Genomic DNA, 53,439 nt, shown 5'->3' on the forward strand with positions numbered 1-53,439 from the left:
TATATCTTTAATCTCCTGCTTCATTTTACTCAATTCAATTTTCAGCTCCTTACAACCCTGTCGCAGGTTTTGTTTCGTTATCTCAATCTCATCCATTATTTTCTGAAACATAGTTATTTCCAGCTTCTCAGCCACTTTCTTAATTGCCATTTTAAAAGAAAAATATAGGAAAACCACTTCTTATTTCAGCAACAATTGGGTTAATACTCCAAACTTGGTGACATCACAGTATAAACAGAGCAGACAGCCTTATCTCTCCATGCTTAAGTAAACAAAATGCAGTTCCCAGGATCGAAACAATTAATGGCGGTTGGAATACCTTCCCTCATTTCTGGAGGGTGCCTTAACTATCTGGAGCAAACTATTGTTGGAAAAGGGCACTGTGAACTGTCAGGGAAAGGAGAAATGGCAAAAAACCCCACACACCCTTAGTGAAGGCATTCATTAGATCAAAAGCCCTTCTGTAAGGAGAAGTACGCCAACTGGATGACACCCAACACTTTTTAGCAGCGACTGTGCTGCTTGGACCTCTATAAGCCTCTGGAGAGTTACGGTCAAGTTCCATATCAGTGCAAGAGAAGGTCATATTCAAGCTCTGTACCAAAGTTTAAATAAAAAATGTTCATGTTTAATTTGTTTCACAGTGAAACACAGCAGAAATGAGGCATTCGAAACCAGCCGTAATGTATTTGGGTGCAATGAAGTTATAGAAAGCACCATGCTCTTGCTTCAACTATACTTGACAAAGAAAAAGCAAAAAGACACACTGAGAGGGGTTTTTTTAATTACATGATCAGAAAACACTGCAATCATCCTGACTGTACTTATTCAAGCCTGATTACACAATTCTATAAATTATATCACAAGAACAAGTACATATGTTAACAACCATCCATGATCAACGTTCTCTGGCTGATGAGAAAGATTTTTATGCATGTAAAAATAGAAAGTTTAAAAACCAATCTCAACAGAGTCATTTCCATTTGGTGAAATAAATAAGGCAGCAGAAGTCATTACTCAGCAGTGGCTTTCTTAAGGTATGCTATTATATTTACTCTCTCCTCCTTCTTCTTAAGGCCTGCAAAGATCATCTTAGTTCCTGGGATATACTTCTTGGGGTTTTCTAAGTACTCCATCAGTGTATCCTCTCCCCAGATTATACCTAGAAAAGCAACAACGACATTATTATTATAGATCTAACAAAGTCAACATGTTTCATGGATAAACATTTCTACATTCTCTCCCCCCCCCGGCCCAATTTCTGTATTTGGTCCAATAGCAGCATGAAAAACATGAGACAAATATAAAATAAACCGTGGCCTTTAAGTTGTGAATTCAAAGCTTATTAGACCACTCACTGAGGCATCACTCTTTTATAGGTATAGACTGGTTATTGTTACTGGGCCTTAACTGAGAGCAATAAGAGAATCTAAACTTCCTACCCAACCCCCGAGGAGCTCCTCAACATCTGTTTGTACAGATGTGATGGATATTACTTCCAAAGTGCCATGTCACATTAGACAAAAGCCAAGAACGCACAGTGACAATAAATTTTCCCTGCAATCTACTTCTACCCAAATCTTCCTGAAAAGGGCATTTGTTAAAATCCTGGGAATTTATTTTCATTTCCAAAAACAAAACCTTCTCGCTCTCACAGTAACAAAAAAAGATCTGAATACCTGCCAATGTCAACAGCCCTAATTCAACAAACACTTTTTGCCAGTCACCTTGTACCAATAAGGAAAGGGCTTGGGATGCAGGCACTATTCAAGCCTGGGCTATGTCATAAATAAATGGCAATTGAAAGCTGCTGCAAAGAGTTAGGAGACTTCTATCCTCTCTGGGAATAGTTAAGTGGCATGGTAAATATGGGACACAGACAGGAGTGGCAGGTGGGAAGGAGTGACGCCATGCACCTGACCTCCTGGCACTGGCATCGCTGGGCTTACAGGGAAGACCAAGGAGGTCACTGTGATGTTCCTGTATTTTAATGTTCAATGGTTTTATGTTTAATGTTTTAGTTTAATTTTGATGCTTTTTATTACTGATTTTATTCTAATATTGTATTTTAATCTTGTTTTGTACACCGCCCAGAGAGCTATTAGCTATGGGCGGTTTAGAAATGAAATGAAATAAATAAATAAATAAATAATAATGTATATATGGTAAGTGCTGTTTGTATAGAAGATACATGGTAAGTGGAATGAAAGAGGAGGGGGGAGTAAATGAGCAGTAGAATGCTGGATGATTGGCTGAGTGTTTGAATGGCTGGGAGTATAAATGGAAGAATGACAGTTGAATCTGGGTGGAGAATCAGGTGGAGAATCTGTGGTGAATCTGTGGTGAATCTGGGTGGACGTTGCTGGGTTGTTTGAGAAGTGTTTGGTGGTGTTTGGAGGTGGATGTCAGGAGTGTGTGGAGAAAGAGAGAGTGGGAGTTCTAGTTCATGATAAGCCAAGTATCACAGGAATAGATGAAACCATATGCTTAAGTACCATTAGAAAAGTAATCTTGTTATCTCTGTTATTTAATAAAAACTATATTTGGTTTACCAAAGGCCTGATCCTTGGCTGGGGTTTCACAGACCAGAAGGGAGGGTAAGGTAATGACCAAGGCTGAAGGGAAACAGTAACAAATGGTGGCAGCGGTGAAGGGAAGAATATAACACCACAAGTATCCAGAGCAACCCAGAATTATATGCATTCTATATAGATCAAAGGGATTGGGACAGCTTAAGCACACAGTCACAGAGGTAACCTGATTGAGAGAGACTCAGGCAGAGTCTCTGGGAATACTGGTTATAGGACTTGACTGGGGGTGCTGCCTAGCAGGGGGATCTGGTGAGGTCTGTGCTAGAGCGGAGAGAGAAACCATAAAAAAGGACAGTCCGGACTGGTGGAGTCCCTGGTGGTGCCTAGTGACAGGCAGTAGCCACGAGCAGGTAGGAACCTGACAGGGAGAGCCAGGGAAGGGTGTCACAGTCACCACTCTGGAGACACAGTGGTGAAGCTAATCCAGACTCTTGCCAATGCATCCACACAGCACTGGCCTTCCTTCTCTGCATCCTGGTAAGTCATAGCAACACCAATGCCGTGAGGCCAGACGTGTGGTAACACCGCTCTCCGCTGACCACTCCTGAAAGTAGGGCACGTAAGGGGCAATTAAATGGGACTGAATGAGTTTTGGAATGGTGCAGAACATATACCAGAATGCCCTGGTTGCTGGAGTGGGGATCCATTCTGTTTTACTAGTATGTTCTCTCCGCTACAACACTAGTATACTTGTATCTGATTTGCAAGACTACTGTGACACTTTCATCTTACCCTTGCTTTTGTTGGCTTCCGTGTAAGCGAAACCTTCCGCTTGACCAGTCTTTCGGCCAAACAGACCATGAAGATTGGGGCCAGTCTTGTGCTTGCCTCCCTTCTCAACTGTGTGGCAAGTCCCACACTTCACAGAAAAGATCTTCTTGCCCTTCTCAATGTCTCCCATTGTCAGTGCTGAAGAAAAAACAACACACACTCTTTAAGCATTTCAAGGTCAGTTTGGTTCATCTAAGGTGTATGTGAAAAGATGTAAGAATGAAAAGAACCAGGTACTTCTGAAGGCACCCATAAAAAAAAATAATCAAGCACAAAAATATGTTTTCATAGCCAGTGACCAACACCAGGAGATCAACTGTTAATAGTATTCTCATCAACAAAACATAATAGTGTTATGTTTTAGTGATGGTTAATATGTATTAAAATGAAACATGAAAGGAGAAAATGGCCTGCCCCTGGGTTGAAAATTGTATCTCTGAACATTTGTTATTTAATAAAATAACTTTCAATGTAAGTCACTCTCAAACAGCTTGTCCACATAAAATAAAATATCAGTTATTCAATTCTGTCTGATTTATAGTATGTCCCTACGGTATAATTATACCCCAAAGGATGTGATTAGGGAAGTGAGGAGGGTCATGATCTCCTACTAAGGCTGTAATTAACAGTACTTTTAAAAATCTTGCAATCCCATGCCTTTTACTTGGTAAGAGCTTCCTTCCAAATAAACATGCATACTGACTGAGTTATGAGACAAGTGCACTAACATCACAATGTGGACACATGACTCTCCCTTCCCCTTGTAACACTGACAAAATCAGTAAGATCAACCTTTTAAAAATCACAGACAAGGCATCAAGCAGCAGCCGTTTTCTAGGAGACCCTTTCCTATCCACAGTTTTGAGACTGCCCCCAAATTAACAGTATGCCAGCAGATAACCCTGAACGCAACATCTAAATCCCAAAAGCAGAGCCATTGCTGCCACAGGCCTTGTTAAGGTCAGGCCTTCTGTTTCAATGGGCCCTATTCCCAAGCAATTAAATTTTAGATTACAGCCTTAAGGGAGCATCCACAAGAGCACATAACGTAACAGGGATTAGCCATCTCCATCTTCAGCCATATTTACAAATACGTGGCGGGTGCTTTAAAGCATGGGGGCGAGAATTAAGAACAGGATTCACTCTGCTTGCTTTTCAGCGGCAGGCTCCAACCTACACCGGTGAATTTAAAGGCACGAGTTCACCCGGGGTCAAATCAACACGCAAAGTTAAGGCTGCGCTCTTAGGTTTTTTCCTTCTTCTAGGTTCCTCTTAGACAGGCAAACTTATGTATTATTATTATTTATTTTATTTATATCCTGCCCTTCCTCCCAGCAGCAGCCCAGGGCAGCAAACAAAAATGCTAAAACACTTTAAAACATCATAAAAACAAACCTTAGAATACATTAAAAAACAACATTAAAGACATTTTTTAAAAAAGCTTAAAAAACATCTTTTAAAAAAGGGTTAAAAACATATTGTCTCCTCATCTGCCGCTCGGATAGTCGAAACCTGAAGAAGCCACATCCACCGAAAACGAGTCACGGCAGCGTGGGGCTTCTGGGGACGCCTGAGCTGTGCCCTGCCGGCAGGAGAGAGGCTGGTCCCACCACGGGTAAGAAAGAAGGGGCACTGCAGTGGCTGAACAGCGACCCTGTTGAAGGCACCGGGGTTGGGAGGAGAGCCGAGAGAAGCAGCAGAAATGCGAGAGCTGCTGTGAAGCGAGAAGCGAAGCAGGGTTCACTGTAAGAACATCCCATTTGAGTGGCTTCTGAAAGGGCGCGATGATAACAGGGTTTCCTTGTAAGGCCTGCTGCCGCTGCTCCATGCCACGTGGAGGCCGCCAAACGGCCGCTCCTCTCTCTTCACTGCCTGACCTTGACCTTTCACACCTCACGTTGGCTTCGGCCCGCTTTCCAATCTCTCCCTCGCCGGCCTGCACTGCAGGCGGCTTCTGCTTCTCCCCCCTGCGCGCCTCAGATCCCGGGTTCAAGGCCTTCTCCCTTCTCGCGCACGCGGCCCCTTCCCCTCAGCATCCCCCCTTTTTCATTACCAGGCAACGCAGAGGAAGGGCTGCAAAGCGACTCCTCTCCTGCGCTCTCGTCGCTAGTTCCGGAGACGAGCCCAAGGGCACCCCGTAAGCAGAGCTATGTAACCGGTGTCTCTACAACCAAGTTTCCTTCCAGGGTCCTCCCTTCGGGGCTCGTCCCCTCTTTCAGTTGACCAATCGGACGCCAGAGGGATGAGCCGCCATTGGGCCACCCGAGTGCCTGTCCTTATACGTAAATCAGCCATGTTAGCTTGAGTCCAAGGGGAACTCGGGTAAGCCGGCTTGGGCTTTGCGTAAAGGCCGTGACGTAGGAAGACGGCAGCAGCTGCGCTTGCGCAGAAGAGGGAGAGTGGCAAGGTGAAGGCGCCTGAGACGAGAATGTTGGCTTAAAAAAAAAAAGTCATGTAAGCGACCTCTCCTTTCTGGAGAAAGTGATGCTGAGTGGGACTTTCGCCGGGGGCGTGAGTAGGGCGAGGGTATCCTTATTGGTCTTCCTGCAAAGAATGGGTATTATTAGAAGGAGGAATGTCCCATTCAGGTAATGATGATGCAATTGCAAAGTTATAGGCGAATGGTGTAATTGCTTGGCAAGAGAAGCTGGAGTGTTGCCATCAATTTGCATATTCAGAGTAAATTTACAGTTCCTTTAAAGGCTCTTTCAAAACTCAACTCTTCCTGCAAGTCTTCCTAGTTTCTATGCCATATTTTAGTTGGATCGTCACCTTGTAGTGGTGAGTGGGCTTGCGTGTCCCAATGAACCCTGTGAGTGTTGCCGTCAGGAGTCATGTGCTCCCAGCAGGGTCACCCATGGCGGTAAGGTCAAAGAGAGGAACCAGACAAAGAACAATCCAAGAAAGTCCTCAGCTGCAGAACAGGCGGAGGATAACAATGTGTACGTTACAACGGCTGTTATGGCAAATGAAGGCTGCAGCAGATAAAAGACTTCCAATCATCGTGGTATCCATGCCATTGGATCAAAGCCTTTTTCTGTCAAGATTGTGTGTTGATCTTCGTGCACCCATCTCCGCACACAAAACAAATTCACGCACAGGCGTCTTCCAAGGATTCCTTATCTTGGAAGACAATCTTACTGGGCTAGAAGTGATTGCCAATGAATGAATGAATTTTAGCTGAGCCAGTAAGAAGAGTCAGATTACATTTTAGGTCACAATCACTTGGTTAGTAAACATGTCAGGGAACTTTTAAAATTGAATAATAGACATGGTAGGTGGGACCACATTACATAAGAGAGCAGGCTTAACATTTTCTTCCCCTGACAATCCAGTAGAAAATCCCCACCCCCATCATCCAGCAATTTGACTTATCAATTACAGCTTTTTTTCCTAACTCCAATTGCTGTGGAGGGATTTTTGTCAGGATTGCAATGGCAGAGAGACTGGTTAAGTCTCCACTCTCTATGCATTGCAACCCTCTTTAAAAAATCTCCCCCGTGGCCAGTATTATTTTTAACTCCCAGTATGTTGTTGCGAACCATATGAATAACTGGAAATGGCGGTGAATGATTCTTGTCTTGTGAACCGCCCAGAGAGCTTCGACTATGGGGCGGTCTATAAGTTTAATGAAATAAATAAATAAAGGCCACTGATACGGATTACTGTGATTTCGGGTCTTTGACCGCAAATAAACTTGATTGATTACTGTGGAACACATTGCATTCTGTATATTTTATGATCACCCCAATAAATGCATTTTTATGTTGTCCAACTTCCACTCTTTTACCTAGAACAAGGAAGTTGGATTGCTTCTACAGCTAAGCAAGCAAAGCTTGCTGGATCCTCCCTGATATGCAGCTATTAAAAGCACATTATCTCTATATTCCTTGGCAGGTCACAACTGACTAATTCACTTATCTTTTTAATTGCACCTTGCAGTCAAAAAGAATGTTTCTCTCCAGGGGGGATTTTTGCATAAAGATCCAGGGGTGGGAAATCCTTTCCTATCAATGGCTGGATTCCTTCCAGGGTATCTGTCAGGGGCTGCATTCCATCCCTGAGCAGGTCTGGAGCTGATGGCAGGTAGGACTGAAAACAGCTGTGGGCAGGGATATGCTCCAAAGTGGGTGGGGGCCACCACTGTTCTCTCTTTCTGGCACCCCTCTCCTTTTCCCTGCCCAGTGGGCTGCTGGAGACAGTTTGCTCTTGCCAGAAAATCTAAACTGATTGCTTGCAGAGAGCTTTCCCCCTCTCCACCTTCCATCGCTTCAGCCATTCTTCCTTTTTTTCTTCTCCCTCCCACTCTTCTGCCCCTCAGGGCTCCCCACACACATAAGAGCAGGCTGCAAGTTGCCCGTCGCACTGATTCACTTTTACAAAGCTTAAGATTGCAAGAAGGTGACTACAGGTCTGGCAAAAGCAGCGCATAAACTGGGTAAAATCTATAAAAGAAAGGATGATACTAAAATGTTCAGAGATTGGCTTCAGAACAGAAATTTAAAAATAAAATTAAAATAAAGATTTGAAAGGGAAAAAAACAATGTCTCCATTGAGCCACCCAATTGCATTCCATAAACGTAGAGCTCCGCTATCACCGTCATAATTAAGAAAAAGTCCCACCACCCTCCCTTTTATAACACTCCCAAAATACACAACACCACACGCAAATTCCCGCACTAAAAAGAATAACAAGTGGTCGCTCGACTATATATAGCCCTCCCGGCCTCCGGAGGTGTGGCTTGTGCTTTTCCTCTCCGCCTATCCCGTAACACAAGCTGAGTCCCGCCTTCCCTTCGCCTCCAATCCACCGGTTGGTCCGCTCTTACAGAACGTGAGACGCGGCTTAGCTGTGCCCTGAGAAAAGATGGCGTTGGCAGCTTTTCCAGTCTTCCTTAAGGGTAGCCAATAGTTCCGGGGCACAGAGAGAGACGACCAGGATGAGGCGCCCATAGATATATATGGGTTCTCATATGTTTCTGAGGGTGAAAGTGTGATTTCATTATACCTGTCGCTGAAAAAGGGAATAAAAAGCAGCACCAAAGACCGGGACTCCTGCTTGTCCTAATCCAGACCTTTATTTCCTCTCTGAAGCTTTTGTTTTTAAACAATTCTGGGCATGTTTGCTCAGAAGCAAGCCCCATTGGGCTCAATGGAATTTACTCCTTAGTAAATGTGCATAGGATTGCAGCTTTTTTTTTTTTAAAGAAACAACCCCTTTGATTCTATAGCCATAGCGGAAGGGGGGGGAGGAGAATCGTTCAGTTTGAACCCGGAAACTGGCTGTGCCTCTATATTCTCTATCAACGTCTATGGGGAAAATGGCGCTTTGACGCGGATGAAGTGATGCGGTCGGCGCGCGACGCTCACCTCAACCGATGCCTTGCGGGTGGGTACTGTTTGAGGTCAGGACTGGCGGTGGCGGAAACGTCCGAGGTGGCTCTGGCTGCTCCGGGAGGGTGAGGGGCCCGGGCGAGGGGGAGGGGTGAAGGGGTACTGCTTTTGGGGGCGCCCCCCTTTTCCCCCTCCCCGGCATGTGGGGATGCGGCAGCTCCACCCACTGAGCTTTCCTGCCCTCAGCTTAACCACAAGAGTTTCCAGGGATGTTCTGTTTTGTACTCATTTTTTAATTGTTCGGTATTCATGTCGGCTCTCATCCCCCACTTCGCTATTCTATCCTTCTGTAAAAAGCTCCCAGGTAGCAGTGTATTATAAAGTCGTTTTTTTAAAAAAAACCCAGCCCATGTATAAAACTCTTTAAAGTGCTTCTTTACAACAATCCTGAAAGGCAGTTCAGTATTATTACTCTTAAAGTCGTTGAAAGGTTGTCACACAGAGGAGGACCAGGATCTCTTCTCAATCATCCCAGAGTGCAGGACATGGAATAATGGGCTCAAGTTGCAGGAAGCCAGATTTCGACTGGACATCAGGAAAAACGTCCTAACTGTTAGAGCGATACGACAATGGAACCAATGACCTAGAGAGGTAGTGGGCTCTCCGACACTGGAGGCATTCAAGAGGTAGCTGGACAGCCCTCTTTTGGGAATAAGAGTTGTAAAGGAATTAAATATGAAGCTTGGAGAGGAGAGCGGCACCACAGCATTCCCTTCCACAGAAACTTTTATGATAAAAGTTGAATTATGATCATCTAGATTAGCATGATAGAGTTGAAAGGGGCCTATAAGGCCCCTTGTTGGCCACTGTGAGAACAGGATGCTGGACTAGATGGGCCACTGGCCTGATCCAGCAGGCTCTTCTTAATGCTTCGATTTGGATCCCTGCATTGAGCAGGAGGTTGGACTACATGGCCTTATAGGCCACTTTCAACTCTATCATGCTAATCTAGATGATCATAATTCAACTTTTATCATAAAAGTTTCTGTGGAAGGGAATGCTGTGGTGCCGCTCTCCTCTCCAAGCTTCATATTTAATTCCTTTACAACTCTTATTACATGTTCCCTGGAAGTATAACCAAAATATATCTTCTTGTGTAAAGTGATTGTTTCTTTTTGAAATATTTAAAATAATGAAGACGATTCTTCGTCTTCTTCACCCCCCCCAATGTTATGGCTACAATGTAGCACTATGGTAGCTTCTGTTGTACTATAAGATTATTCTCCCTCTGAATCCTTCATCTTTTATTTTCTCCCAGAGCTAAGCATATTCCTGCGACCTGTCTGGATAGGATTGCCTTGTGGGAATCCTTGACGGTTCTTGTAGACCTTTTTTAGTTTTCTGCCCAGCTTCTCAATGCCCTTCTCGGAGGATACTGCCTAGAGTTACTCCAAAATTGGTGTTAGTGAAATGTAGAGCTGTGCTTTGACTTCTTCAGGATTACAAATTATTCTCCCCTTTACCGGCTGCCTTCATGTTTTTTCCCCCCTCTTAGGTAGAACCTTGGAGATGAGTTGATGCCAGTCCAGCGCCCCTCTCCTTTCCATCCTCCTCACCCCCTGCAGGTCTTGCTATAAAATGGCAGCTAAGCTGCTGCATCGTTGGTGTCAGCTTTACAGGGTCCCATCGCCCTTGTGTGTCCGAGCGCACCTGATCTCCTCAGGAGGCAAGGTGGCCATGGCCAGAGGACCACCCCAAACCCCTTTTGCCCACTTGGCCACGTTTAGCCTCTCGAGGCCCACAGACAAACTCTCAGTCAAGGAGCAGGTGTACAGGACTCCCCCCGAGCGTGACGATTTGGGGGACCTCATTGGCACATCAACCACCACAGAGAACCTCTTGGATTTAGAGAAGCTATACCCAATTAATGGGAATGAAGCAGCCATGATCATCAGCCGGCTCTCCCGCTTGGTGGTAGAGGCAAAATTGGACCCAGATGGCATCTTGAAGGATGAGCGCTTCCACCGCCTGCTTCAGATCACACACAAACAGGTAGGTTCCATTTCTCTCCAGTGAAAAGAGTCCGATAGCTGCTGCTTGGAGTGGTAAAGTGATTCCTTTTCCTGACAGGCCTCAGAAATCACACACCTCGGTATATGTAGACTCAGTAGGAGTGTAGAGTGTTGGACAAGGGCCCAGAAGACCTGGATTCAGATCCCCACTCTGCGGCAAAGCTCATTGGGTGATCTTGAGCCAGTCACAGTCACCCTACTTCACAGGGTTGTTGTGAGGATAAAATGGGGAAGGGGGGGAATCATGTACATTGGCCTGTGGCCCTTGGAGGAACGCTAGAATATAAAAGTGATAGACAAATATAAGCTCTTATTCACTCCTGGCAGAGAGCACACAAAAGGGGACGTGTTTTTTCTCCTGTTACTGAATTTGATTTCTTGATTCCAATTTTGAGCTTGTTTCATTAGAGGCTTATGGCAGGCAATAAGTTACAAACAGGGATGCAGATCTGAAATTGACTTAATGCAGCTGGACCTGGCATCAGTTAACGCGAAGGAGGTGTACAGCGCCTTGGGTTTCCCCTCACAACAACCCTGAGAGGGAGAAGTTATTCTTCCATTTGCAGGTAGTGAATGAGCTCAGATCCTCCCTGATCAAAGTCCAGTTTTCTGAACCCTGGACGACATTGGCAAATAAGAATCAAACCAGTGTGGCAAGTAAAAGGCGGGCCCTATCAAAATATCCTTTCCTGTTACAAGTTGGGCTTGGGCTGTTGTGACTCCTCAGGGAAGAGCCAACCTGTTTGCTTATGGGTTTCTTGCCATCTCTCCTGCCCATCACTGCTGTTGCCAGGCACAGAGTTCTTGTGTCTAGCAAGAGTGCCTATTTTAGTACCACTAAGCAGTTAGAACTGTGTACATGTCACCCCGAAATACCAAGCTGATTGTTGTGATTTTGGCTTGCAGGCTCGTTTACAGCCGTGTTTGTCAACCATGCAAGAGGCAGCTTAGGCAGAAAGTCAGTGTCTTCTCTCACAGCCACCCACCAGCATTGTAACTGATCAGGGCATCACAACTTGTTGTGTAGCATGAGGTGGAAGAATTATAGGGTATACCACTTGAACCTGTAGGTGGACTCTGTGTGCGGATATGTACACATGTGTGGTGTAGTGGTTAAGGTGTTGGACTAGGACCTGGGAGACCAGGGTTCGAATCCCCACATAGCCATGAAGCTCACTGGGTGACCTTGGGCCAGTCACTGCCTCTCAGCCTCATGAAAACCCTATTCATAGGGTCGCCATAAGTCAAAATTGACTTGAAGGCAGTACATTTACATTTATTTATGTATGTACAGTGTGGTGATAAGAGTGTCGAAATAGGACCAGGGAGATCAGGGTTCAAATCCCCACTCAACCATGAGGCTCACTGGATAACCTTGGGCCAGTTTTTGTCTTTAGCCTAACCTACCTCACAGGGTTGTTGTGAGGATTAAATAGGGAGGAGGAGAACCATGAGCTCCTTGGAGGACAGGCGGGATATAAATGTAACAGACAGACACACACACATACACGCAGTTGTAGTACCCCTTACAAGGACCCTCTCTCGCCATGCCCTCCCAAGTCTAAATTGAGTGTAATGGCAAGAAAAGGAGGGTAGTCACTGACAAGCACCAAAAATTGCAGTGGGCCCAGAGAGCATGGCTCGAGCTCATCATGGAGCAAGGGTGTGGTGGAGTTTGCCCTCAAGAGGTGCAGAAATAATAATAATAATAATAATAATAATTATATCCCGCCCTTCCTCCCAGTAGGTTGGAGCAGGTGGGAACCGAAGCCTGGGGAAGTAACTGAGCAGGAGGTGTCAGGAGTAGGTAGGCCTAGGGCAGCCTTTCCCAACTACTGGGCCACCAGGTGTTGTTGGACCACAACTCCCATCAGCCTCAGCCAGCATTGCCAATCGTCAGGAAAGATGGGAATTGTGGTCCAACAACATCTGGTGGCCCACTAGTTGGGAAAGGCTGGCCTAGGGTGTATAGAGAGCTGGCATCGGGGGTCAGCAAGGATGCCCAAACCATAGTAGGAGCCTCTTGGCCGTGCTGCTGCTGCCTGCTTGCCAGCTCCCTCTCGGGTTTAGAGCCAGCATGAGTGAGGGACGGGAGGTGCTGGTGCTTGCTCACTCATTTGCCCTTTCTCCTCAGGCAACAGTGGAGACTGGGCCCAAAGGCAAAAGGACAGGGAGTAGGGATGGGGGCGCTGCAGCCATCTATCCTGAGAGCCCCCTAAAATTAGAGCCAGCACTGGGTACCCACGTTTGGGTAAATGTGTGCATCAAGACACATTCTGTGCTTAAATAACGTGTATATTTGAGGATATCCTCCACCGACCCAATGCCATCCAGGAAGCTGGGAGTCCAAGACTTTGGAGGGAGGCTGATTCAGAGGCACTTGCCCCATTCTGCCCCCCCCCTCTCTTTTGTGTCCAGGTTTCTCAGGTCTACAACACGGCCTTGGTGAACCTCCTGAAGGGACTCTACGTGCTAGGGCTGGAGCGGAGCCAGCTGGAGGTGCGCTCTGTGGAGCAGGAGGTGCGCTGGCGGATGAGGCGGATGACCTTCAAGCAGCTCGCCTTCCTGACTGACCATGTGGCCACCAGCGCCCCTCAGGTCGAGCTTCTGAGCGACCTGTTGAAGCATCTGGAGCTGCGTTGGACGGAGATTGAGGACCCAAAGATGGTGGCGATGTTGATGGCTAGAGTGGGGGCTCTCTCCCCAGCACTGATGGAGCGGCTGGAGGATAAGGTAGAGGCCGGAACCGGTACGGTCCAACACAGGGGAGTTGCAAGGGAATCCCTGCCTCTGAACTCACTCATTCTAGGGACCTCTTCCTGTCTGCCACAGATTTTTCCTCCTCATTGTGGGGCGGGGGATGGACAGAGCTTTCTGACCACATCAGTGCTCTTTTTGAGGTGTTAGCGAGTCTGGTGATGGGGAGAAATCGTCCCACCCCCAAAAGCTTCTGCAGCCTTGTTATACTGAATGCCTGCCTTCCTCTGTGGTGAGGATTGGGCCATATCAGCTGCCACAGCACATGCCTCTAGCTCACAGGTCACAGACTTTGCAGTGAGCTCTGGGGGTCATCTTGCCACAGACATTGTCAACACTTCACCCCCTCCTGCCTCTGACCTCGCCTCAGGCTAAGGCCACGGACTGAGCACGACGTCTCCAAGGGAGGGCCCTGGAGCGAGCGGGGGCGGTAGCAGACTCTTAGGCTCTTTCCCTCACCGCTGCTTTGATTCAGCCACATAAATGAAGGGCAGAGAACCTTTTTCAGCCTGAGGGCCGCATTCTGTCCTGGCCAGTCTTCCAAGGGCCGCGTGCTTACCTTTGTACAGGAGGCCACATTCCAGCCACACAAACATCAGAGGTTTCTACCTGTGTGCACACGGATACACACAAACACTCATTTCTGCATCCTCTGTTCAGGCAAGGAAGACGCTTTATTGGAGTTCTGTTCCACCCAGCCAAAAGCAATCGATAATGTGGTGATGGATGTAACTTGGGCATGGGTGTAGGCCTGGGAAGTGTAGGGCCAGATAGCGATTCGTGGAGGGCCACATTCGGCCCCAGGCCTCAGGCTCCCCACTCCCAATATAAGTGTTGACTTGGAGAAGGGGCCAGTTGCCCACGCCTTGCTGAGTGCTCCTTTCCCCACTTGCTCCAGCCCAGCTCCCTCTCCTACCGTGAAAGGCTGCTGGGCGCCTGTGTCATGTCAAGCGGCCACCAAGGTCTCCTGTATCAGCAGATGGCTGGATCTTTGGCTGGGATGGTGGTGTGGGGAAGTTACTGTTTATGTATTAACTTCTTTATAAAATGCACGTGTGACCTTTTGCGTAAAAAACATCAAATCAAATCACGCAGCAGAAGACAATTTACAGTCAATAACATCAAATAGCATTAGTAAAACAACCATGTCAATAAAGGCAGAGAAGGCTGGAAATTAAAACCGCTTAAGGCAGAGGAAACTGGAAAAGGGTTGCCTTTGTGCCTTAAGGTTAGAAATGCCAGACGCCTCAGGCTGTCTTGGGGAGAAACATGCTGATAATGTGTTTTTCCCTGTTAGGCCTACATCTCTTTTTCGTGCCCATTGTATTTGTCAACAGGCCCTGGAGTTGGCTGAGCAGTTCAGCCCCGAGGATATTCGGAAAGTCGCCGTGGCCTTAGCGCTTCAGAACCGCCGTTCCATCCCCCTGCTCCGGGCCATGTCGTACCACTTGGTCCAGAAGCACTTCTCTTTCAGCACCAGGATCCTCCTGGACCTGTCTTTTGCCTACGGTGAGCGGCCTTGGTCAGTCGGTCTCCTCAGGACTGCACGGTGTCCTCTTTCAGTGACCGAGAAGGGCTTGCCCCAGATCTGGCTCTGTCGCCACCTTTGTACAGTGCCAAAGGAGGACAGGAAACTGGCTGACATTGAGTTGGACCATTGGTCTGTGTCAGATGTGGGGAACCTTTGGCCCTCCAGATGTTGCTGAACCACACCTCCCATCATCCCTGGCCATTGGCCATGCTTGCTGGGGCTGACGGTTGTTGTACTTCAGCCACACCTGGAGGGCCGCAGGCTTCCCACGCCTGCTCTCCACGGACCAACAGTGGCTTCTCTAGGGTCTCAAACAAAGGGCCTTCCCAGCCCTACCCAGAGATGCGGCAGACTGGACCTGGGACGCAAAGCTGATGCTCTATCCCTGAGTGATGGCCCTGCCCCAAGTCGCGATGGGCAGGGTTCTGGACGCAGATGCGCCACCCTCCTGTCCCTTGCCGCTTGCCTCCTAAGACGGAGGGTCCTGAAGAGGATTTGAAGGAGTTGTGGACCTGGGGTTAGAGGGAGTTGATGGGTCACAAACCGGACAGTAGGGACCAGGGCTGTGGAGTCTGTACATCAAACCTTTGACTCCGACTCCTCTATTTTTCTACTGTCCGACTCCTTCATAAATGGCAAATGTGTATTAATTTATTAATGTTAATAAATTAATATTAATATTAAAATATTGATTCTATTTTGAAGTCGGAGTCGGTACATTTCTGCTGACTCTGACTCTACCCAAAATTGCTTCCGACTCCATAACTCCGACTCCACAGCCCTGGTGGGGACAGGGACAGGTTGATCCAGAAAAGGCTTTTTGGGGAGCTGGGTGGGTCTGTGGTTGAAGATGAAGGGGAGACTGCTGACCAGGCAGGAGGGTGTGAGAAGAGAGCATGAGAAGGACCGAAGAGTACGAGAAGGGTCTGCTTTCCACCTACACATCCTAGGGTGGTTGCGCTGTCTGGGCTTGAGGGGAATGTTTGAGAGCCAGTGGTGGTGTAGTGGTTAAAAGTGTTGGACTCGGACCTGGGAGACCAGGGTTCAAATCCGCACTCAGCCATGAAGCTTGCTGGGTGACCTTGGGCCAGTCACTGTCTCTCAGCCTAACCTACCTCACAGGGTCATTGTGGGGATTAAATGAGGAGGGGGAGAACCATGTTTGTACGCCACCTTGGGCTCCTTAGAGGAAAGGTGAGATATAAATGCAATCAATAAATAAAATAAAGCATCCGGAGGGCACCAGGTTGGCGAAGGGTGGACTAGGGCATTGACTTAGGAGTTGGAGCAGGCGATTAAGGCTACAGTCTTCCGCATGCCCTTGTATGAGGACAAGCCCCATGGAAGAGGAGATATGATAGCACTCTTCAAGTACATGAAAGGTTGCCACACAGAGGAGGGCTGGGATCTCTTCTCGATCGTCCCAGAGTGCAGGACATGGAATAGTGGGCTCAAGTTGCAGGAAGCCAGATTTCGAATGGACATCAGGAAAAACTTCCTGACTGTTAGAGCCATACAACAATGGAACCAATGACCTAAAGAGGTAGTGGGGCTCTCTGACACTGGAGGCATTCAAGAGGCAGCTGGACAGCCATCTGTCGGGAATGCTTTGATTTGGATTCCTGCATTAAGCAGGGGGTTGGGCTGGATGGCCTTATAGGCCCCTCCCAACTCTACTATTCTATGATTCTATGAAGTTACTTCCCACGCATACGGAGAGCGAACAGTGAAGGCTTGGACGGCAGACCCCTTTCTTCCCTCCCGCTCCTGTTCTGTGGTGATCTTCTTTCTCTTTTGAAGCAACCGCTCTTCTCTCTACTTCAGGGAAGCTGAATTTCCACCAGAGCCAGGTGTTCCAGAAGATTGCCTCAGACCTCCACCCCCGTGTGCCAGAGCTGACCCACGGGGATGTCGTGCGCTGCCTCAAGTCCTTCGCTTACCTGAAGTGGCTCAACCTACCCCTCTTTGAGGCCTTCGCCAAGGTGAGCGGAAAGAAAACCGGGAAGGACTTAGACAGCCGTCAATCCCCAATCTCCACGGCGGGGCCCCTTTTGGCTCATTAATGTGGCGGTGGGGAACCTTTTTCAGCTGAGGGCTGCATGCCCTCGTGGGCAGCCTCCCAGGAGCCGCAGACTAGTGGTGGGTGCAGCCAGGAGCTCACCCCTTTCTATCCAGACAAGCAGGACAGGTGTTGTCACAGCTCAAAGATGCATTCCAGCCAGGTGAAACCAGTCCAGGAGGGAGCAGAGCAGAGAGTCCCAAGGGCTTGGAGGGGCACATATCCCCCCCAGATCGGAGTTTCCCACCCCAGCATTCATGCAAGGCAGTGCGTTTGCGTTAGCATGCCGTGTTTAAATAAGAAACACCACATAAGAGTTGCGGGGGGCGGCTGCATTTCAGACCACTCCTGGCTATTCTTTGCTGAGGTGGCTCCCCATTTGTGAAGTGCTCTCCCGGTGAGGTTTGTCTGTCTCTCTCATTATTGACTTTAGGAGAAATCTGAAAACATTCCTGCTTACCCAGACATTTGATGGCTGTAAGTTCGCTGTTCCTGGCAACCCTGAGATCACTACCTGAGATTGTGTTTTAACTACTCTTAGAATGTTTTAACAGTTTTACCATTGCCCTGGGCTCCTTTGGGAGGCTGGGATAGAAATCAAATGAAGAGATATTCCGCGGGAGGGCCTGTGTTTCCAGCCAGCGCACAGGCTGTGCACAGTGAGTGGCTGTCACTCCAATCAGTTAAAATGGGCGTAGGTCCTGGGTGCGCATGCCATAAACATTTTTAAAAGGCAGCCATGGTGCCTTTGGGGCGGCCGGGGGGTTGAATTTTGAGCAAAGCCAAGAGCAAGCCTCGGAAGATTGGTGTGGCCCTTACCGCCACTCAGCACCAGACGCACCTTGCGGTCGTGGCACGGGCCTGCTCCATGATGGCAGCGCTCTGTATGGATCCTTCTCAAAACCTGAGCACCATCCCCGACTTTTGCTTTTGCAAAGCTCTTCGTTTGGCAGTGCTCCTGATCTGAGAGTCGGCCAGCCGGCCGTGAGCCTGGGGAGGCTGTGATGAAATCTGCAGGGACTGAGGCAAGAAGGGCCGATGCTAAAGGGACACAGGACCGAAGTGCAAGCAGGGATAGTCAGAAGCCACGCACTGGCTCCTTTGGCTTACTGCCCAAAGCCCTCGCCCATCCCCTTGCCCCGCTGGGTCATACCGGCGTTGGGTGTGTGATTTCCTCCGGGGGGCCTCAGCGGTCTTCTTGCTCCCAGCTGTCACCCTCCCCTTCTCACGTGGAAGACGTGCACTCCACTTTCTTCAACACAGGAAGGATGGCCTGTATTAATGGAGCCCACCTTTTCCCCTTCAAGCCCTTTCCGACTATCTTTCGGAGCTTCACTGTGACTTGATTGATTTCATTTTGGAACATCAGTGTGCCGGTTAAAGTTGTCTTCGTCTCTTCTCTGTGTTGGGACTGTGAGCTGCAGAAAAGCACTATAGGAAAGTTTTAAATAAATGAACTCATCCCTTTTTTCCTTCTTTCCCCCCCCCACTTAGTACACCATTGACAGTGCCGGCAAATTTTCCCCCGTCCAACTTGGCAATATCGTCCTTGCTTTTGCTCGCTTGAACTTCCATCCCAGCTGCAGGGAGGACTTCTATAGTGCGGTAATTCTTTTATTATCGGGGGGGGAGGTGGAAATGGAGCAGCAGCTCTGCTGTGTGTTAAATCTGATTGAATTTGCTCCCCAGAAGGTAAAAATAAAACCAGGGAGGACCGGAGATTCAGGATTGTTACGAGCTCTGGTGGTTCGGGCTTGGCCTATCTAGTCCAGCATCCCAGCATCCAATCGGATGCCCTAATGGGAAGCTGGCTGGCAGAACCTGAGCACAGCAGCTCATCGGATGATTTTGTTTCATCCTGTGAAGCTGAATGTTGGGAGATTCAGGGCAGACTAAAGAAAAGCCCTTCTTCAGTTGGTGTTCAGAGACGTCCTGCCTTCAGCATCAGAAGCCGAACGTGGCCGCTGTGGCTAGCAGCCGTTGCTAGCCTCATCTCCCATTAATTTGTCTAATCCTCCTTTAAAGCCATCCAAGTTGGCAGCCATCACTGGCTCTTGTGGGGGCGAATTCCAGCGCTTCAGTGAAGCGTGCTTTCCTTATGCTTTCCTTGAATCTCCCAACATTCATTGGACGAAATCGGTTAAATGGTTTATCGGCATACAGTGCTCGGTACCGACAACATAGAGCAGCCTTGGCCAACCTGGTGCCTTCCAGATGGTTTCAACTACCACCCCCATCAGCCCCAGCCTAGTTGAAACCATCTGGAAGGCACCAGGTTGGCCAAGGCTGGCCTAGAGATTCCTCCCCCCCCCAACAGCCACTGCTTTATTCCTTCTCAGATCCACAAGGGGATGGACAGCCATTTGGACGACTTAGACCCACCCCTGCTGCTGGACCTGGTGTGGTCATTGTGCGCGCTGCAGGAAGCGAAGGCTGCCCATCTGCAAAAAGTGCTGGTGCCGGAGTTTCACACTCACTTCTTAGGTACGAGGAGATGATGCCACAAGGGCCCAGTGAGGGTTTTTTTTTGACCGGGGGGGGGGGAGGAGGTATATTTATTTATTTAAAAGATTTCTCTCCTGCCCTACCCTATAATAGGGCACTCAGGGCGGCTTACAAAAATAAAATCAAACATCTACATAATAAAATTACAAACAATAAAAGCACAAAAACATTAAAATGAATTAAAATACATGCAATTAAAATACGTACAACACAATACACACACACACATATATACATATACATATATATATATAGGGATTGGTAGTAAAGGGACTACAAAGGTAAAGATTTCACGTAGAAGGCATAGGATCTAAGGGCCAGGACAAGAGCTGCATAGCTGCTGAGTTCAGCCTGCCTTGGCCAGTGACCCCTTCCAGCATGAAGAGTCTCTTGGTCTTTTTTGTTTCTTTCGTCATCATTTGGCCGGTGGCTGGAATTGGGAATCGGCCACTAGGTGGCGCTGCCTCACAAGGGGAAAAAAATAAAATATTGTACCCAGGAAGGAGAGGCTCCAGGGTTACTACGCGTTGACTACTTCTCCGAACAGGTGCCCGTGGTGTTTTCTCCCTATTCTGTCCCCTACAAACAGGTTCAATAAGTACTTTGCATCTCTGGCTCATGCAGTTAGGAGCTTGTGTCGAGAATATGTGTATCTTGAGAGGATAACCCTGCCTCCTGAATCAGGCCAAAGGCCCATCTGGTTGAGCGCTTTGTTCTCACAGGCAGCCAGATGCCCCTAGGAAGCCCGGAAGAAGGACCTGGGTGCAACAGCACTCCCCCCACTCTAGATTCTCAGCAACTGGTATTCAGAGGCGCGCTGCCTCCGAGAGTGGAGGGGGAACATAGCCCTTGTGGCTAGTAGCCATTGAGAGCCCTTTACTGCTCCATAAACCGGTCTAATCCTCTTGTAAAGTGTCCCAAGTTAGTGGCCGTCACTGCCTCTTGTGGGAGCAGATTTCGTAGCTGAACTGTGTGTTGTGTGAAGAAGTCCTTTCTTTTGTCTGTCAGGGCGTTGCAAGCAGTGTTGATTGGTGATGCTTGCAAAACCCTGGTTCGGCCCAGCTGCGTCTTTGCCTGCCTGCACCAGCTGTCATATGTGACGTGAGACGTGGGCAGGTAAAGACGCAGCTGAGCCAAACCAGGGTTTTGCAAGCATCATTGATCAACAGCGCTTGCAGTGGCTTTGCAGGTGCCGATGAATCGGGCTTCTGAAGAAAACCAGTTTTGTCCCCACAGTTGGATTTCAAACTGCACAGGCAAAAATGGGCTTGCCTGATCTCCTTGCGATGTCAGGAGACCGGGAGGTCAAACTTGGCCTGTGAGCTGTGAGGAAGATCAGGATCTGGCCTGCTGGGTGGATCCAACTCCCTACTGTTGCCTTGAGCAATGGGTGGGAATCTGTGGCCTGATGTTGCTGGACTAGAGCTCCTATCTTCCCTGGACATCGGCCGTGCTGGCAGGATGGGAGGTGGAGTCCAGCAGCATCGGGGACCACGGGTCTCCCACCCCTGCGTGTGGAGGCCTAACAGGGACCAAACCAACACCCCACAAGGAGCTTACAAACTTCTTTAAGGAATGGGAGGGGAGGGAGGGCAGGTGCCCTTGCATGTGCTTAAAACCAAAGAGTAAGCCGGGCCATGTGGACACAAGAAGGGAGAGGTGGCACCCTGTGCCTGTTCAGGGAGGGATCTCTCTACACGGGGGGGGGGGAGGGGGAGAAAGGGAGAATGAGCAAAGGTGTAGCAGCAAGAGCCCTTCAGATAGCTGAGGGTGGTAGAGCTGGGGGGGGGGCAGAGGTCAGGAGGAGGGAAGCAAAGAGGTCAAAAGAAAGGGTAGACTGAGGGCAGAATAGATCTTGGGTGGCAGCACCAGGGCCCAAGCGAGGAAATGGGATCGTAGGCGAAAGGGACCGAAATGATTTGGGCCTCTACACATCAAAATGAGTAAACAGGCATTTGTAGTGGTAGCTCCCCAACTGTGTAATGCTCTCTCCAGGGAGGCTTCCCTAGTGCCGGCTTTGTCATCCTCCTGTGCCCGGCGCAGATGTTTACACATTGGGCTTTGGGTGGCTTATATTTGGTCTTCATTCTTACTTGGGTTGGGAGCGGTTAGAGAGCCAGTGTGGCGTAGTGGTTAGAGAGTGTTGGACTAGGACCTGGGAGAGCAGGGTTCGAATCCCCACACAGCCATGAAGCTCACTGGGTGACCTTGGGCCAGTCACTGCCTCTCAGCCTCATGAAAACCCTATTCAGAGGGTCGCCATAAGTCAAAATTGACTTGAAGGCAGTACATTTACATTTATGTATGTACAGTGTGGTGATAAGAGTGTCGAAATAGGACCTGGGAGATCAGGGTTCAAATCCCCACTCAACCATGAGGCTCACTGGATAACCTTGGGCCAGTTTTTGTCTTTAGCCTAACCTACTTCACAGGGTTGTTGTGAGGATTAAATAGGGAGGAGGAGAACCATGTATGCCACCTTGAGCTCCTTGGAGGACAGGCGGGATATGAAACCCTATTCAGAGGGTCGCCATAAGTCGGGATTGACTTGAAGGCAGTCCATTTATATTTTCATTATCTGTTGCTGAGTGATTTTGGCTGAGTGTTTTAGAGGATTTTTATTGAATATTTTGTACGTTAGCTGTCTTTGTAAGTCACTTCCGGATTCTGTCTGGCAGGGGGAAGCGATCCCTGAAGTGTGTGCGAGGGGGGGGGAGGGGAGAAGGGAACTGCGACTGTCTAGTAGGACGGATGCTGGGACCCAGCTGCCAATGAGTTCATACTGTCCCATCCCAGCGCAAGCTATTTTTATTTATTTATTTATTTATTTCTATCCTGCCTTTTGCCCAAAAGGCCCTCAAGGCGGCTTACAAAAAAACACAAATATAAAAATACATCACTACATCAATAAAATACATCAAAATACTTAAGAATAGTTGGAGGCCATGCGTGGAGCACACAGCTCAGCAGAACCTTCTCCTGCACAAGCCCTGCAGAAATCCAGAGCTTGGAAAAGTTACTTTGTTTGAACTGCAACTCCCATCAGCCCCAGCCAGCATGGATTGGGCTGATGGGAGTTGTAGTTCAAAAAAGTAACTTTCCCAAGCTCTGCAGAAATCAGTGAGACATGCACAAGAATACAGCGATACTCTTGCGTTCGGCAGGAACCCTGCCTGCTGGATTAGGCCCCGTTTCAATTAGGAGAGAGAATGGGGAGGTACAGAATGAACAGACACCGCTGCTTGTCCCTCTCTTTGGATTTCATCTGCTTCTTATTTGGTTCCTCTCTCCCAAGGTGATCACTCGGCAAAAGGGCAGAACTCCCGGCTCAAACTGATCCACGTCAACACCACAGCCCGGCTGGAGTGCACCGACTACAAGGGGCCGTTCCTGCCGCCTGAAGCCCTGGGCATCAAGGAGCTTCAAGGGGGCAGGAAGGTGACCCCCCTGCAGATCAGTCTCAAAGAAGCCGTGGAGAAAGTTGCTGGAGACCAGGCGAGAGTGCGCTGTGAGGTGGACACCATCTGGGGCTGGCTGCTTGGTGAGCCCCCACTCATGGCACAGTTGTAGGTGGAGAAGGGGAGGGCAGCTGCAAACATGCTTGTGGTCTGGCTTCATCTCTCCACACGGCAGCCCACGATGAGGGTCCACCTTGTGCCACCTTCACTTAAGTTTCAGAAACCAGTTTAAGACCTCAGGGTGGTTCATGACAGATGCTCTTGGAGGTCACTGATTCATAGGGTCGCCATAAGTCGTAATCGACTTGGAGGCACATAACAACAACAACAATTTGCCCATGCTTTTAAAAAAATGTACAGCTGGTATAGCGCACTGGGGAGGAGAGCCTGGCTGGGAGTCCAGAGTCTGTGAGTTCAAATCCCCACTCATGTGTCTCCTGGGTGTCAAGGGCCAGCTAAAGATCACCCCCACAGTGAGTGGCTCAGGGGTTACGTGCCCTGCCACCTGGGCAGCCGTGGGCAAGCGGCAGAGTCCCAAGGAGCCCAGTTGCCCCCCAGCTGGCAGTCGCGGACAAGGAAGGGGCTGGCTTGTGCAGCTGTGGCAAGCTGAGCAGGCCCTAGCCAGCTGGGGAGGACTAGCCTCAGAGGGAGGCAATGGTAAGCCCCCTCTGAATACTGCTTACCATGAAATCCCTATTCATAGGGTCGCCATAAGTCGGGATTGACTTGCAGGCAGTCCATTTCCATTTTTTTAAAAACAGCAACTTTTATTATTTGATTATATTTTTATCTGCTGTTTTTTCCTGTTTCCCACCCACCCCGAAATTTAAGTTATTCTGCCTGCTGTTTGTTCCTTATTTTATGTTGTTTCTGTTTCGATATTGTTCATTTCTGTGTTCCCCAGCCCCTACAGACAAAGTCTGATGGGTGAGCAGGGCCGCCCACTTGTAAATCACCTGACACCACAATGATGTCAGGTGACCTGCTTTCGCCCCACGCAGAGCACACCACTTCAGTAGTCAGGGCTTCAAAGCACCGTGCACAGCTTTGTGGAATCGGCTGATCATGAGGGCTTGCAAAGAGCCAGGCAGCTGATGGGCGGAGCCTGCAAAGAGCTGCGTAGGACACTCTGCGTAGGGCTTCACGCGTGCCCTGGATCCGCTGATTGGCAGTGCTTTCAACCCATTTTGGCCCAGTCACAACTTCCCTGCAGTTCCCCATCATATGTTGGTAGGTGGGCGTGGCTTGGCTAAAACAGCCTTTCAGGTCAAATGGGGAAATCTGATTAGGCCCACAGGCTTGAGGTTCCCCACTGCTGGTGAACTGGGTTGTTCTGCTGTATGTATGTTTTGGGGGTCACCCAGAACGTCTCGTTGTCAGATGAAGCAACCTCTGTGTTGTTGCCATCACATGCAAAAGAAGAGTTGGGGCCTGCTGAAGCCTTATGGGTAAGAGCAGCCTTCCCCAACCTGGCATCCTCCTGGCGGTGTTGGACTGCAACGTAAGTCCCACCAACATCAGCCAGCTGGGCCTTTCATTACACCCGCCCTACGCATGGCAAGCAGAGAGGTAGACCCTGGGGAAAGGCTGCTGGGGGTGCAGGGAGAACATAAGAGGGTCCTCATAAGCTTCCCTTTCCAGCGACCCATTGCCCCTTTACCCCACACCGAACCGCCTGCCTGTCCCTCGCAGCCTTGTCAAATGCGGCACTCGCCTACTCCACAGCAAGGGCTGGCCCGCTTGGCTGCCAATCAACCTCTGTCCCTTGTGGGCCCCACCCCTCGCTCTGTGGGGCGCTGGGGATAAACCAATGCTGCAGACAAGCCGCAGGCCTCCTGTCACTCTGCACAAACACAGCTGGTCTCAAGTCGCCTCTCCATCACGGCTGGCAAGGCAGAGGCAGGGCCCTCCCCCGCCTGGAATGGGCCCCCTGTGCCCCCTATGGGACTGGCTCTGAATACCTTCAGGAGACTTGCAGGCTCAGGAGCGTCTGTTCTTGTTCCTTCACAGACGCCGAGATGGTGCTTGACTCTGACAACCAGCCCCTTCCCGTGACTGACTTTGTTGCTCCTCACCTGGCCCGGTCCAAGGGCTCTAAACCTCTCCCGTCCAAGGCCAGAAGGTGAGTCTTCCTGGCTGTTGGTTAGGCTGCCAATCAACCTCTGTCCCTTGTGGGCCCACACCTCTTCTTGGGGCAGGGGGGATTCCTGCCCTTGCTGATCTGAAGCAGCGAGAGAAAAGGCTGCTCTGTATTTACCAGCCCCTCTGGAGAAGGTGCTGGGTTTTGGAAACGGGGACGGGATAGGGTTCGTCCCCTGCAAGCCAGCACTGTAGAGCTAAAGTCTGAGCTTGGGGAGCAAAGGCAGCTTGGCCGCCAGAAGATAGACCACAAAAGTAGAGCTGACCACATGACCCCCAGATGTTGTAGGATCCAAATTCCCCTCCTCCTAGACCAGCCTTTCCCAACTAGTGGGCCACCAGATGTTGTTGGACCACAATTCCCATCTTTCCTGACCATTGGCAATGCTGGCTGAGGCTGATGGGAGTTGTGGTCCAACAACATCTGGTGGCCCACTAGTTGGGAAAGGCTGTCCTAGACCGTTGACTGCTGGAAGTTGGAGCCCAGCAACATCTAGAGAGTGTCTCATTGGCTTATCCCAACAGGATCAGTCCCCAGAGCCCTACGTGTGGGTGGCAGAGATCCTACGACCACCTTGTCTGTTTAGCAAGGTTGTATTCAGATGTTGTTGGATTGCAACTCCCATCATCCCTGACCGGTGATTAAGCTGGCTAGGGATGATGGGAGTTGTAGTCCCAACAACTTCTGGGGACCCACGGTTGAAGAACATGATAAATTAGCCCATTGAATCAAAGCATGTCGTTGAGGTCAGATTTGTTTTGTCCATTTCTCTGCCAAAGCAGTTCGTGTAGTGATCGTTGCCATTTATTGGAAGGGTAATTGCAAAATATTGGAATGAGGGAAGTGGAGGTTGTGGTCATTTCTACTGTAGGAAAGCCAAAGCGCACCTTTTCTTGGGTGAAAGCAGCGCATCCCTCCCCTGCCCACAGTCTGCACCTCCCAAGGGAAGGGCTTCTTACACTTTGAGAAGCACTAGACCAGCCTGGTGCCCTCTAGGTGTTTCAGACTACAACTCCCATCAGCCCCAGCCAGCATGGCCATACAAAACTGGGGCTGATGGGAGTTGGAAGTTCAAAGCATCTGGGGGTCACCAGGTGGGCAAAGGCTCCTTCTAGATGCCGTCTCCTGGAGCGTAGCATTGTGCAGTCTAGGCACGATCCTGCAGTGGAGGACCCATGTGTAACTCAAGGAAGGGTGTTGCCTTCCGAGTTCCTTCCTAAAACCTTCCCCTAGCATTTGGGATTTTTAATTCCCTGAGGACATTGAACTTGTCAAGGATTATCAATACTTTGGCACAGTCATTAACCAGAATGGAGACAATAGTCAAGAAATCAGAAGAAGGCTAGGACTGGGGAGGGCAGCTATGAGAGAACTAGAAAAGGTCTTCAAAATGCAAAGATGTATCACTGAAGACCAAAGTCAGGATCATTCAGACCATGGTATTCCCGATCTCTATGTATGGATGCAAAAGTTGGACAGTGAAAAAAGCAGATAAGAGAAAAATCAACTCATTTGAAATGTGGTGTTGGAGGAGAGCTTTGCGCATACCATGGACTGCAAAAAAGACCAATGATTGGGTGTTAGAACAAATTAAACTAGAACTATCATTAGAAGCTAAAATGATGAAACTGAGGTTATCATACTTTGGACACATCATGAGGAGACATGATTCACTAGAAAAGACAATGATGCTTGGAAAAACAGAAGGGAGTAGAAAAAGAGGAAGGCCAAACAAGAGATGGCTTGATTCCATAAAGGAAGCCACAGACCTGAACTTACAAGATCTGAACAGGGTGGTTCATGACAGATGCTCTTGGAGGTCGCTGATTCATAGGGTCGCCATAAGTCGTAACCGACTTGGAGGCACATAACAACAACAACAATTCCCCTTCTTGCCCCACGGCATCAGAAGTGTCTCATTGACTAACACTTGCCACACAAGGGGTGCTCAGGGGGAACACCCTCGCTGCTGGCCAGGCAGATGCTCCCCGAAAGGGAGAAGGCATTGAAGGGGGTGCACACCGGTGCTGAGTGCTGTAATCTCTCCCTCCGCTGCCCCCTTGCCCTGTTTCAGGCTTGCCTTCCTCAGATGGGATTTCCCAGACTTCAGCAACCGGAGCAAAGACCTGATGGGGCGCTCCGCCATGGCCCGGCGGCACATCCAAGCCGCTGGTTTCTTGATTGTTGACGTGAGTTACTGGGGCAAGTGTGCTGCAGTGCTGTGCTAAGGAGGGCTGGGCCTGAGTGTGTATTCTGTGACTGCTCAGTGTTGTACCGGGTTAGGACACAGGATCCCGAGACTCTTAGCATTCAGGGATTTGTAAAAAGCAAGTTTTTAGTCCCTATTTGGCCACACAGATAGGTCTGTAAATGCCACGGCTGTGCCCAGCAGGGGCTGAGTGGGGCTTTGGGGTCCTGCCCTGTGTAGTACGTTGACCCATCCTGTTGCTCTACGCAGGGGTGGGGAACCTCAGCTAAATGTGGCCCTCCAGGCCTCACTCCTCACTGGCCCTCCTTCTGCTTTTACCTGTCTGGAAAGTGTGCTTGCCCTGACAATGCCTGGATGGAGAGATGCTGGGAGTGTACAGGTAGAAATCAGTGAATTTATGTGTCTGTGGAATATTGCTGACTGAGCAAAGGCCAAGGGTCCACCCATGTGTTGCCTCTGGCCCTGCCCACTGCTGATATGTGTCCCCCAGAAGGTTGCCTATTTAGGAATGTGGCCCTCAGGATGAAAAAGTCCCCCCCCACACACACACACTGCCAGAAGCAGAATATCTGATGCAGAATAAAAAGGTATTTGCAAATGCACTTCGTCTGCACAATTATAGACAAGATTGTTGCGGTGGCATAAATGGGAATGAGGCAGCCTTCCCTTGCCTGGTTCGGGCAGGGGGGTGGGACCGAAGCCCCCTCCCCCACGCTGCTCCCCTGTTCTCTTCCCAGTCCTGACCAGGGAATGATGGAAGCCTCTGCATTCATTTGCCACATTTCCTGGGGATGGATTGGAGCTGGGGGGTGGGGAAGCGCTTTCCCTTCAAGTTCTTGACTGTTCCGGCTCCCTCAGGCGTCTCTCAGGTTGCCTGCCTGCCAAAGGAGGAGGGCTGCAGGGGCGGAGGGAGAAGGTTGCACTCAGACCAGGGCGGGGGGGTGCAGGGTCATTCATTATTTAGCTCCTTGGAAGCAATTATAGCTCTGTAGCCTTCAGCACCCTGCTCTCTTCTCCGGCAGCTTGCAGGAAAGGAGGGGAAGGTGTGTGAGGGGGGGATATCTGAGACAGGCACAGTTAATGCTTTCCCCCGTTGGGAGCCAAGTGGGATGGGGGGGAATGAGTGCCGATGAGACACCCTCAAAGATGCACTCCTTACTCTAGCCTTTACCACGCGCAAGCTGAGCTGCCTTTCCTGTGGCAGGGAGCTTGTGTTGCCAGGGTTGGAAGTAAAATTCACGACACCGGTTCATGGGACAGGTGGGTGGCTCCAAGGGGGGCAGGAGATCCAGCTCCCCACCCCTGTCCCAGAGTCATGCACCGCACCTGGGTGCCCCACAGATGGTAGAAGGTGACTTCCTGGGCATCGCGGCACCCCAACTCTCTTCTGTGAACATGAAGCTTGCTTACGCAATCAAAATGTAGAGCTGGTTTTCCAGAGAGAATGTATCCACCTGTATGAGGTGTTCCAAGATGCTTGAATGGTGCCACGTTGCCAAGTCTCTTTCTCGGGTCTTTCATGATTCCGTCATGACTCGGGGTAACTGTCTCTCTTGTCTTCGTGGTCTCCTCAAAGTGCCAACGCAGCCGGAGCAGTTGCGTGGGATGGTCCTGTTGTTGGGCTGTACCACTTCAGGTGACAGGTGGGGGGAGCCACATGTTTGACTGATCCCTGCACATTGAACAGTAGCGTGACAGGGTGAAAAGTCTGTCTGCTGTTCTGGAGAGTCCCTGCCAGTCAGAGTAGGCAGTACTGAGCTAGATGGGCCAACGTGGTCTGACTTGGTGCATGGCAGCTTTTCTACGTGCAAGAATCGTGTCTGCATTTTAATTTCCACACCTGCTCTTCAAAATGGCACAACCCATCACTCTTGTTTCTGTGATTACAGTTGTGCCATGAACATGGCTCAGGCCTCTGATTTAAGGAACTAAAAATGACCTTTCAATGCAGGAGGTGCCACAGGCGTCACTGACCAGGGAACTAGTCCATAGGAACTTAAAAGCCCCTCTCCCCACGCCCTTTGCCACGACTCCCCAAACTGCTCAGGCGGTACCTGTTCCTTCCTCTGAAGGCCCATTGCCTTCTCCTGCTGAACCCAGTTTGTGCATGAGACCACTTTATTCCCGGACAAGCCGTCGTCGTTTCAGCCCATCCCAGAGTTTAAGCTCTGTGCTACAACTTTGGTGGGTTTTTCCATAGTTGCAGATCCTCTGGCGTTCATTCCACCAGGTGCTGACCTCTTGCTTGTTTGTACAAAGTTGGGGCATTGAAATTCACAGGAGTGGAAGGGGAGGGAGATTATCCTTGGCCAGCCATCTGGGCGGTCTGTGGGCCCCTTCCCTTCCCTCGCCAACACCTGACTCAGAGCACTGCAGTCTGGTGGTGTGATGATCTCCACTTGCTAGGGACCAAGATGGTGACACATTGATGCAGAAGCAGGCCAGGGCACTTCACTTACACACACACAAGTAGCTGAGTGCTATGCTTCAATCTGATGTTGAGTTCTTATGGATTCCCATTTTTCTGCTGTGTTTTTATTGGTGTAAGCCACCCTGGTTTCGAAGAGGAGGAGGAGGGAATAAATAACTGTCAGTTGTATATTCTGTTTAGCAATTGTGAGTTGGCTGGTGTTAAATGAAAGAATCTAGTCCTCATTGTCATTGTGGGAACAAAAGCAAGGAGGCCTTAGGCATGAGAGCTTGTTCTCAATGTTTCCTCCTTCCTAGATTAGTCACAAGTCCTCCCACCTGGCCATGGAGTGGGGGAGGAGAGAGAGGTTAGATCCAGACATTCCCCGGGCCACAATTCTGTTTTGCAGCAGCTGGATTTCTGTGGCTCCTGGATGGTCTTTCAGCAATCACAGAATTCCCCGCCCTTTGAGTTTGACTGATCTTCTGTGCCCGGGTGTAGAATGAGCCTGGCAGGGCTCTGATAGCCAACGCTTGACCTATTTTTGCTCTCTCCCTGTCTGTCGCAGGTTCCCTATTACGAATGGCTCGACTTGAAGTCGGAGTGGCAGAGGACAGCCTATCTCAGGGACAAAATGAGCAAAGCGGTTGCTGAAGAGATGGCGAAATAGTTTGGGGGCCGGAGGGACATAAACACCAAGGCAATTTCAGGGTTAACTCCTTGACTGCTGCGTAGAAGGGATTCTGCCTGTCTTTATATCCATAATCTAATTGGTGATGCTGTGAATGGGAGGGAGGGAGGATCTCCGGACACACGGAGGGGGCCCTTTCCGCTGTGTACATAAATGTGTATTTGAATAAACAGTCCGGGTCACGCTTTCAGTCCCCTGTTCTGCTCTTGCCTTGGCCTGGCCTGGCTGACGAGATAGTTGCTCCTAAATCTGTTCACCAGATCAGCCTTTTTCTCTTCCAAGTGGAGGTGACTAATCCGAAGTGAGGAAGCTGATGGGGCACTGTAACGGGCTCAAGCCGTCCGCTCTGTTTGGGGTGCCAAAAAGGACCATCCCAACCACTCCTCCTTGTCTGTAAATCTGGCTGCGGTCTCCCTACTCAGTCCTTGAAACAGATGCAGGAAAATGGGGGAGAGGATGGCTGAAGAGAAGAATTGGCTGCCTTCTCCATGAATTTGCCTGTCGGTGGCTACTAGCCACAATGGCTGTGTTCTCCCTCAACTCTCGGAGGTGGTATGCCTCTGAATCCTGGCTGCTGGGAGTCGCAAGTGGGGGAGAGGGCTGTTGCACTCAGATCCTGCTTGCAGGCCCCCCAGAGGCATCTGGTGGCCACTTTGAGGACAGGATGCTGGATTAGACGGCCTTTGGCCTGATGCGGGAGGGCTCTCCTTAGGCTGAATTCTTAAGTGTTTGTCCTCAAATGAAAACAGTGAACGTTGTTTAATGGGTTGAGCTCTACCAGCCCCGTTCCGTTCCTCTGAAGAGATGCAGTGATGGCCACCAACTTGAATGGCTTTCAAAGAGGACTAGATCTATATTTCATTTATTTATTCATTATTTGATTTATATCCCGCCCTTCCTCCTGGCAGGAGCCCAGGGTGGCAAACAAAAGCACTAGAAACACTTTCAAACTTTATGACGTTAAATGCATTAAAAACAAAACATCTTTAAAAACATTTTTTAAAAAGCTTTCGATGTCTTAAAAAAAAAGGTTAAAAACATTGTTTTAAAAAAAGGTTTAAAAACATATTAAAAAACTTTAATTAATTAAAAAATATATTAGATGAATTCATGAAGGCGGATAAGGCTGACCGGGGCTTCTAGCCCCAGTGGCTCTGCTCTCCCTCCAGCGTCGGAGGTGATGGGCTTCTGAAGATGAGTTTCTGGGGACCCCAAGTAAGGAGAGGGCTGCTGGGCTCGTCCTGTTTGCAAGCTTCCCACGCGCATCTGCTGGGGCACTGTCAGAACAGGATGGCACACTAATTTTTGTTTAACATTTATGGCATGATTGTAACAGAGCCTTTAGGCAGTTTCCAGAGAGGTCTTTCGCCTGATCCAGCAAGTTCTTCTTGGTCCTTACGAGACGGGCATTCATAACGCTGGAGCCATAAGTAAGGCGGATTGGTCTCCCCGTGGTTATTGGCCACGATGGCTCCGTTGCTCGGAAGCGCTATGCCAGTGAGTCATAGTTGCTGGGGACCAGGGCTATTGCCTTCCGTGCCCTCTTCTGGGATCCCAGTGGCTGGGGACTGCAGGATGGCCAATGCTGGACTTGGTGGTCCTTTGGTCTGATCTGGCAGGGCTCTTACGATCATAACTGGTAAGGCCCCTCTTGGCAGTTCCTTGAGCGGACGGGTAGTTTTATAGGAACAGGAACTCCCGGAGGAATGTCCCAGAGCACCGGGGCCTATGTGGGCACAACCTGGACCCTCTCGAGCATGTTCCCCTGAGCCCAAAGAATCAGGCGCCTCCCGTCACCAGTCCGGAGGGGCAGGAAGCGTGTGAGGAGGCAGGTGACAGAATGGAGTGGGAGTGCCTGTGTTCAGGCCAGAGATTCTCTGCCACGGGGTGGAGCCTGGAGGTGGCAATCTGGAGACCGAGGCACAGAAGTCCTCAGGAACACCAGACCTTTGTTGGAGCAAGCTGGTTTCTCCGAGCAGTCTATGGTCCAGCAGCCTTTGGCCTGCCTTGCCTCCAGCCTTGCTTTCTCCAGGGGATCCATTATTGGACTAGAACACAACAGTCCCTTGGCCAGAATCCTGGAGAGCTGCTGCCACTCAGTGTAGACCTTCCCTGGAAGAGATCTTTGCTACCACAGGATACTGAGCAACCCTTTTCTATTATGACCCAAAGATCTCTTCCAGGGAAGGTTAGAGGCCTGTGCACAGGAAGCAGCCTTGTACCGACACAGAGCATTGGTCCATCTAGCTCAGTATTCTCTACACTGACTGGCAGCGGCTCTCCAGGATAATGGATCCCCTGGAGAAAGCATTCCTCCGGGAGTTCTGTTCAACAGCCTCGGGTGCAATATCAGAGGCTGGGGACCCAGGCAGCCGCTTTATATCGGTCCACGTAGCTCAGCAATGTTTGCTGTGGTGAGTTTTGCCCAGCTCCATGGAGATGCTACTGACGAAACCCGGGACCTGCATGCAAAAGCCGAGTGTTCCACTACTGAGCAACAGCCATCCAAAAGGGCTTCAGCTGTGCAATGAGAATAATATACATTCATTGGCTAATTTATACTCCAGCTATTAGTTCCCCAAAGTGGCATGCAATTAAAACCCACCAAAAACAAAACACACAGTATCATTTTGAGGTGTGATGCTGTGAGTAGGACAGAGTCTTCTGGTCCCTGCTAGTGGAGGATGTTCCGCAAGTGCCAGGCTCTGAGGCCAAAGATGGACTGGGCAACTGGCAGGTTGGTTGATGATAACGATACTCACCCCTGGAAGCTGCCCTTCAGGGATCTACAGAGCCTCCGTGTACCCCTGCCTTGCCTCACAGGGTGGTTGTGACGCCAGGCACCATGAAGGCTGTAAAGGGCTTTGCAAATGGCTGATAAGTTGCAGCAGGGCACAGGCTGGTGGCTAAGAAGCTTTAGGGAGCAACTCAATGGGAAGGAAGAGGATGCTGGGATCTAGGTCAGTCAAGGGATTCCTAGAAGCTGACCTCATTTGCAAGAGCTGGAAGGTAAAAAGAAAACGGAAGATGTAGAAAGGCTGAGGAGGCTCCTGAACATTAAGACAAACACACACAGGCAGGTTTGATGCCCTTTTAGGTCGGAGTCGCCGAGACCTCCTTGGAAGAGGCCTGTTAGCCTGCAGGTGAATTAAAACTGCAGAGATGAAGCTTGTCTCCAGGACCCCCACACGTGAGGGGACAGATCCACGGAGCGATGACCAGACACGAAATGTCTGAGCTATGTGTCCCATTGCTAGGGTTGAAGTGAGGACTCCTCCAGACGACCTGTTTGTTGACTATTCATCCTGATTTGCTTGCTCAAAGCTTATAGGCAGGATAGACTGTCTGGTTTTTATGGAGCATTTGTTGGCTGATTTGTTTTCAGGGTGGTCATATGACAATGCACATTGATCCTGATTTGCTTGTGGGGTGTTTCTATATCTTCTGGTTAAGCATTCATTGTAGAATGATTCATTTAGGCTGCAGTTCAGTGGCAGAGCATGCAGAAGATCCCAGGTTCAGTCCCCAGCATCTCCAGGTGGGACTAGGAAAGACTCCTGCTTAATACGGTGGAGAGCTGCTGACAGTCAGTGTAGACAGTATTGAGCTAGACTGACCAAGGTCTGACTCCACATTAGGCAGCTTCCTGTCCCACACTTTTCAGTGACTGTCCCCACAACTTTCCTAACCGCAAAAAGTCAATTTCTTTTTAAAATCAATTTGTTTCACTTGGGCCCCCTCCAAACTAGTGTTTTTTGTGTGTGTGTGAATTCTGCAACATGTCATTGACACAATAATAGTGCATTAGGGGTGGGTGTATATTGGACCATCCATGCATAATTCTACTTTATTAGTTCTGCGATACTTCCCCAATGTTACCGTGTTACTGCTGTCTGGAGGGGCAGTCTTGCTCTAAAATTATGAAGCTGAGGTTATCCTACTTTGGACACATCATGAGAAGACATGATTCACTAGACAAGACAGTCATGCTGGGGAAAACAGCAGGGAGTAGAAAAAGAGGAAGGCCAAACAAGAGATGGACTGATTCCGTAAAGGAAGCCACAGACCTGAACTTCCAAGATCTGAACAGGGCGGTTCACGACAGATGCTGTTGGAGGTCGCTGATTCATAGGGTCGCCATAAGTCGTAATCAACTTGGAGGCACATAACAACCCAAACTGTGGTCCATGGACTGCTAATGGTCTGCAATCTTCATTCACGTGCTCCGTGGTGTGTCTGTAAAAATATAATTAAAAAGTATACAGCTAGCACAGCTCATTACAATTCCTATAACAGGCAGAAAAATCATTAAGTGGTCCACCAAGACCAAAAGCAATTTTCAAGTGGTCCGTGGATAGAAAAGTTTGGGAACCACTGCTCCATAATGCAATAAAGCAGGACAAGAAAACCTCCAGAACATTTTTTTTTAAATATAAAAAGTTACAGGATTTCAGCAGGAAGCTCCAGGTCATGGACTGATCGGACACAAAGCAATATCTCTGGTGCAAATCATTTGCAGGCATCAATTATTGAAAGCAGGATTGTGTATGACCTCCCCAATACCATAATGAGCACAAATCATAACAAACGTGTAATGAAAAAGACGTTTATCAGGGCCCTAGGGCAACAGAGCACTTTAGTCTACATTATATGTGCAAGCCACTTGAATACCTCCTGCGAAATATCAGTCTGGAGGTACTCTAAGATCCAACTGGCAGCCCAGTTGGCTTCTTCTCTACATGGAACTGCATTCTTCACCTCAGGAAGGAAAAATGACTTGGGCTGGCCAATGCTGGAACTATGCATAAACTAAGTAAGCTACAGTTAGTGCCTCAGATTACAAAACGGCTCTAGATACAATTTTTTTAAAAGCCAGGTGTTACATAATTGGTTAACAAACAAAGGAAACAGGCAAAACAGTCATTGGATCATCCATCCATCTAGCTCAGTATTATCCAGACCACAGTTCCTCAACTTCTGAAATACTGGAGAGCTCCTGCCACTCAGTGTAGATCACTGTTCTTCAGCCAGCCAGATGTTGTTGGACTACAACTCCCATCAAACCCAGCCAGTTTAGCCAATGGTCAAAGATGATGGGAGTTGTAGTCCAGCAACATCTGGGGACTCGAGGCTGAAGAACAGTGATCTACACTGACTGGCAGGAGCTCTCCAGGATTGCAGACCAGGCTCTCCCCCAAACCCAGCCAGAGATGCCAGTGACTGAACCAGGGACTTTTTGCATGCAAAGCAGATGCTCTGCCACTGAGCTGTAGTCCTTCTGTTATTCCCGAATGACAAGAATTTGCTCAGTGGCTTTGTGCTTTTTGTTTGGCAATGCTCTAGGGCAGCCTTTCCCAACCTTTGGGGTCCTCAGCAGTTGCTGGATTACAATTCCCATAATTTCTGACCATTGGCCATGCTGGCTGGAGCTGATGGGAGTTGGAGTCCAGCAACATCTGGGAACCCAAAGGCTGGGAAAGGCTGGTCTGGGGCCTCTTAGCATAGCCTGGGGCCTCAGCATGTATTGATTTAGCCCTGGAGCCCAGTCAGGTAAAGTGAGCAAATCAAGGAAATGGAAGGGCTCATCTAAGCTGCTGCAAGCTCTCAAAAGCATATCCTGTAGCAAGACACGGAGACTCGTTTTCTCATCTTGAACACTCCTGTTTGGTTTCAAGGGAGCCTGAGCAGAAGTTCTCAGAGGATCAGGCCCCTAGGAGTCCGATTTCTGTCTTCCACTCTGCCACCCACAGCAGGTAGCCAAACTCTGCCACTTCCATTTGCATCCTCACAGGAGGCCACCGCTGCTAGAGCCAAAACAGTATGTATCTATTTTCACAATTAGACCCCTACCCAGTCTCCGAAACTGGTACTGGGTGCAGGATTTAGCATCCTGGAAATGTGGAGGTTTGGGGAGAAAATTTGCAAGGTGCCGGTAGGCAATGCCTGATGAAATGTAAAAAGTGGTGAGAGGGAAGGTGCTTTCTTGCCCGGCCATGAGAATAGCAAGACCACAATCAAGTATGCAAAATTGGGATATATACATAAATTTACACCAATGCATACAAATTGCAGAAGTCAAGGTTTTCTTGGCTCCAGATCTGAGTGCAGAATTGTGGAGGAGGGGAATGAGAAAGAGAGAATGAAAAGTTGGCACAGAGCTGGTTGCTCTTGTGAAGGCGCGCAGGTGGAGGGACTTGTGGAAATAGACCCTTTTCTTGTTTTCACAGCAGCAACAGCCAGCAGAAGGGAGCTGGACCCCACTGAGCAAAATTCGGGGCTCAGATTGCTTCTTGCCTTCTCCTCTCCCTGCAAAAAATACCAGTTTGGCATTGGCAGTCCGACCTTTCCAACTGATTCCTTGTGACTAGCAGAAGGTGTGAGAGCACAGAGAGCCACAAATATTTTTATAGGCTGCTCCTCTTGCTTTGATGTGACTGGCCAGCTGGAAGCCCAGTTTTTACAGTGTCACCATGGAGACTGAGGCAGGAGAGGAAAGTTTGGTTTCTATGGCAGCAGGCCGGGGTTGACAACTGAACGAACCAATTGGGTATTTCCTCTATGTCTAAGCACACACAGGCACACACACACAAACACACACTGACAGATGATGATCAAGGGTGTCAGCAAAAAGGTGCCACAGGTATTTTGCAAGCCACCTCATTTGGGGCCTTCATTCTGCAAACCTTCCCTATAAATTGACAAATGGAATTGTATTCCTACATCTTGTGTTACCATGAAAGCTCTCATCAGATTACAGCACAGATTAACCCCAGGTTATCACCTCCTCGGAGCAAGGACCTGTCTTTTTATTTATTTACTTGCTAATGTTTGACTGTGTAAACATTTACCATTTATTTTTTTCCAGGTTGTATCCCTGCCTGTCACCCTATGTCCAAATGGCCCGTGTCCATCCTTACACAAACACAAATTGCCATCACACCACTCCATTGTCTCTTGGGAATATTTGCTCCATTGCTGATCAAAAAGCCTCATTGTTGTAGCAGGCCAACACTTTGTAAGTGCTGAGATGACATTTTCAATCCTTTAGATAGAATCCAGTCTGCAAAACAGGAATCCCACCAGCTGTAGCTGTGGCAGCCTCCTCTGCCGGCCCACCTTTGCTTGGTTGTTTATAGATTGCCTGAATCTTGTCAGATGCATCCAGGCAGGGCCATCTTAAATTCGTTTGACATATGGCCACTAAGAGAGATTTTGCACAAGGTTGTTCTGTACGCCAGTGGGCAATTTTTTATTTATATAAAATATATATAATAAAAATCTCTAACCAGTTTACATAAAAACACACTAACATTTCCTAAAAACTAGATCAAACAAAATGCAACCGTTGTTGTTGTTAATAATAATAATAATAATAATTTCATTTATGAATCACTTCCCATGAGACATTCCAAAGTAAAATGAAATGGAAATGGACTGCCTTCAAGTCAATTCCGACGTATGGCGACCCTATGAATAGGGTTTCATGAGGTTGAGAGGCAGTGACTGGCCCAAGGTCACCCAGTGCGCTTCATGGCTGTGTGGGGATTCGAACCCTGGTCTCCCAGGTCCTAGTCCAACACTCTCTAACCACTATGCCACACTGGCTCTTCCAAGGTAACATAATAACATATATAAAAACAATTAACTGTTTATATCACAAATAAAACTCAGAAGTTGGCCTGAGAATATTTTGTACCATTTGTTTATTCTCACAGTTTAAAAAGTAAATTGCCTTGGCAAGAAGTTGGTCTATACATGCAATAAATGATTATAAATTATTATATAATAATAATTATTATTATTATTATTATTTATTATTTCAATTTATATACCGCCCTTAGCAGAATAGCTCTCAGGGCGGTGAACAAACAAGATAAAATACAATATATCATAGTAAAAAATCATAAAAACATGTACAAACGAACAACAGAAAGCACAACAAAAACAAATACAACACAAATTAAGAAGGATACATGTTAAAAGTAGAAAGATTAAGAAAATTAAAAGATTAAAATGCCTGGGAGCATAAAAAGGTCTTTACCTGGTGCCGGAAAGATAGAAGTGTAGGCGCCAGGCGTACCTCTTCGGGGAGGCTGTTCCACAACTCAGGGGCCACCACAGAAAAGGCCCTAGATCTAGTAACCACCCTCCGGGCTTCCCGATGGGTTGGTACCCGGAGGAGGGCCTTAGATTCTGAACGAAGTGAACGGGTAGGTTCATAGCGAGCGAGGCGTTCCACAAGGTATTGAGGTCCCACGCCGTGTAAGGCTTTATAGGTCAAAACCAGCACCTTGAATCTCGCCCGGAAGCAAATAGGGAGCCAGTGCAGACGCGCCAGAATAGGTGTTATATGCGAAGACCGACTGGTCCTCGTCAGCAGTCTGGCAGCCGCGTTCTGCACCAGCTGAAGCTTCCGAACTGTCTCCAAGGGCAGCCCTACGTAGAGCGCATTACAGTAATCCACTCTTGAAGTTACCAGAGCATGAACAACGGAGGCGAAGTCATCCCTGTCCAGATAGGGGCGTAGTTGGGCTACCAGACGAAGATGGTAAAATGCATTCCGTGCCACTGAGGCCACTTGGGCCTCGAGAGACAAGGAAGAATCGAAAAGAACCCCCAAACTACGTACCTGTTCTTTCAGGGGGAGTGTAACCCCATCCAGAACAGGGTGAACATCCACCATCTGAGCAGGGAAGGCGTTCACCAGCACTGTCTCGGTCTTGTCTGGATTGAGTCTCAGTTTATTAGCTCTCATCCAGTCCATTATCGCGGTCAGGCAACGGTTCAGCACATCAACAGACTCACCTGAAGAAGATGAAAAGGAGAAATAGAGCTGCGTGTCATCAGCATATTGATGGCAATGCACTCCAAAACTCCTGATGACCGCACCCAGCGGCTGCATGTAGATGTTGAAAAGCATGGGGGACAAGACTGACCCCTGAGGGACTCCACAATGGAGAGTCCATGGTGTCGAGTGATGTTCCCCAAGCACTACCTTCTGGTGACGGTCTGCGAAGTAGGAACGGAACCACTGCCAAGCAGTGCCCCCGCACCCAACTCCGCGAGTCTCCCCAGAAGGATACCATGGTCAATGGTATCAAACGCCACTGAGAGATCAAGGAGAATCAACAGAGTCACACTCCCCTTGTCCCTCTCCCGACAAAGGTCATCATACAGGGCGACCAAGGCTGTTTCGGTGCCAAAACCGGGCCTAAAACCGGATTGAAATGGATCTAGATAATCGGTTTCATCCAAGAGCGCCTGGAGCTGGCCGGCAACCACCCGTTCCAAAACCTTGCCCAAAAAAGGGACATTCGCCACCGGTCTATAGTTGTTCAAGTTATCTGGGTCCAAGGAGGGTTTCTTTAAAAGAGGTCTCACTACTGCCTCCTTGAGGCTACCAGGGACTACTCCCTCCCTCAAGGAGGCATTAACCACCTCCTTGGCCCAACCGGTGGTTCCAGCCCTGCCAGCTTTCACTAGCCAAGATGGGCAAGGATCCAGAACAGACGTGGTTGCCCGAACCGTTCCAAGCACCTTGTCCACTTCCTCGAGCTGCACCAACTGAAACTCATCCAATAATGAAGGACAAGGCCGTGCTCCGGACACTTCAATGGATTCATCTGTCACAACATCAGAGTCAAGGTCCCTGCAGATACATGCAATCTTATCTTGAAGGTGTCCAGCAATTTCGTTGCAGCGGGCTTCCGATGTTTCCGTAGTATCGTGGGGGCCACAGTGTAAGAGCCCACGCACGACTTTAAAAAGCTCCACTGGGCGGCATAGGGATGATCTAATAGAGGCAGCAAAATAAAGCTTCTTTGCTGTCCTTACCGCTTTTGTATACAACTTATTGGTGGCACTTACCAAGGCATGATTGTATCCACTGGGAGTTTTCCTCCATCTGCACTCCAGCCTCCTCCTCTCATGTTTCATCGCTCTCAGCTCCGGGGTATACCACGGAGCTGTATGAGCTCTACAGCGGAGGGGGCGCGCGGGAGCGACCGTGTCAATAGCCCGGGTCATTTCCGTATTCCACAGTGCAACCAGGGCCTCGACAGGAGCACCAGTCCTATCAGCCGGAAAATCTCCCAGAGCCCTCTGAAAACCTGCGGGATCCATCCGGCTCCGGGAGCGGATCAACTTAATAGATCCTCCACCTTTGCAGAGGGAAAGAGCCGCTGTAAGTCTAAATCTCAGCAAGCGGTGATCTGTCCATGACAATGGGGTAGATGAAAAACACCCCACCATCAGATCACCATCTCCATGTCCAGTGGCGAAGATCAAATCGAGAGTATGTCCCGACACATGCGTTGGGCCGGTAGAAAATTGAGACAGCCCCATTGTTGTCATGGAGGCCATGAAGTCCTGAGCTGCACCAGATAAGACAGCCTTGGCATGGATGTTGAAATCCCCCAGTACCAAAAGTCATATACGCTCATGGGGTCTGAACTGGCGGTGACCGACCAGGAGAGCGACCTCGGGGTTGTAGTGGACAGCACGATGAAAATGTCGACCCAGTGTGCGGCAGCTGTGAAAAAGGCAAATTCCATGCTAGCAATAATTAGGAAAGGTATTGAAAATAAAACAGCCGATATCATAATGCCGTTGTATAAATCTATGGTGCGGCCGCATTTGGAATACTGTGTACAGTGCTGGTCGCCTCATCTCAAAAAGGATATTATAGAGTTGGAAAAGGTTCAGAAGAGGGCAACCAGAATGATCAAGGGGATGGAGCGACTCCCTTACGAGGAAAGGTTGCAGCATTTGGGGCTTTTTAGTTTAGAGAAAAGGCGGGTCAGAGGAGACATGATAGAAGTGTATAAAATTATGCATGGCATTGAGAAAGTGGATAGAGAAAAGTTCTTCTCCCTCTCTCATAATACTAGAACTCGTGGACATTCCAAGAAGCTGAATGTTGGAAGATTCAGGACAGACAAAAGGAAGTACTTCTTTACTCAGCGCATAGTTAAACTATGGAATTTGCTCCCACAAGATGCAGTAATGGCCACCAGCTTGGATGGCTTTAAAAGAAGATTAGACAAATTCATGGAGGACAGGGCTATCAATGGCTACTAGCCATGATGGCTGTGCTGTGCCACCCTAGTCAGAGGCAGCATGCTTCTGAAAACCAGTTGCCGGAAGCCTCAGGAGGGGAGAGTGTTCTTGCACTCGGGTCCTGCTTGCGGGCTTCCCCCAGGCACCTGGTTGGCCACTGTGAGAACAGGATGCTGGACTAGATGGGCCACTGGCCTGATCCAGCAGGCTCTTCTTATGTTCTTATGTTCTTAGGGGATCTCAAGAGCACCTCCGAGACTATCTCTGTCAGCTCAGCTAAGGAAGCTGTTGGGCAGCAAGGTGGACGGTACACCAACAGTATTCCTAGTCTGTCTCCCTGGCCCAATACAAGGTGGAGACATTCCAAACCAGTCGCCGTCTGGACAGGGTGCTTGGTGAGAGGGAAAGAACTCCTATAGACCACAGCGACCCCCCCTCCCCGGCCCTCAGATCTACCACAGTGCTGAACCAAATACCCGGGTGGACAAAGCTGGGAAAGAGCAACTCCTCCCTGATCAGCCACCCAGGTTTCGGTTATACATGCCAAGTCGGCACCCTCCTCCAGAATTAAATCATGGACAAGTGAGGTTTTATTATGTACCGACCTGGCATTCAAAAGCAGCACTTGGAGATCCGAGAGCTGGCTGATAGGACAACCAACAAACCTATGGGTATGAGGAGAACCGGAACAAGGCACAGACACAATTTGTCTGGGACGAGTTCCCCTTACCTGGCCTGTTCTCCTAACGCCATACCTCCCATTACCCGTCACTACGTTAATTATAATTATTATAATTATAAATCATTTAGAATTTTATTTATTTATTTATTTATTAGATTTATATCCCGCCCTTCCTCCCAGTAGGAGCCCAGGGTAGCAGATGCAGCTCCTGTCCAAGGATTTCAGGGTGGGGTGCACTACTCACTAAAGCTACCAATCCAACTGCAACTCAGGGTGAGCAGAACAATAACAGAGTAAATAATATTGAAATGCAAGCAACAGACATTATAACATTAAGCTGTGGGATAAACAGTGACTAAAAGGGAGGGTATCGAGGCTGGTCCAGGCCACCTGGCAACAGTGCTGCAGGAGGCAGAAAAGCTGCTTCTTGCGAAAAATCTCTATTCTGCACAATTCTTAAAGATGCAGGACAGCCCTCACCTAGATCTCATTCGTTGACCTCTAATTTCCATGCATCTAGTCCCCAACTGTGCACAGGAAAGTGACTTCCCCATCCCTGAACTCCCGCAGTTGGCATTTGATGTGCCTGGTAAGTGTACCTCCCATGTTTCACACTTTTAAAAACCATGTTTCTAGTCCTCAAGGTGATTTGCCAACAGTTTCATGCTGGGCGCAATTGGAGAGAAAAAATTATCTCTGCCGGCCGGCCTGCCTGTCTCTACCCTGCCACATTTATCATTTAGAGTGGCAGGATGCCAAAATCCTGGGGGGAAATCTGCAAATATGGATCATTACCTATCTACAAATAGTTATCTAAAAAGAAAAGCTTTTACCATCCTTCTAAAGGCTTGCAGGGATTCATTGGACAGCTTGCAGCGGGGGCAACACAGAGGAGGCCCCCCCTCCACTCCAAGAGGTTGCACCTTCTGAAAGCAGGAGGTTCCTGGCTGCCCCCTCTCCAGCAGGTTGTAATAGACAAGGGGGTTGTGCTGGGTCACCGGGCTTGGTTCATCATGTTCCTCTTTCCCCCCTCAGAATGCTTCCTTCCTTCCGCACACCCAGCCCCAAACATAACCCTATACAGATACAAAGTATGGGAAGATAGCCAGTGTATGGGAAGGTACAGAACCCCCACTCTAAGCTCCCACCCTTCTGAGATATGGATTAGACAAATCAGTGGAGGAGAAGGCTATCAGTCGCTACTAACCACAATGGCTATGCTCTGCCTCTGAATACCAGTTGCTGGAAGCCGCAGGAGGGGAGAGTGTTGCTCTTGCACTCAGGCCCTACTTGCTTATGGGCTTCCCGTTATGGGCACCTGGTTGGCCCCTGTGAGAACAGGGTCCTGGACTCATGGGCCATTGGCCGGATCCAGCAGGCTCTTCTTATGGCAGGTGCCACCTCTTCTAACCTTTTGATGCCAGCTGAAGACCTAGTTATTCACCCAGGCCAGCCTTCACCCACCTTGTGGTCTCCAGATGTTTTAGACTACGACTCCCAACATCATCTGGGCCATGCTGGTAGGGGCTGACGGGCATTGCAGTCCAAAGCATCTGGAGGGCACCAGGTTGGCGAAGGCTGGAGCAGGCTTTTGGTGGACTTTAGTGCCTGTGCTGATGTTAGCTTATTTGGGTGGCTGTGACTACCTGCTTAGTTTTTACCACTTGTATGATGTCTCCAGATTCGCTTTTATTTATAACCTCCTCTGGGATTGCATCAGCAATGAAGAGGAGGCAAGAAAGGTTTCAGATAAAACCAACAGGATCGTCGTCATTACCATCATCATCTGTGTTCCGATTTTGCAGTCAGATTGCACATGCATGAAATTTGGTGTCTCCGGCTTGGTTCTTTAAAAAGGCAAGCTGCTAGTACTTATGGCTCCAAATACAGGCTTGAATTAGATGATGGATAGTTGATATTTGATTTGCCACTAATAGTGAGCAAAATGGGGGAGGGGGAATTGGCCCATAGTCCCCCCCCCAAGGGGAAGGGCCTCTACTGTGTATGCAGAAGGTACCAAGTTAAAGTCCTGGCATCTCCACAGGGCTGCCTGAAACCCTGAGAGCCACTGCCAGTCAGTGTAGACAATACTGAGCTAGATGGACCAATGGTCTGACCTGGTATACAGCGGCTTCCTCTGTTCCCTTATGTTCCTACAGCCCTAACCCATCCTCTCCTCACAGCACCAAATATAATTTTTCATGATCTGTCATATCGTCTTATCAGAATTCTGAGCCTCTCTCTCTCTCTCTCTCTCTCTCTCTCTCTCTCTCTCTCTCTCACTCACACACACACACACACACACACTGATCATTGCAGCATTGAGTTTTTGAAAATGTTACGGTCCAATGCCAAAAGAACAGTAACAACAAAAGGGCAAGTTTACAACGAAGCACACATTTATTATGTATCCGCTGCCCTGATTTCTGGATCTAGCTATTGTTTTTGCATAGTTGAAGGTAACAGCATTCAGAGGGAAGGTGGAATGTCTGTTGCAGCAACACATCCGCTGACTGCCATGTGGCAACTGCCAGGATCACAAAGATGATATGCAAATTATGTCAGCCTCAAGCACCTAAAAGATACATATGAGCTGCAGTCTTCTGCATCATTCAGTGTTTCTGATGTGTAACTTTTGTCGAACATTGAAAATGCACCTTTTTACTCTGGCCTTTGACACCTAAGAACGTCCACACTATTATTCTGATTGTAAATTGTTTTAACTGATTTTCATGTTTAATATTTAATATTGTATTTTTAAATTGTTGTAACCCACCCTGGTGAGTAAGAATTCTAAATAATAATATAAGTAATAATAATATCAACTTCCAGTTCTGCAATAATATATTCAATATAAAGCTGGTGTACAGTGGACAGACAGAGCAAAGGACTACAAGTAAGAAGAAAAATGAATGAAATGGACTGCCTTCAAGTTGATTCTGAGTGATGGCGACCCTGCAAATAGGGTTTTCACGGCAAGTGGTGTTCAGAGGGGGTTTCCCATTGCCTCCCTCTGAGGCTGAGAGGCAGTGACTCACCCAAGGTCACCCAGTGAGCTTCATGGCTGTGTGGGGATCTGAACCCTGGTCTCCCAGGTTGTAGTCCAACTGGCTCTCCCAAGCAAGAAGAGCAGCCTTCAAATTCCCACGCAACTCACACTGGGTGGCCTTGTCCAGCTGCTCCCTTTCAACCCAAGCCCTACCTTGCAGGGGTGTTGTGAGCATTGCCCCATTTCTGCCGCCACTGAGCTCCTTGGAGGAGTGGCAAGAACAAACGTGATCCAAAAACACACATCAGTCATTCAGATCTCTGGGGCTGAGGTTACCGTCCCCTTTGAATAGGGGGCCAGGTGGCTAGCCGGCTCCTTTCCTTGGAAGAGCCCAAGGCAACCTCCAACATTCAAAAAGCAAAGAGAAATAGCAGAACATTTCAAAGAGCTATAAAACAATCACGATGGCATGGGCATCCGCGGGGGGGGGCGGGGCGGGACAAGGTTCAGTAAACAGTGAAGGGGGGGCAGGTTAATTTCTCACAACAATGAGAAGAACAGTGCCTGTTCCATGTTGCCTCATATCTTACGATCTAGAAACTTCTTTTTTTTAAAATGAAAGCTGGGGATCTGGGGGTCATGGTTCATCCCGGGGGAGAGTCAGGCAGCTACCCCCCTTGCCCCCTCCCTGTGGCCACCTACACACGGGGATGACAATTACGCTGCATCATACAGTATGATATAATGATGATGGACCATCTTACGAATCAGGCGGAACTCCTTGCGCCATCATGGCACTCACAGGCAGCCCCCCCCAACACACACCCCTTTTGCACACCCCGAGGCCCCTTCCCACTGGGGAAGAGCCTGCAGGAGCGGGGCTGATGCAATTGCCCGGGGGGGGGAGCGGCAGCCCTTTGGCCTCCTCCCGCCTCCTCCCTCGCTCCTCTGCAGTGCCAGGCGCGCACCCCCCCCGCCGCACCCCCCCGGCTGGCTTTCTCTGCGGAGGGGGCTGGGCTGCTGACATCACTCAGGATGACAGGGCTGTTCAGGCAGCGCCTGGTCCAGCCTCGCCCCCCCCCGCCGGCTTCTCCAAGGCCTCTCTACGCGCAGGTTCCCTCCGCCCCCCTCCGCCTGCATCCCCATCCAGCCTGCAGGACGCATCAGGAGCTGCCGCCGCTGCAGCGTTTCTCGCCCTCGCTGAAGCCCAGCCGCCCTCGCCGGCGCCCCCCCTCCTCCCCGCCCCCCCTGGAGGCCCCACCATGCCCGGAGAAGCCCTCAAGAGCCCGGAGGCGCCGCCTGCAGAGGAGCCGGGCGTCCGGAGGGCCCCCGAGGCAGGTGAGTGCGCCTGAAGGCTGGCACCTGCTCGGGAGGCCGGAGGTGGCCGGGGGGGGGGAGGGAGGCACAGAAAGGGGCGTGGGGGCTGGAGGGGGTAGAAAAAGGATGCAGATGAAAGGATGCTGATGGGTGCAGGGGCAATTTGGGGGGGTGACTTATCAGATGACTGATGGTGCAGCTTGTCTGGGCTGGCTGCTGGGGGGGGGACTGGATCCGGAGGAAGCGGGCGGACTTGCCTTTCCCTCTTCCCTGCTTGGCTCATCCCCTCCCCCACCCCAAGGAGGCATGGGCCCCTCACCCTTAGCCTCCACCCCCCCAAACAGGGGGCTAAAAAGGGTCTCCCAAGGACCCACCTAAGTCTGACCCTTCTGTTTCCTAAGGCTCAACCTCTCTTCTTTCTGGGGGGGAGCAAAGGACACACACACCCCGATTGCACAGATTGAGCAGAGGGGCTTTGAAAAGTTTTTTGGGGGGGTAATCCAGTGAAAGCATCAGAGGGCGAGAGACCCTTGGATGGAGAGGTCTCGGTGTGCGCCACCAAGGTCAGCTGTGAAGCAGGAAGGTAGCCCAACTGCTGTCTTGGGGGGGGAGACCCTGGTGCTCTCCCCATTGCACTTCACTGCCCTGTCTAATCTGAAATAAAGGTGGGGAGACGACGCCTGTCTCTTCTCAAGCTCTGCCTGGGCTGTCTCTGCCCTAGAGAGAGTGGCTCAAACAGACACTGGTAAATAGCACAAACCAGGATTGCAAAATTCACCTAGGAATGCCCCTATTTTGGGGAGAAGGGGTGAATTCTTCCTTGTCCCTTACAACCCCACATTCCTTGCGCTGCACCGTAGAGTGGCAGGAGGGAGCTCTGCCAAGTCCTCCGTGATGATACTTTTGTGCTGGCATCCATCCTTGCGCAGAAGAATTCCCCCAAAGGAGGGGGTGTGACCTCCAGACCTCTTCCCAGTGCCCTCAACATCTACCCCCACCCCCACCCCGATATCCCTGGGTGCCATTTAGGGAGGATGAGAGAGGTGGCATAACCAACACTCTCTTGATTTAAGGCTACAGGTGATTTCATACCTTTGGAGCCTCAGTCTTTCTAGCCAGCTCACTTTTTCTGCATTGATCATTGTTCAAAACTGTTAAATGGGCATATCCGGTAGAAATGTGCATGTCAAAAGCACAAATCTTTTTGCTCATAGGAAAGTTGATTACTGGACCTGTGTTGATAAAACTAATAATACAGGACATGGGATGATGATGATGATGACGATGATGACAATAATTTATTAAATTTATATCCCATGCTTCCTTCCAAAGGAGCCCAGGGCGGCAAACATATCAGCAAAACAATTTAATAATAAATCAATAAAAGCATTCTAAAGCCAGTTTAAAACTTTCTAAAACACAATTACAATTAAACACATTTTTTACAACTAGATGACTGTCATCCACTGCCCCCAAACCTCCCCACTCCACCCCCCCTAAAAACTGTAATGGTAGCTCTGCTAAACCCACCCATCCCAAAATGCATTGCTGTTTTAATACATGCAGATGAGCAGTGTTTGGGGGTCTGTCTCCTACACACACACGCACACACACCCCTCTAGGATAACAGGCAGAGTTGCCCAGGAGTTGTGTCACACCCTTGTCCCAACAGCCCATAGTCCGGATAAGAGTTTAACGGTTGCAGAGATTGGTTGTTTTTTTTGGGGGGGGAGAATGTCAGGTGGTTGGGATTCCCCCTTTGATTCTGTCAGGCATATGACTGGCAAGGAAGAGCATCACATCTTTTTCTGCTGTGCTATAATACTATGACTTTCCCTGACTTCTCAATAGCACAGTATAAATAAACTGTAACCGAGGACAGAAGCAAGGTGTTTTGGCACCTGAACCGCTCTTCATCCTTACTCAGCAATAAATCCCACTTTGATTCAATAGGACTGGCTGCTAAGAAACTGTGCGTAGGATTCCCTTTTGCCTTTTAAGCAGGTTTACACGGAAGTAAGTCTGACTGGATTCAGGAGGCAGGGGCTTTCCTCCAGGTAAATTGCAGTTGTACAAGATTGCCCGGATTAGCAATCTTAATATGAACTAGTTGCATTTTTTAATTGTCTCTCCTCCCACCCCCACGCCTCCATCCACCCTCCACCCTGCCTCCGGCACGACATCATCGCTCTTGGAATGTTTCTTTACACAGACATAGGAACAGAGGCAGCTGCATGCTACTGAGTCAGACTAGATCAATATTGTCTACACTGACTGGCAGTGGCTCTGCAGGGTTTGAGGCAGGACTGTCTCTCCAGGCCTTTCCTGGAGGTGCTGTTGGGGACTGAGCCAGAGACCTCCCCTGGTTCAAATAACCATGTTCAGTTGTCTGCCTTGTGCCCACCTCTCTCAAGAGGTAGAATTAGCTAATCCAGAGTATGTGTTTGTACTAACGCCCAACGGGAATCCATCCAAAAACAAAGGGGTGTGGCTGTGCAGGCAGGAACTCTCTCAGTTCACTGTGGTGAGAGGTTTGGCACCACTTTAATCACCTTGTGACTTAAAAAGCCGATCTACCTGGTCTGGATGATGCGATCTTGAGAATGTGCCATGAAAGGATGCAAGGGTGGTCGGCAAAAGGTAGCAGCCCCACACTGGACCAGTAGATAGAGGGTTGTGTTTTCATCTGGGCTCAGATCCTCCCTCTGCCAGGATCTCAGTGGACAAACCACTCACCCTCAACTATGGAAATGGCCTACCTTCAGGTCAATCCCGACTTATGGCGCCCCTATGAAGAGGGTTTTCATGGTAAGCGGTATTCAGAGGGGGTTTCCCATTGCCTCCCTCTGAGGCTGAGAGGCAGTGCCTGGCCCAAGGTCACCCAGTGAGCTTCATGGCTGTGTGGGGATTCAAACCCTGGTCTCCCAGATCACAGTCCAGCACCTTAACCACTACACCACACTGGCTCTCACAACTATCTGTGTCAGAATTGTTCAATATGTTTTTTAATAATGTTTTTAACCCTTTTAAAAAGTTTTTTAAAAATGTTTTTAATGCTGTTTTGTTTTAATGTATTTTAAGATCTGTTTTTATGATGTTTTAAAGTGTTTTAGTGCTTTGTCTGCTGCCCTGGGCTCCTGCTGGGAGGAAGAGTGGGATACAAATTGAATAAATAAAATAAATAATAAAATAAACTATGGACTATAAACAGGGAGAAAACTGGCCTACCTTGCAAATCTGTGGTAAGCGTGTGTGATATGTTGGGTTGCAAAGCACGTTGCACGGATAAAGTATGATGTAAAGCATACATATTAATGTCAGTTCTCTGTCATACTGTCACATCTCCAAGCAATGAATGGAGCTCAGGGCAGAACTATGCAACGAATGAGCCCATTCAGACAGGAGGAGGCGGCCAGTTTACTGGGGGACGGCTGCAACTCAGTGGCAAAGCATCTTCTTTGCATGCAAAAGGCCCCAGGTCCAGTTGCTACCATCTCCCGGTAGGGTGGGGAAATTCTCCCTGTCTAAAACCCTGGAGAGCCTCTGCCAGTCCGTGTTGACACTCCTGGGCTAGGTGGGCCAACACTCTGACTCAATGTAAGGCAAATTTCTACGATCCTAATTTCTCGGTGGCACTCATTAAGATCTATGAGGCACAGGATGGAAGTGAAAAAACTGCCAGGATGGCCTCAACTCCGCTGAGAAGGACAGCAATGTGGGGAGAGGCATTGCACAGGCACGTTGCCCCGGGGGCCTGTCATAGGAACATAGCCATATGCAGAGTCAGATCCATTGGTCCATCAAGCTCAGTACTGTCTGCTGTGACCGGCAGTGGCTCTCCAGGTTTCAGAGAGGGAGAACTTCTTAGCCCTGCTGGGAGATGCTGTTGGGAACGGACCCTTCAGAATGCAAGGCAGATGCTCCGCCACTGACCTAGGGCATACAAGGGCCTTCTCTCTCACATCTTCTGCCCATCGTAATGTTAGGCATTTTATCAGCAGTTCATCATGTTTACATTATGGATTTCATGGATGGAACCAGGGTGGTGGTGATCAGTTGGTGTCTTTATTACAAATTAATTAAGCCAGGGAAAAAAAGGCTTGTCTTGCCTCAACCATCTTCATGGGCAAGCCCCAAGTCCCAGCGGGGTCCACCCTCTCACCAAGCCTAGAGGTGCTACAGTTATTGTTTTGCAGGGTATTTTTGTGTGGGGGGGTGTTGAATCAAGGACCTTCCTTCTACATGCAGAGCACATGCTCTGGCAGTGAGATGCTGACTGTCAGAGTAGATGTTACTGGGTAAGGACAGGCCAGTGACTCAGTAGAAAACAACGTCTTGCGTCCTTTTGAAAATTGTGCTAGGCTCGTGGAAGTGCCTCAAACCCTGCCTAGTGCTCTTGAAACCTATGTTGTCCGAAACAACCGAGCTTTGGAGAGGGGCGGTAGGTCAGGGGTAGAGTACCTGCTTTACATCCAGGAGATCACCGGTTCAGTTTTTATTTATTGATTGATTGATAAGATTTATTAGTCGCTTGCTCCCTGAAGGTCTCCAAGCAACTTACCGCACTGTTAAAAACAAAAATGAATATATTATTTACCATGAAAACAACAACAGCCCCCATAACAGCTACAAGGCGCTTTGGCCGTTCTTGGCATCTCCAAATAAAAGGCTCTCGGGTCCCAGGTGATGGAAAAAACACCTGTTAGTCCCTGCGGAGCAGGACTGGGAAACCTCAGGCCTGGGTCTGAATGTGGCCCTCCAGGCCTCCCTGTCTGGCCCTCAGGACTCCCCAGGCTCCCCCTCTCCCCTGGCCACATCTCTCATCAGCTCTGCTCTGTGCCCCCCTTGAGTATTTTTTTATCTGTCGGGAACATGTCCTTGAACTGCAGTAATGCCTCTTGCTTTTCTGGATGGAGAGACATGGGGTGTTTGTGTATGAAAACCTGACTGCTACATGACTGGAACATACACAGTGGGGGCTGGGGGCTCCGACGTCAGTGGGACAGTGAATCTGCTCCGGGTTTTAGTCTGAGCTTTCAAAGACCTGTCCGAGGTGCCTTGGACAACTCCTTGAAAGTTTGGACTAAAACCTGGAGCAGATTCACTGCCCAACTGACATCGGAGCCGCCAGTCTCCACTGAATATACAGACGTCACACTCATTGCTTTGCCTCTTTTTGCCCCTGGCCACACCCATCTCTGACATGTGGCCCCCAGAGGGTTGCAAAAGAGGGAATGCGGTCCTTGAAAAAGGTTCCCCACTCATGCAGTGTAAGCCATACTGGCTTAGATGGTCAAGTATTCTTAATGTAGTGTGGGGTAGTTTTCTATACTCCAGAGATGAAAATAGGGACATGTAGAGGAGGTTATTGGGGACTCAGAGAGAAACCAGCAAATCTTGGGGTAGAAGCAGAGCCCTTAAGAGGCTGTGGGCATCTCAGGGGCCCAGCTCTCTGGAGGACCCAGCCCTAGATGTCTCAACTCTTCCATTACGGACGGAAAGGGTGACTAGATGCCCAGGCATCCCTGCGGAGCTGGTGCAGGGACTCTGGGTTGTTCTGCAACTGCTTCATACAGCTGAAGGAGTGAGAAAAGCCACCCATGGTGAAATCCCCACTTCTTTGCAATGATTCAGTATAAAAGCATTCCCATTCTCTTTGCATCTGGTCCTCTAGGGGAGGATAGGAGGGAAAGGGCTGGTAGCTCAGTGGTTAGAGCACCGGAGGTCCCATGTTCCATCCCCAGCATCTCAAGGTAGGGCAGGGAAAGACTCCTGCTCGGTACCTGAAGAGCCGCTGCCAGTCAGTGTAGGCAGTACTGAGCTAGATGAAGCAATGTGCCTTTCTGTTTAAGACAGCTTCTAATGTTCCTGTGAAACTCTTTCTGTTTGCCAGAGTGGTTTGTGGGGGGAGTGGGAGCTTGTTTTTCATCCTGTATCTTCACTACTGTCCCACAAGCTACATCTGGCCTGCCAGGTAGAGTTGCCAACATTTTTTTTTCTGGCAAGTGGTAAACAAGTACATGAAAGGTGTTTAGACATTCAACTGCTGAACATTTTTCTGGCTTGTAGTGCAGTCTTAACTGACTGAGTTTCTGCCTGCTGGGAAGAACATGAAGAAGCAGAGGCCCTTACCTTAGTCTCTCTCTCTCTCTCTCTCTCTCTCTCTCTCTCTCCTTCGATGGCCTGTGTGAGATTTTAATCCCAGCCAAACTGACGACTTTCCCTTCCCTCACAGAAAGCTAGCAGGCTTGTTCCCTGAGCAGTTCCAATGTTGATGAACGCTTTGTGCCATCGCACCAGCTCAGCCAATCAGAGGCTTTGTTGCCACAGAGGCAATGACTGTATGGGTGAAGCAGCCGTCACAGTTCAAAAACCACAGATGGCGCTTTCATAGCTTCAGAACAAAATGCTATTTAGAAAAGAGTAATTCTTCTCACAACTTGGGCTGCTGCTGGCCATCAAGTGATGAGAGATCAAATGGATGTACACGTAATCAGCCAAAAGAGAACATGCCCTTGGTTAGTATCTGTGTCCGCATCTGCAGAATCAGCAAAGCATGCCTCGCAGGGCTCTGAGAATTCAGGAACTGCCACAGCCAGGCTTTTTTTACAAGAGTGGGATATTATTATTATTATCATAGAATCATAGAATAGTACAGTTGGAAGGGGTCTATAAGGCCATCAAGTCCAACCCTCTGCCCAATGCAGGAATCCAGATCAAAGCATTCCCAACAGAAGGCTGTCCAGCTGCCTCTTGAATGCCTCCAGTGTCAGAGAGCCCACTACCTCTCTAGGTCATTGGTTCAATTGTCGTATGGCTCTAACGGTTAGGAAGCTTTTCCTGATGTCCAGTAGAAATCTGGCTT

The 53,439-nt window shown here is 49.1% G+C and overlaps 2 protein-coding genes and 2 non-coding genes across 8 annotated transcripts; 3 read left to right on the forward strand and 1 right to left on the reverse strand.

Moving 5' to 3' along the window:
- Nucleotides 1–764: 764 nt before the first annotated feature.
- On the reverse strand, nt 765–5,614 carry LOC133365359 (cytochrome c). Of its 2 annotated transcripts, none has more exons than XM_061587120.1 (3): nt 5,416–5,614; nt 3,324–3,500; nt 765–1,162 (listed from the first exon to the last, which is right to left on the reverse strand). In XM_061587120.1, the coding sequence occupies exons 2-3, from the start codon at nt 3,490–3,492 to the stop codon at nt 1,014–1,016; spliced, it is 318 nt and encodes a 105-aa protein (XP_061443104.1). In that variant the 5' UTR covers nt 3,493–3,500; nt 5,416–5,614; the 3' UTR covers nt 765–1,013. The 2 variants fall into 2 exon arrangements, with proteins under 2 accessions (XP_061443104.1, XP_061443105.1); XM_061587121.1 differs by lacking the exon at nt 5,416–5,614 and adding an exon at nt 4,758–5,231.
- Nucleotides 5,615–8,645: 3,031 nt separating this feature from the next.
- TBRG4 (transforming growth factor beta regulator 4) lies at nt 8,646–30,718 on the forward strand. Of its 4 annotated transcripts, none has more exons than XM_061587066.1 (11): nt 8,646–8,751; nt 10,252–10,748; nt 13,187–13,501; nt 14,863–15,034; nt 16,881–17,038; nt 18,610–18,720; nt 19,455–19,599; nt 22,916–23,161; nt 25,089–25,200; nt 27,293–27,407; nt 30,406–30,718. In XM_061587066.1, the coding sequence occupies exons 2-11, from the start codon at nt 10,335–10,337 to the stop codon at nt 30,505–30,507; spliced, it is 1,890 nt and encodes a 629-aa protein (XP_061443050.1). In that variant the 5' UTR covers nt 8,646–8,751; nt 10,252–10,334; the 3' UTR covers nt 30,508–30,718. The 4 variants fall into 4 exon arrangements, with proteins under 4 accessions (XP_061443050.1, XP_061443052.1, XP_061443051.1 ...); XM_061587068.1 differs by having other exon boundaries at nt 8,688–8,767; XM_061587067.1 differs by having other exon boundaries at nt 8,744–8,821.
- On the forward strand, nt 13,720–13,856 carry LOC133365709 (small nucleolar RNA SNORA5). Its single transcript, XR_009758301.1, has one exon. It is a non-coding gene; the product is annotated as a small nucleolar RNA SNORA5 (small nucleolar RNA).
- Nucleotides 24,766–24,903, forward strand: LOC133365707 (small nucleolar RNA SNORA5). Its single transcript, XR_009758299.1, has one exon. It is a non-coding gene; the product is annotated as a small nucleolar RNA SNORA5 (small nucleolar RNA).
- Nucleotides 30,719–53,439: the final 22,721 nt, after the last annotated feature.

Source organism: Rhineura floridana, chromosome 10 (assembly GCF_030035675.1).
Source record: "Rhineura floridana isolate rRhiFlo1 chromosome 10, rRhiFlo1.hap2, whole genome shotgun sequence".
Classification (NCBI taxonomy): Eukaryota; Metazoa; Chordata; class Lepidosauria; order Squamata; family Rhineuridae; genus Rhineura; species Rhineura floridana.

Coding starts and splice junctions, on each gene's coding strand:
- LOC133365359 (XM_061587120.1), bottom strand. CDS start 3,492: ATGGGAGACATTGAGAAGGGCAAGAAGATCTTTTCTGTGAAGTGTGGG. Junction 1,163..3,323: donor GGAAGCCAACAAAAGCAAGG/GTAAGATGAAAG, acceptor TTGCTTTTCTAG/GTATAATCTGGGGAGAGGAT.
- TBRG4 (XM_061587066.1), top strand. CDS start 10,335: ATGGCAGCTAAGCTGCTGCATCGTTGGTGTCAGCTTTACAGGGTCCCA. Junction 19,600..22,915: donor GTTTCACACTCACTTCTTAG/GTACGAGGAGAT, acceptor CTCTCTCCCAAG/GTGATCACTCGGCAAAAGGG. Junction 23,162..25,088: donor CATCTGGGGCTGGCTGCTTG/GTGAGCCCCCAC, acceptor GTTCCTTCACAG/ACGCCGAGATGGTGCTTGAC.